At 41.0% G+C, this 72,089-nt stretch overlaps 4 protein-coding genes across 5 annotated transcripts; 2 read left to right on the top strand and 2 right to left on the bottom strand.

Moving 5' to 3' along the window:
• Positions 1-20,657: 20,657 nt before the first annotated feature.
• On the bottom strand, positions 20,658-31,444 carry LOC133906992 (ubiquitin carboxyl-terminal hydrolase 9-like). 2 transcript variants are annotated; one of them, XM_062348963.1, is made up of 13 exons: positions 31,108-31,444; positions 28,889-29,113; positions 28,360-28,504; positions 27,803-27,862; positions 27,599-27,694; positions 26,554-26,949; positions 26,320-26,460; positions 25,372-25,542; positions 23,109-23,366; positions 22,866-23,014; positions 21,978-22,535; positions 21,572-21,848; positions 20,658-21,459 (listed from the first exon to the last, which is right to left on the bottom strand). In XM_062348963.1, exons 1-13 carry the CDS (start codon positions 31,149-31,151, stop codon positions 21,283-21,285), a joined length of 2,697 nt encoding a protein of 898 aa, XP_062204947.1. In that variant the 5' UTR covers positions 31,152-31,444; the 3' UTR covers positions 20,658-21,282. The 2 variants fall into 2 exon arrangements, with proteins under 2 accessions (XP_062204947.1, XP_062204946.1); XM_062348962.1 differs by having other exon boundaries at positions 31,112-31,444.
• Positions 31,445-40,792: 9,348 nt separating this feature from the next.
• On the top strand, positions 40,793-43,165 carry LOC133907531 (glucan endo-1,3-beta-glucosidase 11-like). Its single transcript, XM_062349585.1, has 2 exons — positions 40,793-42,145; positions 42,830-43,165. Exons 1-2 carry the CDS (start codon positions 40,949-40,951, stop codon positions 42,896-42,898), a joined length of 1,266 nt encoding a protein of 421 aa, XP_062205569.1. The 5' UTR covers positions 40,793-40,948; the 3' UTR covers positions 42,899-43,165.
• Positions 43,166-61,629: 18,464 nt separating this feature from the next.
• LOC133907214 (F-box protein At2g26160-like) lies at positions 61,630-66,029 on the top strand (the record flags this gene model as incomplete). Its single annotated transcript, XM_062349224.1, has 2 exons — positions 61,630-62,832; positions 64,729-66,029. A coding segment is annotated over one exon (1,182 nt), but the record flags the coding sequence as incomplete, so codon positions are not given.
• A 2,471-nt stretch (positions 66,030-68,500) lies between these two features.
• On the bottom strand, positions 68,501-69,388 carry LOC133907321 (uncharacterized). The gene is made up of 2 exons (XM_062349338.1): positions 69,057-69,388; positions 68,501-68,900 (listed from the first exon to the last, which is right to left on the bottom strand). Exons 1-2 carry the CDS (start codon positions 69,219-69,221, stop codon positions 68,787-68,789), a joined length of 279 nt encoding a protein of 92 aa, XP_062205322.1. The 5' UTR covers positions 69,222-69,388; the 3' UTR covers positions 68,501-68,786.
• Between the last annotated feature and the right edge of the window lie 2,701 nt (positions 69,389-72,089).

Here is a 72,089-nt window from a genome sequence, read left to right as displayed (position 1 = left end):
CCGATGTGTGTCCTTATTTATTATAAGATGCAAAACATTGATTTTGCAGCATATCATGGTTGTTCCAGCCATCTCAGGTGTTTAGATACAAAGATGTGGTCGCTGAACAAAAGGGCTACCAAGTACTCGTTCAGCTATGCTTGTTACAACTGGGATGTAGATGGCCTAAGCAAGTTCCAAAGACCAAACAACCAAACAACAAAAAACTAGCTAGGAGAAGGAGTACAGAATTTATGCAATAGAAATAGCCAACACATAAATGTTACTGGTAATGATTTGCTTTGAATTTTTTCTAATTTAAATTGTGCAGGCAATAGAAAGAGTCAGATGTGATTCTAACATTTTTATGCAATTCTTATCTTTCTGTTTGTCATGCACCGAACATATTCTGATTTTATACCCTTCAGAGTGTACGTGGCATATTATAGATCTTCTCTCGATCAAGTAAAAAGAAAATAAAGAATTGCATGCTGAACTCATGTGACCCATTCATAGAGAACATTTGCATCTGAACCATATAAAAGTTTCAAGTATGTTGCTTTGCTGTATAAATTAACAATTCTCAAGAGAGTCAATGATGGGGCAATGCCAAGGATATTATTGTAATAGTGGATATAATCATATACTTTTAATATAACATCAATAACGACCTGATCCAAAATATGTTCTAAATATTGTATCTGCATAAGACTAGCAAAATAACACAATACTATATGGACAGGGAGTGCAGACACGCAGTTTTAGTCAACAGCACGCATGTTGATTTCAATGGGATAACATTCAGTACTTCGCCATAGCTCTAATCAGTCCTTGTAAAAAAAATTTGTGGTTGTCACCCTATTTGAACTTATGAATCACTAAGATGGTACCTTGTTCAGAAGATTTAGAAAATAGTAACCTGTCGGTAATAGAAATACTTTCTGGGGCCTACCACCAAAGCTGATAAGGCAAAGCTGGCAGCACAACATGCGCCGGGGAACGTGACCACATTGTTAATATTTGTAATGGCAATAGGTCCCTGTCGCCAAAACTGAAATGATAACAAGGAAGCAATCACAATTACAAAGAGTACTTTTTTATACAACATGATAGCTCTTGGGAATGACTATAAAAAATAGCCTTGGACTCTATCATTGCTCAGCAATTCGATTGTCACATGACACTGGAAAGCGTCGCAAAGCATGGAAAGATTTCTGGTTACTACTAATAAGATCCTGTTTGTTTTTATTTTAGATTGTCACAATCTGAATTCTATAGAGAAGCTCATTCTTATTAGATTGTAGGTTATAAAATTTTACAGTATAACTTATTTTATACAACTTGTCTTATGCATTGTGAGAATCAGCATTAAGAATGTGATCAATTTTACTTTTAGGGCTAGAATTCATAATTAGAATAAAAAACAAACATAACATAAGTCACGTATGGCAAGACTCCAATACTTCTATTTAGGAACTACACCTAATGTTTTTTTTTTTCTGCAAGAGTTTTTCACGTCAAATTTTGTGTCTCGTTTTCCTCTATTTGTCTGCTATTTTCTAACATGTGAAATCAAATTCTGTAAATCAATTTTGTAATCTTCAAAATACTAGCATATATGTAAGTACCACAAATGATGATATAAAATTGTTGCCAAAAGAACCTTCTAAATTTCATAACTTCAGGCACTAGCAAATACTTACTCCATTACTCCAATCTAAAATATTTGATCTTCGTGGATATATACTGAATCAAGTCCAAGTTAAACTCAACAGTTTTGGAACCGTGACATGTGACCCTTGTGTAAATTATTAATTGAACTCTATATGAAATCCACTTGCTGTAACTCTATATGGAAGTACTTGAGAATTCAAATTAAAGTGCTTGAGAAGACAAATTAAAATGCTTGAATTGTCTGACATGATCATAAGAAAGTTCACACCACTATTTCATATATAAAAAAGTGCATACCAAAATATGAGACAAACCTGGGATGATAAAACTGGAGTGTTCTTAGATGAAACAAAACTTTTAGTATCATCCATGCGTCCTAGCAATGACTCCTGGACAACTAACTGACATGATCTTTTAATCTAAAAAAAGGAGATGAAACAATATGAAAAAAGTAAGAATTTATGACCCCTCTTTTGGCCTATAAAACTTATACATATTAATCTAAAAAGAAAAAAAGAAAAATATTTGAGAAAAAGGTCACACACTCTTAAACTTCCAAAGGACACATTTCTGTTTTTGTAGAGCTTGATAACCTTATTAATGAATGTCCTCTTCCAAGCCCCAATTCTTGGAATGCAATCAAGAATTTCGACTTGGTCAACATCCAAAGAGTCTAGATGCAACAGCGATACATAACACATTTCAAAAAAGTAAAAGGCATAAAAAATTGTAATGAGTCAAAAAAAAATATAAGGGACATGAAAAAATGTTTTGCAGTTTAGCTGCATAACAAAAACAGAAAATCAAAAACACTTGTCAACATAAGAAAAAGGTATCATGGAGATTGAAGAACTACACTATGTTGGAGAACCTAAAAAGAGATAAATTTATAAGGTATCATGGAGCTTGTTTTCTCACCGCATAAAAAGGTTACCCAAATCAATGACTTTAAAACAAAAATAGTTATACATATCCCGCACTGCCGATGATGCTTGCTACGTGATGTAGATGCCGGATCCTTTTTGGTTTTTTGCCTTGCCATTACCTATGAAATTTTACAGAAAAAAAGACACATAGAGATCAGGTGGTGTGTGTGGGAGGCAGGATAAGTTGGCACATAATTTATGTTATTACACATAATAGAATGTTACTTCTTCGTTAACACATGTTTAATTTGCTTGTCACCATCAAAATGTATAGATAAAAACTTATTTTCCTACATAAACAAATTGCTACACAGTGAGAAAAAAAAATACTTATAAGGCAACCATAGAAAAAAATGATAACATAGCATAGGGGAAATGAGATAGCATGGATGATACATGAAAAAAAAAAGAGCAAGAATATGTGTGTGTGCGCGCGCGCACGTGTGTGAGGACAGAAAAATACAAAAAGGCCATGGGAATTTCTAATCAACATGCCCCTAATTACATAATACTATTGTACTCTAGATAGTCTACTATATCCTCCAAGGTATGCCAATTTTCGCAAGAGGATCCACTGACCACTAGCATAATACATATGTTGGAAAGCAACAACTTCAGACATTGGATAAATGTAAATCCACTCATATCAACAGCAACTATGAACAGGTTGTATCCCCATGACATGCCTAGCTACAAAGCAAGCATTGAACAAGCTATTGCGTCCGATATTTGTAGCCATGACACAAACAAGGCATGCTTGTGGGCCGTAATTGACACCCAACTGAAAAGTAAGAATAGATTGTCATGATCACGTATATATGTTTGCAAAAAAACTAAATATAAACCTTATATTCAGAATGAGTATCAGTTTATTAGTATAAAAAAGTGGCCAAGAATGCATCCCATATCTTTAAGTAAAAAGGTAAAAGTTCTGGAAATCAGTATAAACAAATGATTAGACCAGCCTATCACTATGTTATGTTCTACTATGTCAGGGTGTACTAACATAAAACACCACCAAAAAACCATTTTATCACAACAACAAATTGTCGATTGGAAGGGGAAAACAAGCATAGGTGCATCATAAAAAAAGTCCATAAACAAACATAAAAGGGTAACCCTCATTACGTTTCTCAAAAATACATATGTTGCACGGGGAAAAATATGCCACACATAAATCGAATGCTTCATCATCACACACATACAAAGCGTTTTTATCATAAAAAAGGTAACATATCATTGCGCAAATATATAATCTATAGAAACCACATTTACACATGAGAAAAAGCAAAAGATATGTGCTTGACCTAGAGAGATAACTCATGAACTTTAATGCCTTCCCATTTGTCACTACTAGAAATTGAGCGATATGCAAAAATAGGGTATATCTTAGACACACAAAAATATATTATGAACGAAAAATGAAACCCTAATAAAAAGTATCCTACATGCACAAAATGGAACATAATAGCACAAATCATGAACACACAGTGAAATATGAGAAGATAGATAGCATGAACCACATGCGCACAATATAACACATCAGGGGGTCTATGTGTAACTCACCTTCCTGGGCGCCATCTGACCTGTACCTCTCCACACCAAATGCTTATCGGATCGAAACCCAATCCATGTCTAGCACTCAACTAGATTGACAAGCCCCCGCCACCCCCCCATTAGAAAAACAACTGGTTAGAACTGGATTGACAAAACAAAAAAGCATGTAAAAATATTTGACCCATTGCATAAAAAAAAATCAAAAACCAAATCAATTTGGTAAGAGAGGGACAGAATCAAATACAACAGCAGTACGAGGAACTCACCTGTTGCACCCCCTGCCCTGTGCTCCCGATTTCCGCTGCATCAAGTAAAAAATTGGAAATCCCAATCAATTTTGGAGAGGGGAACAAAAACCGAATACAACAGTGGTATGACGAACTCACCCCTTCCTGTGACACCCTACCCCCCACGCTCCCAATTTCCACTGGATCAAGCAACAAATTAAAATCCCAATCAATTTTGGAGAGGGGACACAATATTGAATAAAAACAGCGGTACGACAAACTCACCTTCTTGTGCACTCCCTGCTCCTGATTTACATTGGATCAAGCAACAGATCAAAACCCTAATCAGAACAATTTGGGGAGTAAATCGCCTGTGAGCGAGAGAGTAGAGAGAGAAACCTAGAGAGAGAGAGAGATGAGGGTGACAAAATGAACATGCACTACTCCCAAGATTCGAAAAGACTGTCCCAAAAACCATTGCCTCGCCGCCTCGTCGGTTCGTCCAAAAAAAATTTGATGATGCACGGCCCGGTTTGCCGGGAGGAGGCAGGCAAGGCCATACATAGGAGTGAAATGTTTGTCTCCCGCCGTCATGTGGGCCCAGACACGGAGAGGGGTTCCAGTCGCTGCGTGTGGACATGAAAACATATTGAAATTGAACAAATGCCTGAGGACGGCATGATAAGGAGAAAATGGCCGATCCAAGTGTGCATGCCACGCGACAAACACATGCGCACTCAGAATTTAGAATTTACCTAATATCAGAGGTGATTTCAAGGTGGTGCCTACTATTGATGACATGGCACAACGAATGTGTCTATAATATATGGGGACTCTAGTAGGAGCCACAAATTGATAAAACTTCAGAAATAATTGTCCCTATCACTCTGCTGCTCTCTTTCTCCCCTGTTTTCTTACCTCCACCTCAAATGCCTCATTTTTTACCTTAAGACTAGCAGTTAAGCTTGAGGCCCACTTCTTCCTTACCCTTAGACCTAACTCCCACAACCTTAAGATGTCAACACTGCGGATGGATGAGGAAAATCAAACTGTATTTAATAACTTACTTAGTGTTTCTTGGATGGATTAAACAATTTGTCATAAGAGACTGGTAGAACACATAAATAAAATAAATCATTAGAAAACAGAATAACAATTTGGGTGGGAAACCACCAGAGATGGCTTGGTCCTACATATGATCCGAGCATGGGAAAAAATGCTCTGCATCTAAAAAAACAAGTGTTATGATAAATCTCAGTACGACAACCGTTTGAAAATGTTCAAGAGAATTTTGATATTTTTAAAAAAAATCTAATTCAGGTTGATTGTGGAAAAACGAAGAGCAAAAAACATGCCTTCTAATTCATGTTTTATTTTGGATTTGCTGTCATTGAGCTTAGATCGTAAGAATATGACTCAATTTATATCTTCTTTATTTTGGCATCCATCAATCAGATTTTCCTATTAGTTATGTCAACCCTCAAGACTTCTCTCAAGTGAGAAAATAAAATAAATCTCTTGTCAGCTGATATCTATGAAAAGGACCCTCCCAATCTCTTTACAGTACATATGCGTCTGAACCATATAAAAAAAACACAATACTGCTGGTTTGTGGTATGAGTTCGAACTAGGGACTAAAATGGGGATGGGGCTGATTAAGATCTAAACAATTCTATAAAGAGTCAATGGTGCCAAAATGCTAACGTTCTTCTTGTTTTTGTTTTAATTGAGATAACCCAATACACTCAAGACAGTGACATGATCCGAAATAAGTTCTAAAGAAGGATAACATGGCCTTGTAAAAATTCTGGAAAAGGACAGCGTGATTCCATTTGGACAGCGATGCAGTTTCGGTCAACAGCAAGTTGATTTGAAATAGCAGGAATTTAGAGGGATTTCAGTAACTTTGTGCCCCCCCCCCCCTCCCCATAACATTCAGTAGTTGACCTTATCTCTTATTTGTTCTGCAGTTGGAACTGCCCCGGATACCTCAGTCACTCTGCTTGTCACCCTATTTGAATTCATGTGTGTACAAGCTTGATCCTTGAAACAAACAAAAAAAACTGTCTCAAAATTTACCTCTGAACTGAGCATGGAAACCATATTTCACACCTGGATTTTGTCACAATAGTCTCAGCGCTTGATATACAAAGAAAAAGGAGGCATTTCTTCCACGTTCTAACATGTCACAAAATCAGTAACTCAATGTTCACAAGAACAGCGAGAAAGGAAATGAACAATGCTAACAATACTTCCACCATATTTCATACGTTATGACTTGGTGAGCGAGCTTGTTTGGTTAGCAACTGGTCAAGAGCGAGTTAATATAAACGTCAACAGTTCAAGCTCTTCACAAAGGTGACACCATTTGGACAGCCAGTGCACCTTCGGTTAACAGGAAGTTGATTCAAATTCACAGAGAACTCAGTAAGTTGTTAGCTCATGTCCGTTTGTTACCTGTGACTTTGTGCAAAATTCCAAATTTTCTCACTCGATATTTACCCCAAGCATGCCGGTCATATTTTACACATGAACGCAAGCGTGATATACAAGGTTTCTTCCAACATTTAGCAAAATCTCGAAAACTCTGCACGTGTTGTACAGCCCCAAGTTGAGTTATCACACGTATGAGGTTTGCGCACCCTCAAGAGAATGAAGAGCATGGCGAGTTTTCCTGTCGAGTTTGTGGAGGTAACAAACGTACCTTGTCCTCACGGAAAGCACGGCACACCAATGCTGCAGTATTCTCCTTTTATTTGTTTTTTATGCAACCTGGATCCTAATTTGCTGTAATACCTTGGTTTTCAGAATTTACCACTTTTTAAAAAAATTCAAGATTATTGAATAGCTTCACTAGTAGAATAGGTTTAAAACCTATTTTTATAAACAATCAATTAATATAGATCATTATTTCTTGTGCATTGCATGCTGAGTTTTAATATGAACCAAGTAAATGCATTAGAGTTTTTTTTCATTTTATTTAGTATTTTGAGTGAAAAAGTTTTTACAAGGACCTTAATGGTTAGAATTCAAAATCCTTGAATTTATCATATATTCAATTCTTGATCATACATAATCCTTCTCTAGTTCAATTTAAATCTAATTCAAATCCTTGTTAAAAGTCAATCTTTTTTTTCCTCAAATCCTATCTAAATCCAAATTCAAACCATATTCAAATTTCTCCACAAAAGTTTCTATTCTAAAACCCTAGATGTGCCCAAAGTGTTCTTAGGCTCAATCCTATCCAAGCTCAAGCTCTTAGCCAGCACATAAGTTCTTAGAAGCCCTAAAAAACATCTACAAAATCTGTAAATATTCTTGGAGTCCTAAACAACCTCATCTTCTCTTGCAGTTTCACAGTTTGACACGACCTCAAATACAAATTTTGACAACACCAAAATTGTAGATCTCTCAAGAGCTTCCGTTTGAACCTATAGAAGTTCCCTTTTGGATAATGAAGCTAGGAGTTATAAACCCCGAAATTAATGATGCGCAGTTGTGTCTGAGTTCAAACAGTTTATCTTGTGACGTATTTTTGGAAATTAAGATAGCATTTTCAGAAGTTACAATCAATACCAAAGTTGTAGATCTTTTGAGCACTACAAGGTAGAGTCCAGAAACATCCAATTTGGAGTCTGGACAGTGAATATATTGTCATCGGAATAGAGGGTTGCGAAAAAGGAAACCGTAACCGACTCGAACTCGAACCCGAGTCGTGTCCGGCTTGGACTCCACCTCGGCCAGCCACCCCCAGCCCTATAAATAGGAATTGCACGCCCTCCTCTACCCCTATTCCACACTCCTACGCCCTAGCTGCCCATGATGCGCTACGTTATCGTCGTCTCCGCGAATCCTCCTTCCTCGACCGTTAAAGCAAGGTGAGGACCCTTATTTATCCTCTCTTATCCTATTTTACCATCATACTAAGTCCTTAGCCAAGCTCTAACCTCGGCCAAAGCCCGATCTACGCTGTCACAGTCGTCACCGTTGCGGACAACAGCGCCATCGCCGATTGGCATCAACGTTTCCGACCAACGAGAGGTTGAATCACCACACTCTTCTTCCAGAGCATGCCCCAGGATGTTTTCCACGCCCTCACCAACCAGATTGGCTATTAGAGCACTGACGCACCAGGGAACATGATCACTGTGCCCTCTGCCCCAGTCTGGATGCTTTCTACATGCGCACCGGATTTGCATTCGTGTTCCCCATCAATCCAGAAGTCGTATGGATGTGACATCTGCATCATGGCGTGTCTCATGGAGTCTTATACGTGACACTAGGACTCCTTCACTGTTTGTGTAGCGACACAACCGAAATGTATATACCAATCACAGCATGTCATAGCCATCACCTATCTCATCTCCACTGATCGTTCCTCCTCTCACAAGATGATATGCACAAATCCATGCCTTAGAATTGTGTTCTCAGGAATAATTAATGTTTCTGTTCAGACGGTTTCTCAAATTTCATAGCTCATCTCCAAGAACACGTGCATCTTCTTTGCTGCGTCTGCTCGCAGTCACCACCAACCTAGTAGGAGTCCTTGCTGTTTTGCTGCTATCTCGGATGATCCTTTCCAAAACCAACCATACATTGGTGGGGTTTGATTCCCCCATACATTGAATCTCAATGACGAAAAGGTCTCATCTTGCCTATTTTCTAGCTTGGGCACTGCTTCATGCCCAAAAAGGAGGCAGCTATGTCTTAGCTAAACTTGGATATGGAAGTCTTCTTAGGGGCCCTTCTAATCATTAGATTTTGAAAGAATTTTGATTTCTTTTCTAATTCTAAAAAGAAAAAAATGTTTTACTTAAAACATTTTTCTTTAGTGAGATTGAATATTTCTATGAAAAAGAAGTGCTTTAAAAAACACCTCTTTTCCTGCATTTCCAAATTATTACAAATATCAATTAACTCTTTCCATGTTCTACACCATGCTTCCCTCGTTTCGCTAAAGTGCCACCGAAGCCCAATGTTGATGTCAATGGCCACGTGCCCGATCGCTGTCTTCGGTGAAACCCGAGCCGCCATCGCTATGCAGACTTACCGGTAGTATCCTTAACCTAAAAGTGCAATGCCCAGCCATTTGATCATGGCTGTTGAGACTAGACCTCAATGTACCTCTTCTTTAATCCAAGTTGATGCTTGCCTATCATGCCAAGAGAAGTCAGCACAACATCATCCTCCTTAGCCTAGTCAGTGAAGTCTGGTCTGCCCTACACTTTTTGAACCTTGCACAATGATGTTGTCAAGCCTGACACAATGATTGCGCTATAAAACCTTTTTCCATAGAAAGATAATCCCAGTAAACCAGCATTTCCTTTTTAGCCTAATCCTTCTCATGAAAACCTATTCTTTTTCACCTTAACTCTAATTTAGGCGAATCTTGCATCTAATTTTTTCTAAAATCATAAATTATCCAACCATAGTGTTTTTAAAGTGTTTTGATGATATTTGGTATGTTATTCTTAGTATTTGTTTGTGTTGTTTGTTGGTAATTCCCGTGATTAGTCGATGGCATTCTGGAATCGTTCAAGGAACTTCAAGGCTATGGTTTCGACAACACTGAGTAGCATTGGGTAAAAGGCAAGTGTACTTCTTAATCATATTGCTCCTATGATTTAAACTGTTTTGTTTTATAAAATTACATGCATTGTTAATTTGATAGGTAGTCACCTATGTTAGGGTTTACCTAGATATTCACTTCTCATTCCTTTGAACTCTAAGTGATTTATGGTTAGGTGTCTTTTATGGGTGGAAATGCTTAGCCGTGTTGTCGGAAATATCGGGAAGTGTCATATGCTTGACTAATGAACACATGTAACAATGATGGTTAATATGGTGATAAATTTGATATAGCAACATGGAACTTTAGGCCTTGAGCAAAGGGGTGTTTATGGTTTATCATGGTTATGTTGTTGGTTTAGTATTTGCTCAAGTAACCTAAGTAAGAACCGCTTCGTGGAGCGACAACCCAAAAAATTCCATGCAAACACGAGACCAATATGGGTAGGCTTAGCTGATTAATTAGAGTTTTTCCAGTACTATGTGGACCAGTTGGAGGTGATGTATATTGAAGGCTACGTACATTAGGAACAACAAGGCACAAGAGTGGGCTTTTGTGTTGGAAGGGAATTCCGTAAACCCTAACGGTGAAACCTGGAGTGATGGTGACACATCCTAGGAAAATTCTTTGTAAAAGCTTCATAGTGATCTTCCGGCAACACACCTTAGGCAATGTGTATAGTGCTTGGCTGGTACTGCAACATAGAGACTTTAGTCACCTGCTTGCAGGTGATGAAATCATGATTCGTGGGAAAGTTTTACAACCTCTGCAGGGTGTAAAATCTGATATATCAGCCGTGCTTGCGGTTATAAAAGACTTGGATCCTTACATGATTAGTTGGTTGTGGTTATAGTTATGGTATTGTAGTACTAGTGGTACTAGATGGCTATGGTTTGTAAGGTGGTTAGCCTTGGATGTTAGTTGTTAGATCATTTGGGTTACATTCACTTAACAACTACTTAATGCTTTTCAAATACATTATTGTTTTCATTACTCACATTTATGTAAATATACCATGTGTTAGCTTGTCTTTGATATAAGCATACATATCATCATTGTGAGAAACCGTTCAAACAGTATTCTAATTAATCACTAAGTCGATCACTAACACGATCATGACTTTAGCGATTAAACATAATACCGCTCCGGTAGTCCCAGCACATATTTTGTGCCCAAAGATCAGAACACATGCCTTCCAACATGTACGTCACAACATAGCTTAATAAAGAGCGAGTAATAAATATTTATATTACAAGTATTAAGCATGCAACTGATTTTAACAATTTACAACAAAAGCGAGCTAGGAGGAGACAAAACCTCTCAACTCCTAACCACAAAAGAACTACGCAGCGGAAAGTTAAACTTATAAATAATAAAAGATAACGGTGCCGCATGCCCTTAGGCACCGTCTCAAAAACACCACTTTCAGAGTAGAATGCACTACTCTTACCCGCCACCAAGATTGGTAGGCACGAAGTAGCCAAAAACAGCCTCTTCCTCAGCAGTAGGAGTACTTGAAAGCGTAGGCATGAATACGAAGGTACTCACAAGACTTAAACCATATAGAGCACATATACATAGCTCAACTCCAAGGATTATGCATTGATCATTAGCAAGAATGAGCCACGGGTTAGGTAAAACATATGCACTAAGCATCCTAGATATATGTGTGAGCGACTGAAATTTAATCAAAACATATGAAAACTACCCTGCAACTAACAACTGAACAAGTGTAACTGTAACCAACATGTGTATCAATAAGTAACAAGAACCAACATCACCATCTCCCACATACCGAACCAAAATCATACTCGAAACTCTACGACCGATGCAGATAGACAGAAGCATGCACATGACCAAGAGCACGGCAGTTCGAACTGTTTATACACCTTGCAGGGGGATACTCCTGGACCCACACGACACGAGGACCATTCGGCTTGTGCCACCGGCCAAAGTGCACAGAAGGGGTACTCGTGACAACCTCTACAAGCCCACCCGCTCACACCGTCGATGTCCATGCCTAAAAAGCCACAGTTGCGAAGGTATTCGGCTCACTTACCATTAGATCAGCATGTGGTGAGTAAGGTAAGTGCTAAAGCTAACAATACCAACGATCGGTGCTTAACCGGTGCAAAGCGGTCTACGGTGTCCGGTTTCCTCTACCGACCTACCCAGGAAAACTCCACATCCGGGCAGGACAAAACACCTCCTAGCACCGCCCACACCTCGTCTCATACTCTCCACTCATACAACCATCTCAACCTCAACAAGTGTATGTAATCATAAGAAGGTCCTATGCTCGCAAACAACGGGATGCGCCGTCGTTCGACTTCTACCGAATGACCTAAGCATGGTTAAGCATATAAGTCGAACTCATACCTAGAAATTGACAACATCTCAAGGCTACAAGGACTATAAATACACAAGTATTCAAAGTAGAATAATGCAATCGGCATAGGTTCTACCCATTGGTACCCGACACTGACTCACTAAACATGCATACATACATAAGCATATTTCATCAATTTTAGACTTATCCAATTACACAAGATGGATTAAATTACTTAGTTGCTTGCCTTGATGCACTGGCTCAAATAGGTGGGGCACATCGGGATCGCCCTCAGCCTTCGGGATCGACGGATCGGCGTTCTCTGAAAAGGATCAATGCATGCAATGCAATGAGTATGAATGAAGTACAAATATATGACACAATATGCATATAATGACTGAAAATATTTTTCCTAGATAGAATAAGTCATAAGGAAACTAGCAAAATTGGATTCATTCATTTTGGACTCGCAAAGAACCAACGGTGAATTAATGAAGCCTTAACCTAATTAATTTATCTCAGAAAGTTAATTATATATTTCATAGCTGGGGATATTTTTAATATGTATATTAGGTTATTATTCAACCAACAAAATTGGTTTCATAATTTTTGGAGCTACAGATAATTTATTATGAATTTTACAACTTTCAGACCGTCTGATGAATAGTAACTGCAGAAGTTCCGCAGATTTCTGCCGAAGTTCCAGACTTTTGCGGAAGATCCGTGAATTTCTGCGGAAGTTTCGGACTACGAAACCTCTGAAAAATTGTCCGGAACTTCCGGACTGTCCAGAAAAGCTCTATTTTGGGGGAAAATTTTGCCAAATCAATTTGCAATGCTCTCCAATCCAAAAGGGAACATGTTTGAGATGGTTTATAGAGTCTAGAATTCACTCATCAACCTAGCAACTCGATTCCTAACTCAAATCTCACCTAAATCCTCATTTTGGTCCAAAACTTCAAAACTCATGAACTTTGCTCCAATTCATAATCGATCACCCAAATCACGAATTCATGCCATGGGAAGCCTAAGGGGCTTACCCAAGATGCTTGTGGAGTTGGGTGACCGCCGGGGAATGGATGAAACGCTTGGAAGACGAAGAATTCCAGTGTTCGTCACGTTTCAACCCTAATCACCAAAAATCATCAAAATCGGCTCGAAAAAAAAAATGAATTGGATAGATGAGAAGCTCACGAGCTAGAGAATGCAATGGTACCATATGCATACCTTGGTCTTGCTCCTAGAGAGAGAAATCCAAGGGAGAGTGAGAGAGCTAGAGAGCGGAGTGAGAGGGAGGGGGTGAGCTGCAGCTGCAGCTGCAAGGTGGAGGCGTGGGGAGTGAGGGAGGAGAGAGAGAGAGAGAGAGCAGGTGGGGTGCCCACTTAAGTGGTTGGGTGGTTGGCTCACATGTGGGGCCTATGTTTTAGAGAAAATGGTCAATTTTGACCGCGAATTTCATTCTTTTTCCTCCCGGATTTCTTTTCTCTCATCCAATTGACTTTTAACGTAGTGCATTAGTATTCCCAATTACAATTACGCAAAATTAAGTATAATACTTAAAAAGCATAATTATGCTTAATTGCGTGATTAAGTATTTGGGACGTGACAATCATTCTCCTGTACACTTGTTGAGCGCATCATGTGCTCGCACTTACTATTTTCCCTATGTCATACGACATGTGTGGTGCTGCTTAATGAATGAAGATGTTGAAGATGATAATGACGAGGTTGTGATGTTCTAGGTGCGTGTCTCCCGATCGATTGCCTGCGGTGTTGTTGGGCACCAGTGCTTCTATTCCACAGCAAGTCTCTTCTTAGAAGATAATATATGTCAATTGCTGTAAGAGTTAACATTTATTCTATAAAAACAACAAAATTGGTTTCATAATTTTTGGAGCTACGGAAAATTTATTATGAATTTTACAACTTTCGAACCGCCTGATGAATAGTAACTGCAAAAGTTCCGCAGATTTCTGCGGAAGTTCCAGACTTTTGCGAAAGATCCGCGAATTTCTGTGGAAGTTTTGGACTGCAAAACCTCCGAAAAATTGTCCGGAACTTCCAAACTGTCCAGAAAACCTCCATTTTGGGGAAAAACTTTGCTAAATCGATTTGCAATCCTCTCCAATCCAAAGGGGAACATGTTTGAGATGTTTTATGGAGTCTAGAATTCACTCATCAACCTAGCAACTCGATTCCTAACTCAAATCTCACATAAATCCTCATTTTGGTCCAAAACTTCAAAACTCATGAACTTTGCTCCAATTCAAAATCGACCACCCAAATCACGAATTCATGCCATGGGAAGCCTAAGGGACTTACCCAAGATGCTTGTAGAGTTGGGTAACCACCGGGGAATGGATGAAATGCTCAGGAGATGAAGAATTCCAGTGTTCTTCACGTTTCAACCCTAATCACCAAAAATCATCAAAATCGGCTCAAAAACGAAAATGAATTGGATAGATGAGAAGCTCACTAGCTAGAGAATGCAATGGTACCACATCCATACCTTGGTCTTGCTCCTAGAGAGAGAAATCCAAGGGAGAGTGAGAGAGCTAGAGAGCGGAGTGAGAGGGAGGGGGTGAGCTGCAGCTGCAAGGTGGAGATGTGGGGAGTGAGGGAGGAGAGAGAGAGAGCAGGTGGGGGTGCCCACTTGAGTGGTTGGGTGGTTGGCTCACATGTGGGGCCTATGTTTTAGAGAAAAGGGTCCGTTTTGACTACAAATTTTATTCTTTTTCCTCCCGGATTTCTTTTCTCTCATCCAATTGAATTTTAACGTAGTGCATTAGTATTCCCAATTACAATTACGCAAAATTATATATAATACTTAAAAAGCATAATTATGCTTAATTGCGTGATTAAGGATTTAGGACGTGACAATCATTCTCCTATACACTTGTTGAGCGCATCATGTGCCCGCACTTACTATTTTCCCTATGTCCATGTGTGGTGTTGCTTAATGAATGAAGATGTTGAAGATGATTAAGACGAGGTTGTGATGTTCTAGGTGCGTGTCTCCCGGTCGATTGCCTACGGTGTTGTTGGGCACCAGTGCTTCTATTCCATAGCAAATCTCTTCTTAGAAGATAATATATGTAAATTGTTGTAAGAGTTAACGTTTATTCTATAAAAGTATTGCTTTTGTTACTTCACATGTGACGTTCTTATGTGTGTTGAACATCCTGGGCATACATAAGTTGTATCTAGTTTTATCCATTAAAACCGGGTGCAACAGAGGTGGTATCAGAGTCATACTGACCGTAGGACGCAAGCTTAGATAGAATAGTCAGACCATAAGGTTAAAAGCCTATTTTGAAAAAAAAAATTATCCCTGTGCTTTTCTGACCTCTCAGTTTTCTCTCCACTTAACTACTCCAATCTATTGAGAAAAATGGATTTCCAATACTCCCCTTTCAAAACTTTTAGTTGTTAAACCATCCTGGTTACTTCGATTGGGAAGAATGCACTTGAAAATCTCACTTGACGCTTCTACCTCGTATGAAGATTTCGATGATGAAATTAAAGACCATTCGCTACAAGGAAGAATTATCTACCATAACTCTGAAGACATGAAGATCTACCTCTGCGTTTCTCCCAGTTTTATTTTTTGAATCATAGGAGGTTTTATTCCTTAATCTTCAAAAACATTAGAGCGTTGTTGGTAGTGTGTGTTTGTATTGTGTGCCTTGTGTGATTTGGTTTTTCTGTTTGAGTGTTTATATGCGTTGTAGGATGCTTTAGCATCCGGTAACATCGATATTCCTTATATATCTCTATAGTAATAGTATAGCTGGATTTTCTCCTTCTAGTCTTTTCTCTTCTTGCCTCAACCTTCCTCCTCAATCTCTATCGCATGGTGAACACAAAAAAAGGTCAGCTTGGCAAAGGTGCCAACAACAACCAGCGTATGCCGCTTCAATTCAACAAGGAATAACTTTTAGTAACACAGACTCGGATCCTTCAAGGCATGGCTCAGAATATGAAAAGTCTGGTACAGATCACAAAAGCTCTACGTGCAGAAGACGAGCATAGTCAGTAACGTAGGAACAAGAAGAGGAATAGAGCCCTCCAATACCAATAAGCAAGTAGGAGATCATAGCTATGTTCCCCTCCAGAACAATCATTGCGTCCTATCAACCAGGAAGCCATTCAGATCAAGGGCAACTTTGAAAGTACCTCTACAACAATGGTGTGTTTTCAGTACATAGAAGAAGGTCATTGCGCCATCAAGTGTTCGAAGAGGCCTCTTGTTCCTGATGCTGAGAGAACATGTTTCTACTATGGAGAACTAACATATTTGATCAGCTAATGACTGAAGAAGTACCTCCCTCTAGACAAGTTCAATTTCAACACCCAGATGAAGTGCTTGATGTCAATGATAAAGTTCCTAATAATAGGATCTTCTCTGGAAGAAATGAGAGCAGGCTATGTATGCTCTAGCATAAACCTTTTTAAGGGGGTAGACTTTTCAATTACACTTATGGCTTTGAAAGCTAAGGATGAAGATGCTATCTGTGGGATAGACTGAATGACAAAAGTTCAATGAAATTGTTGAATGAGCCTGAATGATAGTCAAGATTTCCGAGATAGTTAAAACAGTCAATGGAAGCAAAGTGATCCCTATGTACAAAGTGCAATGAAATCAGTATTCAGAAGATGAAGCTACCTGGAAGACAAAGGAAGGAGTTTCCCTCACCTCTTTCCTAGCCTTCCGAATCTCGAAGGCGAGATTCATTTAAGGGGGTAGATTTGTAACACCCTGGTTTTCAAAATTTGCAACTTTTTAAAAAATTTCAAGAATATTGAATAGCTTCACCAGTAGAATACATTTAAAACCTATTTTCATAAATAGTCAATCAATATAGGTTATTATTTCTTATGCATTGCATGCTGAGTTTTGCTAGGAGCTAGGTAAATGTATTAGAGTTCTTTTTATTTCTCTTTGGTGTTATGAATGAAAAAGGTCTTGAAAAGGTTTTTACAAAACTTAATAGTGAATAAGTTAAGGACCTTAATGGATGGAATTCAAAATCCTTAAATTTATCATCTATTCAGTTCTTGATCATACCTGGTCCTTCTCTAGTTCAATTTAAATCTTATCCAAATCCTTGTGGAAAGTCAATCTTTTCTTTCCTTAAATCCTATCCAAATTCAAACCATGCTCAAATTTCTCTACAAAAGTTTCTATTCTAAAACCCTAGATATGCCTAAAGTTCCTTAGGCCCAATACTGCCCAAGCCCAAGCTCTTAGCCAGCACACAAGTCCTCTAGAAGCCCTAAAAAAAGATCCACAAAATCTGTAAATACTCACAGAGTTCTAGACGGACTCATTTTCTCATGTAGTTTCGGAGTTCGAGATGGCCTCAAATGCAAATCTTGACAAAGCCAAAGTTGTAGGTCTTGTCGAAAGCTTCGATTTGAACCTATGGAAGTCCCTTTTTGGATAATAGAACTAGGAGTTATGGCCCCCGAAATCAATGATGCACAGATATGTCTAAGTTCAAATAGTTTATCTTGTGACATATTTATTGGAAATCAAGATGGTATTTTTAGAAGTTACAATTAATACCAAAGTTGTAAATCTTTTCAAGTACTCTAATTTGAAGTTCAAACAGTGCAGATATCATCATTGGAATAGAGGGCTGCAAAAAAGTAAACCATAGCCGACTCAAACTCGAACCTGAGTCATGTCTGGCTTAGACTCCATCTCGGCCAGCCGTTCCTAGCCATATAAATAGGAGTTGCATGCCCTCTCATACCACTATTCCACTGCCCCAAGCCCTAGCCGCCACTTCTGCCATGCCCATACGTCGCCGTTCGCCGGTGCCACCGCCGCCGTTGACCATGATGCGCTATATCATCGACCACACGAATCCTCCTTCCTCGACCGTCGAAGCAAGGTGGGGACACCTCCTTCTCTCGTACTACTATTTTAACATCATACCAAGTCCCTAGCCAAGCCCTAGCCCCAGCCAAAGCCCGATCTACGCCGTCACGATCATCGCCGTCGTGGGCAGCCATGCCATTGCAGATTGGCATCGAGGTTCTAGCTAAGCAGAGGTCGAATCACCATACCTTTTTCCAGAGCGTGCCCCAAGATATTTCCCATGCCCTCACCAAACATATCAGCTGTTAGAGCACCGACGCCCCCAGGAACGCGATCACCGTACCCGCTGCCCCAGTCTGGACGCATTCTGCATGCGCACTGGATTTGCATTCATGTTCCCTGTCAATCAGAAGTTGTATGGATGTGCCATCTACGTCACATGCCATCTTCGACGAAACTTGAGCCGCCGCCGCTATGCAGACTTACCAATAGTATCTTTAACCTATAAGCATAACCCTTGACTATTTGATCATGAGTGGTCGAGACTAGACCTCAGCGTATCACTTTTTTAATCCAAGTCGATGCTTGCGTGGCATGCCAAACCAAGTCAGCACCATATCATCCTCTTTAGCCTACTCGGCGAAGTCTGATCTGTCCTACACTTATTGAACCTTACGAAATGATGTTGTCAAGCTTGACACAGTGATTGTGCAATTAAGCCTTTTCCCATAGGAAGATAATCCTGATAAACTAGCCTTTCTGTTTTAGCCTAATTTGTCTCCCGAAAGCTCATTCTTTTGCACCTTAACTCCGATTTAGGAAACTCTTGGTCTAATTTTTCTCTAAAATCATAAATTATGTAACTATAGTGTTTTTAAAGTATTTTGATGATGTTTGGTATGTTGTTCTTAGTGTTTCTTTGTGTTATTTGTCGATAGTTCCCGTGATTAGTCGATAGCATTTTAGAATCATTTAAGGGACTTCAAGGTCAAGGTTTCAACAGCACTGAGCAGTATTAGATAAAAAGCTAGTGTACTTCTTGATCATATTGCTCCTATAATTTAAAATATTTTGTTTTATAAAATTACATGCATTATCAATTTGATGGGTAGTCACATATATCAGGGTTTACCTAGATATTCCCTTATCATTCCTTGAAGCCTGGTTTATGATTAGGTGTCTTTTATAGGTAGAAATGCTTAGCTATGCTATCAGAAATATCCGAAAGTGTCATATACATGACTAATGAACACATGTAATAACGATGGTTAATATGGTGATGAATTTAATATAGCAACATGGAATCTTAAGCCTTGAGCAAATGAGTGTTTATAGTTTGTTATAGTTATATTGTTGGTTTAGTGTTTGCTTAAGTAACCTAAGTAAGGACCAGTTCGTGGAGCGACAACTCAAAAAAATTTGTACAAACATGAGACCGATATGGGTAGGCTTAGTTGAATAATTAGAGTTTTTCTAGTATTGTGTGGGCCAATTGGAGGCATTGTATACTGAAGGTTGTGTACCATATGAACAACAAGGCACAAGAAGGGGCTTCTGGGTTGCAAGGTAATTTTGTAAACCCTGGCAGTAAAATCTAGAGTGATGGTGACACATACTGGAAAGATTCTTTGTAAAAGTTTCATAGTGATCTCCTGGCAATACACCTTAGGCAATGTGTATAGTATTTGGCCGGCACTGCAATATGGAGATTTTAGTTACCTGCTTGCAGGTGACTAAACCATGACTCGTGAGAAAGTTGTACAACATCTGCAGAGTGTAAAATCTAATATATTAGTCGTGCTCACAGTCATGAAAGACTTGCATCCTCACATGATTAGTTTGTTGTGGTTATGGTTATGGTATTATAGTACTAGTGTTACTAGATAATTATGGTTTGCAATGTGATGAGCCTCGGATGTCAGTTGTTGGGTTGTTTGGGTTACATTCATTTAACAACTGCTTAATATTTTTTTAATTACGTTACTATTTTTTTACTCATATTTACGTAAATATATCATAGGTTAGCTTGCCCTCGGTATAAGCCTATATATCATCATTCTCATATACACTTGTTGACTACATCATGTGCTCACACTTATAATTTTCTCTATAACATACAACATGTGTTATACTACTCATAGAGTGGAGATGTTGAAGATGAAAGACGAGATTTTAAAGTTCTAAATACGTGTCTCCCGATCGATTGTTTACGATGTTACTGAGCATCAATACTTTTGTTCCGCTGCATATCTCTTCTTAAAAGATAATATATATCAATTGCTGTCAGATTTAACATTTATTATATGTATTAAATTCCTAAGCACACATAAGCCACATCTGATTTATCCGTTAAAACCAGGTATAACATTTGCACTGATAATCAAGTCACGAACATCCCAGAAACATCTTGATAATCAAGTGTTTCCTTAGGGCCGGTTGCTATCATCGCCTTTCAGAACCGGCCCCGGACATCTACAGAAAAAACAAGAATATACCACCCAATGCAGATGTGTCGTGCCATCTCAAATTAAAACGGGCCACGCGAGCCCGATTGCACTATTTAATCAGCTTGCCTCCTCAACATTATCTTTTGTTCACTGATTGATTGAACAGGTCATCATAAAAGCTAAGTATGCATTACTCCTAATTGATTCCGCACAAAACAATTAATACATCCGGCAGTACCGCTGGTGAGGATGGGGCGATCTGTTGCAGAACGAATGGAACCAAAACTGGCCTGCAGCACAGGAAGGCCACAAAAAGTAGAGCATTGTCAAAAAAAAAAAAAAATCAATTGCAGTCTCGTAGGTTACAAACTACATCCCCATCCACACCAATTAATAGATAGCCCAAGAACAGCCACATCTGCATATCAGCGCAGAAAATGAATTTGGCAATCTGTTGCCGCTTCCTCAATTTACCTGTCCTTATCAACTCTCCTCAAAAGGGGGAATATAGAAGATTCTGGAAACCCTGATCAGTTATAGGAGGGTTGTGACATGTATTTGAGATCCATGTAGTCACGCTAACTAGATGTTGCTTCTGTGCTGCGCCTTCAAAACATATATAGCTCGATGGACCTACATAAAGCAGTACTGAGGGCCCTAGAGCCAGCATATGCAAAGTTTAGCAATCTTCTGAGCACCATATGTTGGCCACAAAATCGTACCCACGTTGGTCCATGATTTGAGAATCTACGTCTCTAGCGAATCAACCATATCAACGTCAATTGCCCCGTCTTTTGCCACTGTACTAGAATCACCAACACGTCGATAGAAAAGAACATAAGCTGCAGATGTTCTGATCTCATCCTCATTAACGGATGAAACATGACTATCATCAAAATGATACCAATTCTCCTCTTCTACCAACTGCAAGTGAGAAAAACAGCGGATTTCAGGAAGCAAACAAGTGCATGTCTAAGAACTTGAACAAACGCAAAATTGAAATGCAGAATATATAGCAAAAAGTAAGTGCAAGTACCTTCGCATACGCAGAGTAGTGGCCACCACCAAGACCACCATAATGATTGATCACTGCATAGAGTTCATACATGGGGCACTGATCACCTCTTGATGTCTGCTTCACATACTTACTCATATCCAGATCATGGATTGGAAAATTCACAAAAGCATCAAGCTTGTTCTTCATATACCGGCTGTATGAGAACCTTTTCAAGTGAACTACCAATATCTCAGGCAACCTCCACAAGTCCAGTTTCTTGCTGGCTTGCCTGTGTTCCTTGCAGCCAGGACAGTACCTGTTTAGATTGGCAGGACAGCAGTATTTCAATTAATACTATCAGATAGATATTAAAGAAAAGGTTTGTTTCAACGAGGAAAATATGCAAAGCTATTTCAATTAATAAAGAACATGGAATAATACTAACCACATATCATCAGGGCCCAGAGGTTCCTCTTTCAGAAAAGCATCTAAACATGAAAATAAGTTGACTGCTTCTTGTCGTGTTTTCTTTGACAGAAAACCAGGCTTGAAGACATCAGGAAGTTCATCCATGTAATCAATGTTGTATATTTCATGCTCTTTATCAGACCAGTCCATTGATAACCTTGTAACTATTCCCAAAACACGATTAGAATCTGTGTTTATAGCATTTCTCGTAATACCTTTTTCATCAGTCAAGGAAAGTTGAAATGGCAGATGTTCATCATCAGCTGCTTTTTCATCCGCATCTGATGTGGAGGGACCCTCCTCACAGGAGTTCCCATTATCTATCAATACCATACCATCCAGGCTTGGACCAAAGCCATTCAACTTGACTACAGACTCATCAGAACCGTTTACTTTTGCTCGTACAAAAGGAGCCAGAACAGCAGAAGCAGCCGCATAAATATCAGATTTTCTTGTGGAGTCATTAGGAATACAAGTCACAAGAGGGCTCCCAATGAGCTTCCGGCTAATGTTAAAATGGGACTCCATACCAAATCTGGGGAATCAACACACATAGCCTCACATAAGCATAAACTAGTAAAGTAATTCCACAAGAAAGAACACTGCCAAAATAAAAGAGCAAAAACAAACATTAAAGAACATGGGGACATCAAATTGAGGCCTGTAACTAAATAATAAAAGAACCTAAAATCCACAACTCTGGTGCTGAAACACAGTATAATAACTACCACCCATAGTAATGACCAATTACAGATTGTAAACCATGGTGAAAACTAGTCACTGAGATGAACAGGTAAAAGAACTGACTGTTCCTAACTGACATCATAATTAATGCTCTATATATGCAGGTGAATTATGACCTCACCTGTCTGCCTTACGATGCAGGATCTCTAGCCTCAAAAGTTTTTCATGACCAACAGGGAGCTTATATGCAACAAGTAGATCTTCATCTTTTATATTATAAAGTGGATCCAATGGATTTGTTAGGTAGCGATAAATCCGGTGCTCGTATACCTGAAGAATATGAATATTATTTGTTTAGTTTTCTTTCTGCAAAAGGTAAGCTTTTAGGATTGACTGCACAAGAAAGGCAGATATTGATTCTCACCTCTGCAAGTAAGAGTGTCTCAGAACTCTTTAAGCAACATACATCAGTCAGGGCTTTAGCAAGGTCTCTGCAAGTTCCCTTTTTTTGTACCGTCACAGTGTAAGGCATGGGAAGAGCATCCCCAGTACCACTAAATACAGTTACTGTCATCATTCGAGTAACTGTTGAAGGCAGTGGTAGTGACAAATACATGAATGGGTCAAAGGTAACAGATATTTTGTTACAGACCGGACACACCAATGTGGACTTGTATTGTCCCTGCAGCATCAACCAAAGAACTGACAGTTACAGCAGAGAACATAAATAACTAAATTATCACAGGTTAACAAACAATCACTGTATACAAAAGAAAATAATAAGACAGTAATTTGTAATAATCGAGGTCAAGCAAAGTACAAGATAACTTAATTTATGTGGTTCACTCTTAACATATCTTTGGCCCTCCAGGAACACCATTTATTGTTTATACAGAGATTTCTATGTTAACACAATCTATTAAGTACATAATCAATCTCCGTATCTTAGACGAATTGAGTTCAGCCAAGCTGCATAGCAGCACAAACAATCACATCAAGAACTAATGGAACGTCAAGCTCAAGAAGCGAAGCCTTAGCTTCCATCTCCGAGACACCTATCAGCCCTCAAAGCCAACAAAATCAATGCAGACAGCAATGCGTCTGCCTTCTTATCTGTGAACAACTGACCAACCACACATGCATACACTACGACTCACCAACAAACAATCTGCAAAACAAGATCTGCAATCATCACAGTGGACAGCAATGGCTTCACGCTGCCAAGCAAGATGTAGGAGGCCAAGCAAGCGGTGGTGGTGGACATGAAAGGAGAGGCAAATTGGGGCGGGGTTGGGTCAGGGTAGGAGGAAGGAGAAGGATCATGTTGGTGTTTTCATATTACTAAAATGGGAAACGGATATTAGACCATCTCCAACCATATTCCCTTCATTTCGTTCCCTTCCCAATTCTCTTCCCCGTTCCCATTCCCTTTATTTTCTCTCATCTCCAACAACTTCCCTTCGAGGAGAATCGCAAAGGGAAAGGAGAAAGAATCCCGTCCTGAAAGAAATGACATTGAGAATCCCTTCGTGACGGGAACCGTGGAAAACCGTTGGAGTGCTGAAGGGAAAAAAATCCCTTCACGACGAGATTTTCGTCCCCGAAGGGAAACGGTTGGGCGTGATCTTATTAATGGTGTTTCCTGATAATTTTCACCTTTAAAGTGCCACTTCATGGATGCTAATCTTGCGGCGTTCCAGGAAATTTCAGTCTTTGAAATGGCATTTTTGTGAATTTTCCATAGAACCTTAATATGATTTCTTGATAAAGGCAAAACATAAATGTCCTGTAAGTAGAAACTTAAATCACTCGAACTGCAATAGCATTGACCAACTAGATCAAGGAAGATTATGTTTTTGAGGTCAAATTTGGATAAATAACAGCCTTTTGTGTTACTTTCCGATAAAAACAACTTTATAGTGTCACACTTGCAGATATTTCCAGAGTTGTTTCCTACCAATATGCAAGGAATGGTATCATTTTAAAAGAAACACTTTTCTTGCCAGTTGTCAATCATTGCAATAATATCCTCTCTAATAATATCAAGTAATTGTGCCTCTCGCTTTTATTACTCTACTGTTAGGAACTTCTCCATTTTTTCCCTCAATCACCAAACCGACACCTTTTGACCATCAACAAAATTTGAAGTACCAGAAAATCATAGATCATTTAGAAAAATGGGCAAATGTCATTAGAACTTCTGAAAAAAATCAAGAAAAATACAACCAAGCTCATGGATCAAGTTTGCGCAGAAGATTTAAAATTATCATAAAAACGTTGTGTAAAGTAAACATTTCTATCTTAAACTTTATGTAGCCACTCAGAATTTTCCTAGCGTATACCGAAATTTAAAAAAATTTGTTCAAAGGTAGCTTATGTTTTTTTTTCCTTGATGTTCTGGTACTTTTCTCAATTTTTCTCAATTTTTCTGTATTTTTTCTTGATGGTTAAATGGCCTAAGCATGGCAAAGAGAAATGTGCATTGACGGAAGAGAGGCAAAAGAGTGAAGGACTCTTGGCTGGAAGAAGAGAGATTAGGGTTGCAACGAGTAGCAAAACCGAAATTTTTTTCTCTGACAAAAATACGAAAGTAGCACAAAGATTGTTTCAGTTTGTATTAGAACAATACCCAAAAAGTCTAAATATGAAAATGAATTATCCAGCGCCATGTTGGGAAATTTAATTACCTGGAACTTATCTACAATTATTGAGTCATTTCGAGCTTTGTGGTAATTCCAGCATTCTTCAGCAAATTCTTCATCTGGACGGCCATCGGCATCCTTTGCTTCAATATATGGTTTCTTTTTCACACGGTTGAGATCTTCATGCAGACCATCCAACAGAAAAGCAAGTAGCTCCTGTAGGAAAGGGAGGGTATTATCGAAATAAGAGCAGAAGAATATCAAATGAAATAACACAGTGTTAGTGCAAACAAAAACTTTAAAATCCACATAAAAATAAAAATAAAACTTGTGCAAATGCTTTCAGGTACAATAACAGCTAAATGAGACAGGTTACTAACATGCTGGAAAGAATGATATATGATGCCTAACACGCAATGCGAAGATGCAAAGGATAGCTCCAGAAATGAACATGTTATCACACTATCAACAGAATTATACAGAGTGAAGTATTATAATCTGAAATACAATGAAATGGGGAAGATGATAGAACAGGCACAGAGTTGAAAAGGTAAAGAGAGGACAACCCTGGTAAAGAAGGGATACCTAAGTGATAAAGACTATGTATAATAAAGGAAGTCCTGAGAGAAGAATATACAAAAGGCAAGGAGATAGAAAGAAAACAGGCAGTATAGGAGGAAGAGTTAAAGAGAGTTAGAGAGGATTGAAACTTTCCCCTTTTTGAGAATTTAAACTTACTGGTCAATTTTTCAGAAAGAGATAATATCAAGTGATGAGAAGTATTCAGAAAAGCAGTCTGGTATTTATGGCCAAAAGGACATATATCCCTAATAAGTTAATAAGCATATGGACAACATTGAAAGGGGGTGAACTTTGTTCAAAAGTGACCATCATGCATCAGCATTTAAGATCTGTGTACAATATAGTGGCAACGATATCCGATATCTATGACATAGTGCAGTATGCCAGCTAGGAAGAAATAAACACACCAACCTGAGAATCATGCTGATTGTATCCACTAAACTGTGGAGCAAAACGAGAAAGCTTTGATTTAAATGCACGCGGAGCAACAGAAGTTCGACCAGCCGACCAAAGTTTTCTCAATAGCTCTCCAAATGCAACTGCAAGTTCACCCTGCATAAAATAGGAAGTCCTAAAATATCAGCAACGACTTCATCACATATGTTAGATCTCTTTAGTAACTTAAGGATACGAACGAACTCATACCTGCAGCCCAAGTGGATTTTCCGTGTTTATTTCCCGAGAGTAGTCCGCCAGAAAGTACTCCACCAATGGAGGTGTATGAACCAAGGATTGTACAGCACTATTCATGAAGCATGTATTGCCCAAGTTATGTAACCCACTCAATCCGTGCATGTCCTCTTTCGTACCATTGCTGAAACTATTATAACCATCTTCTGTGTCTCTTAGTAACGGATTAAAGCTATTGTCATGCAAAAAGCTGGAACCAATTCCAGATGAATAACCATTTGAATAGGTGGGCCCTCCAGCAATTGAAAATGATGATGTTGAGGGTCCTAATGGAATTAATGCTAGTTCATTGTTTGTCGATCTCGTACTAAAGTCTGAACAGCTGTCATCTGCCTTCACCTCCATGAGGATCTGCAACCACATTGAGGAAGAACATTTAGATAATCCACAACCAGAAAATAGCTACGCCATAGCATGTTTGCCACCACAAAGGTCAAGTACACAAATTCAGAAAGCCACAATCATTGGATTGTGAGTATCCAGCCCAGAACACAAGCTCATTCATGTCAAGCGCACACACACACACACACCAAAAAAAAAAAAACAAGATGGATATCATATCACAAGTTCACAGAAATACAACAAAGCCGTCAAAAGCAGATTTATGTAACAAAAACAAGAGTCAACCTCATTCACTCAAAAACTAACCATAAGATGGTTTGGGAAGCAAATATAAAGGTGACATGTCAAAAGAAGAAATATTCAAGTGTTTAAACTACGAACCCTATGATCATATAAAGTGATGAAAAGCAAAATATACCGTGGAAGAGAAAGATGCGAGGCAAAACTGCAAAAGACAGCAACCATCTCACTGATGATTTTAAAGGGAGCTGAAAGGTTTCAACCCAAAGAAAAAGGTAAAGGAACATAGCATAATACCGTACAAGAGAAAGATGCGAGGCAACAGTAACAGCTAAAGACAGCAACCATCTCGCTGATGATTTGAAAGGGAACTCAAAGGTTTCAGGCCAAAAACAAGAAAAGAAACATGGCATAATACCTCTGAGTCCATACAAAGTTCAGCTTGTTCCAGTGTCTCGTCGAGATTAGTCAACTTTTTGCTCTTCTCCTTTCTGAAATAATCCCATATGTCGATCTGAACCATGAAAGCAGAATGAGGCAAAGTCAGGAAAGTATAAACATGGGCCACACTATGGATAGAAGGCATCAATATATCATATATAATAGATGATAATGCTTATACCTTAGACCGTTCCATTGACATCCGTGAGCTAACCATCCTGTAGAGTTCATGAACTTTGGCCTGAAAAAAATAAAAACAGATGTCAACAAAATGAATCAATTGCAGAAATAGATTATTAAGCATGGTCGTCGCTGGAAGCATGAATTTCTCTAACATAAGTAGAAATTTACATGAGCTACTTACTCCAGACAGTTAAAAATTTGGGCCTTTCGAAGGTGATCATTAAACTAACAGCTGAGCCACCATCCACATTAGTCTGGTGCAATTTCATATCCTATTTGAGACATTTTTTTCTTTCACACGCAGCCGACCAAAAAGTATCGACATCCCAAAATAGTGCCCGAGCAGACAAAATCAGATGATACCAAAATACAACAAATAACCAATTTGGTACAAAAAATGTGACTATCCAGCTGTGATTCACTTTAACCTTAGTTCACTTTTAACTGGCTTTGTATCCTACATTGGAAATATATCAGAGAAGCTTCATTTGCGTTGTGCATGGCCAGCCACACAAAGAGCAGTGTATCAAAGACAAGAAAGTAGTGGCAGTTCACCTTTCTACTTATTCTGATAATCTTTTCAGAACTGTCTCTTTCATCAATCAGTTTCAGAGAGAGGGGATAGACATCCACTAGGTAAGACTTGGAAGCTGGATTATCAAGAATAACTTTTCTCGGGAGTGCTGGTCCACCTTTATACCTGCAAGAATTCAAAATGAAGGCACCATAAGAAAGAGAGTTGCATGCCTCATAGCATGATTTTTTTTAGGGGCGTCTGGGAGTGTTTATAGGGAACTATATTAATGATTAGCCAATGCAATTGAAGAAAATATACTGGACATTAAGGCTCACTGCATGTTACTCCAGCAAAATTATAAATCATAATGTGACATAAACAAAAGGAACTCTGATATAATCAAACAAAACAGCATCTTAGCTTTCAATTCATGGCATAGCACAGCTAGAACTGGGCAAATAGGATGGTGAGGTGGTATTATTGGTGTACCAATTTTCTGCTGCTATGTGCAGTTAATGGAACAAAAAATAAGCATAAAGTGTAAAATACATATAAGATATAACATACCATTCATGTAGCCTCCGCCAAACTTCATGGGGCACCAAAGTGTAGTCCTGCCCCTCTTTCAAGGTTCTTTGAAGCTCTGGCTCTTCATTACTACTGACTGTTTCCTCCTTAACAAGCTTCGAGTTATCAATCTCTCCAGGTCTATTTGTAACTTCAAGAAGCATCTCAGAGCCATTCTCCACATCACTGATCAACCCCACATAATGTTGCCAATTCATCCACCAGCTGCCACATTTACACACAATGTAATTTAATAACCACAATCTATGTGTAACAAAAGAAAAGTGATGGTTTAAATATTTTAACTTTAAAAGGAAATGCCAACACCTTGATTTACAAAAGGTATGGCATTTACAGGCACCCTATCATGTAGGACATGCATATTGGATTGTTTTGGACAATGCAGCTATATAAATCATGATAAGCAGACAACTGCAAGATTTTTAACGGGAGTAATGAATTCTTCACAGTTCAATGTAAGCATCTATTAAATTCACAAGACCTCATCATACTTCATTTAATTAGTGTATGTTAATCAGTGGATCAATCACCTACGCAATTGTACAATACCCAACAAGGACCTAAGCGTGTATTATGTGATCAGAGAAGTATCTAGGTCAGCAGCTAACAAATTCAAATGTGATTCAAGGAATCCATTATATTCGATATCCCAAATAGCAGTAAGCGCTTGAAATGTGGGTATTGCTATTGCAGAATGTGGCCTTGAAAGCAATCTAATAAGCAGCTAAACAAATGAAAAGTACAATAGATACGAATTTACATCTGCAATATAAATGATAAAGAGCAGCAGACAAGTACAGAATTAAGTTCCAAATGTAAGAAGATAATGCTAGTGGTTCGATCATTGCAAGTTTAAACTTTCAAAGGTTGGGAGGATGACGCATAAAAGAATACAGGATTTTCCGGCCACAATAAAGGTTGGTTGTGCATTTAAATGCCCACTTAACCACAAAATACTGCCACTACACGCATATCTTTGCGTAGACCTATCCCTACCTACCGCCCTAATCAACCCATTAGGGGCAGGCTGTGGATCCAAAAGGAGGGACGAGACCACGCTCCTAAGTCCTAACTCACAAAATAAGTAAAATAATGACAAAAGTACTGGTACCGTTTCGCTTGCGCCCAAGGGACCCCACTTATCTTACATCTGTAGAGTCATTTTGCTACTGCAGAGGTCGTGCCAGAACTACTTAGAACAGTGAATGTATTCACAGCCTACATTCCTCCTTAAAGGGGTGTTACATTGCTGTGAATCAACTTCAAATTGGCATAGAGTGGAAATAAATAAATCATTCCGCATTCATTTGACGAGAATCAAACATTGGGAAGCAAACATAAAAAAAAAAGTTGAGGATGAAATTACTAGACAAGTTAAATCCACCCGCAAACAAAAATGGCAGGGTCGGACATAGCGCCAACTAAATCAGTGGGTGAGTGGTTCATTTATGTTTTGCACAACCATAACTATAATCTTTCCACCTATTAGGGCTATTACAGTTGATCACAACAACACTATGAGGTTCGAAAGGAGGAAATATCCAAATAATAAGCTCTCCCCTCTATCATGAATTCATGATCACAAGCCATCGTTGACCACTAATCCAACCAATCTGTTGAATCAGCTCACGCAAAAACGAGCCTAGGTCCCCCACCTAAATCTTCTATTTCCAATACCAAATGAATTGTGCCCTAAATCACCGCCTACCATCGCACAACCCCCCCCCCCCCTCATGATCACAAACCATCGTTGAGCACTAATCCAACCAATTTGTTGAATCAGCTCACGCAAAAACGAGCCTAGGTCCCCCACCTAAATCTTCTATTTTCAATACCAAATGAACTGTGCCCTAAATCACCGCCTACCATCGCACAACCCCCCCCCCCCCCAAGATATTCAAAACGCTACAAAATAAATCTAATAGTACATCAGGGTTCGATCATTGCTGCACTGCCCCTAACAGCACAAATACTCCTAGATTTAACGACAAGACCGCGTCAAGCACCACATGCTGCGCCTCGGATCCCCGCGGCTCCAATCCAAATACTATTTCGCCTCCGCTTTGTAAGATCCATACGCGCACCGCGCCAATTCCCGGAACCACGAACCAATGCCACGCGCAAGAGCGCACGACAATTTGCAGGACGAGACTAAAGGGGGAAAACGGAGGGTGGGGGAACCAGGAGGCGGCGCGCACCGACCTCTGGTCGACGAGGTATCGGAGGTCGCCGTTCTTGACATTCTCCTCGGCCTCCCGCATGAGCGCCGCGACGACCTCCCGCTCCTCCTCCGCCGTGCTCGGCAGGCAGCTCGCCGCGGGGAGGAACCCCTCAGCGCTCGGGATCGTCATCCCGCTCCCCGACCGCGCCGCCGCCGATCCGACACCGGGCCCGATCGAATCCACGCGCCGAGTCGATCGATTCGGATCGGATCGAGACCTAGGGTTTGGTTCGGGTTGGGTTGGGTTGGCAGCTGGTGCGGAGGGAAGAGGCGAGGGCGAGGCGGAGGAAGGAGGAAAAGAAACCAAGAAAGGCAATGGAAAAGGTAATTTATTTGGAACTGTCAAATTACTTACGCGTTGTAATAATTGGCGAGGCGGCGAGCTGAAACCTGGAAACCCCCGTCCACTGACTAGTGGGGACGGTTACGGAGGGCCTACCTGTCGGTGTTAGAATGGGAGGTCGCGTGACGGGTGCGTGTTTGCGTTTCGGGTTGCCCGCACGACTGTTCTGGACTGGACACCGCACCGCGGAGGCGTGCGAATCGGCGGATTCAGGGTTGCTCCCTCTGATGTGGGGCCCACATGTCAGGTGTGTCCCTGGCGTTTGTTGGAGGCCAAGAATACCGTGCGTACACCACCGTACTCTAGTTTGCTACTGGTCAACGGCCCGCCCGATCAGCCGACATGTGGGGACGGCGAAGTAAACTAGGCTGAGTGGGACCAGCTTGTCAGTTTCATCTATGTTAAGAAACTAATCGGCTTTTAACTGATCACATTCACATGTACATAATGGTTCAAGCACAAATGGATACGAGAGGTGTGCAGAGAGAAAATTAGCCTTCCGCCCGTTTGGATCCCATCATTTGGGCTGAATTGGAATTTTATTTCTAACTGACTTTTTTGGGTGCATCATATAGCATTAAAATGTGACAGCCTGCATCAGATTTCTCGGAGTAAAAAATGGAAACAGTGATTCCCCCTGCTCCCGATCAATTTGTCTCGTCCATGGCTCTACTCCATCGCTGCCACTGCCCGTCACCACGGATCGTTCCCTACTGCTATTGACTGCTCCTCACTGGTGCTGAGCGTTCTCACGTCACCATAGGTACCTCCTCCAGATCTACCATATCGGCAGCCAGGGCTGGCTCTACAGTTTTGAGGTCCGAACTCGGTATTATAAGCTTTTTAAAACTAAATATTCTTTTCACTTGTATAATTTATAAATTATTCATCCTATAGGTGACACAAAATGAATATTACTAATAAGATAAACTAATTAGTAACTAGTTAGAGTTAACTTTCAATATGTTCTTAATTCTCGATAAATAATATCGATACTATAATAAAAAAAACTAAAAGAACAGTAAAATAAAACTAGTATGATTACTCGAATAAAAACCAAACTCCAACGACTCCATTGACAATGCTTCACAAATGAGAATAAATTGTTGTCTGTTGTTGTGTGTGTCTATATATATATATATATATATATATGCGCGCGTACGCGCCATTTCAGCTCATCTAGTCGCGACTTTCATGAAAATAAATGAGAATTTCTTTTATTTTGGTACAAAACCATGATTTTGTGTTGGTGAGGCCTAAGAAGTCATTGAACAGGCTTGGCACGTTTTTCAGTTTTTGGAGAGCACTCAAACATTTCCCTCTGCAGTCCTTTTCTGTTGGATGCTAGAGAAAGGATGCTGACAAACCCGGAAAGTGCACTCAAGCTTAATGAGAAGCCAAGAAGGCACAGCTTAAGCATGCAACATGGCAGACAGCGGATTCTTCAGTAATTATAAGATTAGCATGGGAGGTTATGACTTATGAGAACAGTGTAACAAGCTGAATTTCCCATCGATATTTAGTATTTGTTGACCTTTCTCAACACAGGTGAGAACTGAGGACAGCAGAAACAGAAACAAGTGCTTAACTGCAAAGCATTACCATGATGGGAACCTGGACATGTGTGTCCTCACGGCTTGGGAGGGCAGAACTCCCATTTGGCTTTGAGCTCCGCCTTAGGCCTCTGCGGCACGTTCTTGGGGTTCGTGAACCAGGTGGTGTACAGGAACTGCTTGTGTGGCATGTCGTGGTCGCATATGAGCCTGAGCTTCTGCCGCTCCCTCATCCACAACCCAATGTCCTAAAGACGAAAGCCAAGATTAATCTCGCTCGTTAGAGGAACACAATTAAGTATGCACCATTGGAACCTGACCCAAGATAGCATTTTTGGCGCGAATTTAGTTTTTGTAGGAAAGAGAGAAACGAAGAGGCCTCCGAAGGACTATTCCGTCGAACAGGTTGTGTGCGTGACGTGTGATCGCACTGGGACGGGTAGGAGATGTGGGAGGCACGTGTGCTTGCCGGTGAGGGGGCGTATGTAGTACCTTGACGTGGTCCCAAACGTCGAAGATGGTGAGCGGGTCGTGCTCCCTAAAGACGTCGAAGATGGTGTGGGTGATGGACTACGCCTGCCCCAACGGCGCCGCTAGCTCCGTAGAGCAGAGCGCAGCAGGCCGCGTATCACGTACGTGGACGTATGGTGACCTACTGCATAGCATATTTGGGCTAGGCCCCTCCTTGGCTTGGGCCCTAGGCGGCTGCACCTCCCGCCCCTGGTCCAGAGCTGGGCCTGTCGATAGCAGTCCTAAATCGTCGTTGCAGGCATTATTGACATTGGCGGCTTTATTTGGACTCTCTGATCTCTCCTCCACCCTTTAGCATTGTCTCTTCTCCTTCTGATCTCCGTGTTCCCCATTTGCCTAAACCCTAGGTCTCCAAGTCCAAAAAGAGACAGGGATCCCCAATGACCATCTAGCACGTATTTCTTGACTGCAATAGACAGGTGATGAAACGGAACCAGTGTTATCCGAACGGACACGAACTTTGGCTCTAATTTGATACGATCTATTCGACAAAACAATTTGAATGTGAATGTCCAGTAACATTTAATAATGAAACTAGATGCACCTTGCCTCGTGTTAAAATTAAAAATACAGCCAGTTGCAAGATACTGTAATACATGTCCTGTCACAGTTCACTAGTCATAACTTCACGTCCACGCTACGTACCTGAACCTGACTTTGCGGGGCCATGAACGTGTGCCGACGCAATCCAATACAGAAGCAAATGACCAAGAAACTTCACCCTGCCTCCATATCTGCAATGGTAAACTTCCAGTCCAGTGCAACTTCAAAGTTCAAAGTGAGAATGGTTGCCATCGTGACGTGAGTGCATGATAAAATTATGCTGTAGCTAGTTTACGGTCGGAATGATGTTATTTTATGTCCTCAAAATTAGTTGTCAGGGACGATTGCATCCAGCAATGAGATCATCCACCAGTGTTAGAGGTGGCAACAGCGGGAGGAAGACAAGAAAGTTGATGCGCTCAGTTTGTCTCATAGAAACTACTCTATGGTTTCGGTATCTCGAAGGAGATTTCTCTTCCCTGTAGGGTCTTTCCCATTGTGCAAGCCCAGTAGAAACAGAAATCAGACAACTAGGAGAACTTATACTCATACGGCTTGCCTGGTTAAGGCAAGTGTCCATCTTGTCCAATTAGTCCAACTTGATTGTAATATTTCTCCTACTTAATCAACTACCTTTTTTGGATAAAATATCCTTGGTTCCAGTAAGTGATTGTGCTTCACGATGGCTTTTTTCTTATGAATTTTGTACATCTCACAATGTTTCTAGTTTCAACACGTTCATCTAAGGCTGTGTTAGGTATTTTGGTATAATATGGTATTGCATCTTTGGTTAATATGGTATTTTATTTAAAAAATATGGTCCGGGATCGGTAAATACTATTTCATTTCAGTTCAGGATCAGTAAATACCATTTATACCAAATTTAACACGAATTGAGAATGAGAAGACATAACGCGGCAATGTCACACATCATCAGATGTCATGATTCACATATGTTATGTACTTCTGCCCAAGTTTTTTCAAGTGTTCAAGGCTTCAGTCAGCGGCAGCAGCAGCACTACAGTAGTAGACTAGTAGTACAGTCGTGCAGGTGCAATGCAACACAGCATTCACTGCAAGTCTTAATTCTGCAAGTGCTATAAAAAACTTCATTCTGCAAGTGCTTTACAAAGATTCAGTGATTCACAGATCAATTTTTCAGAGCTATACCGCATAGCACATACCAACAACATGCACATCTGATAAAATTTAGCACAGCTACACTGTAGGTCAGCACTCAGGCACTCACTTAGCAGCACAGGACACAACAGTACAACATATTTAAGATTTAACAAATAATCCATATTGGCTTGCTTCAAATGCTTCAGCTTGATCACGTCCAATAGTTTCATCATTCAATGATCCCGTACGAGCACTAGGATGAACAGTAACTATATCTTCGGACTTGGGCATATGAAATGCACACAAAAAACACAAGCATGAGCAATTGGTAAGTAGCAATTGGTATTCAGTATTTGACAGAAAAATATCGAGAAATAAATTACATTGAACGATCCTATTGACTCTGTTGTAAAATCACCTTCTAATTGGGATTTCAATTTGACAATTTCCCAGCAGACAGCAGCCCAGCTTCAATATCCAATAGATCTATCAAACACAACAAAAGCAAATACATCGGTTAATCATTTGCCTTTGCACCAGCAACATAGCAACAGGCAACAACAATACTCACTCTCTGTAAAAAAAAAGGCACTCATACAGATGCCCCCAGTGCTACCACTGTAAGTATTGTTCGTAGCAGCATCTGTATGCACTCGTGTATAAGCTTTTTAATTGCCAGCAACACACTCTCTCTCTCTCATTCTCAAACAATCAGACTGTAGGAGCAAGATCAACACTCACCTGTCACCTTGTTGCAACTTGCAAGTTCGAATCGAGCGTCTGTCATCTAGGAACTGCCAAACTAGGAATTGGAAAGTGGTTTGGCAGCGGCGCAATCTGCGCTCGGTGGGCTTGCGGTGGTGACGACGCACATCATCTGCTTGTGGCAGCGGTGCACTGCACAGAGCACCTAGCCGCCATCACAGAGCAAACTAGGGTTGATGTGTGGTTGCGTGTGGTCTATGGTCTACGGTTAGCCGGTCAATCCAATCGACATTCATATCTACACACTTCATGTCTACCTATAGCCGGTCAATCCAACAATTGTGTTACAACCCAACAATGTACGCACAACCCACAACCCACAGCGGACAACCTCTGCCTCATAGGTCACAACCTAGACAAATCGATATCTTCGGTTTGTGAGGAATGGTGACGTATTAAGAGGGGGTAAATTATGACACTTAAAAACTAATGGTTTTAAAAACTTCACAAGATAAACCTATATCAATTTATATCTAAATATGCTCCATGTTTATCTAGTGTGTCTACTCTACCGCTCAAGAGAATTGCAACCTACTATAGCAAGATAAATTGCAAGAATGTAATGCGAAAACGTAAATAAAATAGAGAAATAAACTCGGCACAAGGAATTTTTATCCTGTGGTATCAGTGGCACATAAGTCACCCTTAGTCCATGTTGGAGCTCTACAAAGGATACGCTCCCGGTCGTCAAATCTCTTTCGATCACGACTCTTGAGATACAAAGTCACCAAGACAAGGCCTCATGCACGATGAGCCACCAAGCCACCAAGGCGAGGTCTCACCACTAACCTCTCTTTCAGTCACTTGTACGTCATCTTCACTTTGGAGCTTTAGTCATAACGATAAGAGCCTCCGTGTCCCCATACAATTTTCTTGCAGTTGCTCTACACCAAGTCGGAGGATCAACAAGTTACCAACGAGTCACCAAGACTCCAAGGCATCAACGTACCTCTCGGTACATGATTTGATCACTCCTTGATCCACTCTCTAGATTGCAGCACCTAGTAACTCTTCTCTCTAGGCCTATAAGCACTAATCACTCTTTAATCTTGTGTTTAATCGCATTGGATGAACGCTTTAAGCACTTTGATAGCGTAGATATCTTCTCAAGTGTGTATGAGGTTATTTGAACTCCAGAACCTTCAAATGACCTAGTGGATGAGTATTTATAGCCTCAAACCCATCAACTAGTTGTTGCTTCAATAGCTCACAAAAAGTGTGAACACCGGATGATCCGACGTTAACAGAAGTACTAACACCGGATCATTCAGTGAGTACAGCAGACGAAACTAGCCGTTGGAACCCCACTCAAACATATTCCAAACAATAGATGTTCCGGTGTAACCTTCACTTCTATCATCGGACTATCCGGTGAGTTGACTTGAGCCTAACTGCACCACTTCTTCTCTGTGCAAAGAGCTCTGGCGTTCACAATCTCCATCGCCGGGCCTTCTGGTGTGTATAAAACTATCTTTTTAGAATTTTTCACACATTCTGTTAAATGCTCTGATGTAAGCCTCTAGTGCACACAACATTGATACTGGACCATCCGATGCCTTGATCTTCACTCTTCAACTCTCGAAACGCTTCTACAAGAAATAGTCTGGCGCATATTATCTGGTGTGTTCGACTCAAACGCTAGACCTTCCGGTGTGTTACTCTTCTTCTATCTGAAACCAAAACACTCCACTGCTTATCAGTGCCTAGCATCGGACCATCCGATGAGGTCGTTCTCCTCTGCTGAAAATACTTCGATGAGTATAGCCTTCAGTACACCGGACAATCCGATGAGAACAAATCTCCTGAGACTTCTCCAATTCATCTAAATTTTATCTCGGTTGCGGTGGCTTCTTCATATATTGCATTTATGAGACCTACTAAAGTATATACTTGACAAATATATTAGTCTCATTGACTATGTTATCATTAATCATCAAAATCATAATAATAACCTAATAGGGTCATTTTTGCTACAATCTCCCTATTTTTGGTGATTAATGACAATACAAACAAAGCAAGTGGTAAATAGTAAATGATACCAATTGTAAAAAGCACAAAGGCTTACCATATTTCTTGGATGCATATTCTTATCATTTAGTCCCCTTTTTGTTATAGCTCTCCATTTCTCCATTGCCACTATCTCTCTTCATCGACCCATGTAAGAGCTTCTCCATTGCATGTTTTTGATACCAAATGTAGATAAGTCCCCCTTTGTTAATCTTGGAATCTTGCTTGTCCTCCATTAGGCATGCTTATTGCTTTGATCGTCAAACTTCTCCCTCTTTGTCAACAACCTCAAAAAGAGCTAAAAACATATATTGAACTCGAGGAAGAGCGTTAGAGCATATGGGAGAAAGCTTTATAAATCATGATCCAATGAAATGATATCAATTGAAGGGATATCACTTGTAGGGATAATATTTCAAGAATATGGTACCAATTAAAATGAAAGTATTTGGATCACAATTCATGAAACTCACATAATATGATTTAAACTCCCTCTATATGTGTGCATATATATGATAAGAAAGAGACATATGCAAAACTAAACGATATGTCAAGATGAAAGTTTAAGCCATATCATGTATGAAGGTAGTTTAAATGAACAAATGAATTGACAATAATATCAATTGAAGTCTTTAAGCATTGCATACCTCCGGGGACTTGATGATCACTTCATGAGACTATAAAAGATATTACTTGAAATATATGTTAGTCTCAAAATCACAACCCATGGGATATACTCCCTCTAATATGTGTATACAAGTGTTGAATACTTGTGAGAGATATGCACTAGTTATTGATAACAATGACGAGGACAACCTATAGATTAGTTTATAGCATATAAAGAATATCAATTGTAAAACTAGTGCCATGTAAACAACTTATAACTAATAAACCATGTAGGTTGCTTATAAGAAAAAAAGAAACACAAGCAACCTACCATATGAAAAGAACCTACACTAAGTAATACAATAAATTTAATTGAGAGTATATAATCCTAGACAATGCAAGTGAATTCATCACTTTAGAGGATTTAACATCTTGTACCTTTGCCTTTGGATACCTTTGGATGGGAACTTGGGTATATAATGATCATGATCTTCATCAATATACCTAATCTTGTATACTTGGTTTCTTTGCTTGAATCTTCACTTTATCTTATAAGCCAAGTCTTCAAATTCCTATAGCAGCATCGGGCTTCAAGTATTCTTTGGAACTCAAATTGATTAGAGCCCTTTATGTTAGTGATGACTTCCTTAAGCACCAAAATAGGTTGGTTTCTCTCTCGATTCTTTCTCCCAACCATGCGTGTAACCACTTTGCTATTGTTCTTATTTTTGAGCTTGTAGTGGTTACTTTTGGTCTTGATCTTGTAGTTGAGTTTGGTGTATATGTTAGAGGTCTTGTTGGAGAGGTGTATGATCTTTTTCTTCTCTTTGGTCTCTTTTTTAACTTGTTTGCATTGGAATGACTTGTAGGTTTCTTGATGGCACTTGAAGCATGTCACAGTAGACCCTTGCGCAAGCTTGTTCACCATAGTATTACGATTATCTTGAGGAGGTAGGACATATCCTTTGCCCTTTAATCTTTTCAAGTCTTCTTTAAGCCATTTCACTTATTATCTAAGCTCATTATTATCTTATGCAATGAGATTTTTAGGTGGTTCTACAATAACATTCTCAATACAAGTCTCATTACAAAGGGGTGAGCTAAAAAAAATCAATCAAATGATCATAAGAAGTAGAAGCATCTACCTTAAGATTAAAATTAAATAAAGATGTAGATTGCTTCAAAGGAACCTTAGTTTGAAATTCAATGCACTCAAATTTAGCCTTAAACTCTTCATACTTCTTATTTAGCAAATTAAATTTGCTCAATAATTATTTATAATTAAAAACAAAGGTACTATAAATGTCATTAAGGACATTAAATTTTTTAAGTTCTTTAGCTTGTTTCTTTAATGCTCTCTGTTGCTTATTGATCAAATCAAGTTTTTCTTGAGAGTGTGAATCCTTATTGAATTTATCATTACTTATATTGTTTTTCATACTTTTTACTATAAGGCACTTATGAGATAGCTTGCATGACGACTTATGTGATGATGACCTTGAGAAATAGCTTCTTTTGGAGGAGTGGATGGTGAGACTATCATCACTTGAGCTTGACTCTTCATCTTCATTCACTCATCTTCATATAATTACGAATGCTTTAGCTCTTCCTCTTATCTCTCTTGTTCTTGGTCTTCTTTTTTTTTTCTTCATATGATTACGAATGCTTTAGCTCTTCCTCTTGTCTCTCTCTTGTTCTCCGGTGTGTTCGACTCAAGCGCCAGACTTTCTGGTGTATTGCTCTTCTTCTGTTCAAAAGCAAAATACTCCGATGCTACTCAGCGCCTAGCACCGGACCATCCAATGAGTACTTTCTCCTCTACTGAAAATACTCTGGTGAGTATAGTCTTCAGTATACCGGACTATCCGATGAGAATAAATCTCCTGAGACTTTTCTAATTCAACCAAATTTTATCTCGGCTACGGTGACTTTTTTATGTATTATATTTATAAGATATATTAAAACATATACTTGACAAATATGTTAATTTTATTAACTATATTATCATTAATTATCAAAATCACGATACAACTTAATAAAATCATTTTTGCTATATGATTTTCAGCTGAATTTTTTTTTTAAAAGAACACTAGAAAGCCATACTTGATGCCTACCGATCGGTTTTTTCGGTTCGGTCGTACCAAAGGTAAGTACCGTTGCAATGGAAACGGCAGTAGACCGATCGGCTACAACCCCCCGACGGCGAAACCCCCAGCTCTCCAGCCGCTCCAAGCCAAAACCGTCCAGCTCACTCGCACACTCTCGCTCCCAATCTCCCACTCACTCCAAGGTAAGCTCACGCCTCTCTCTCTCACTGTCTCTCCACGCGCACATTGCCATCACGCGAAATGGCGGTGCTTCTCCATCTCCTGCTGGCCCTGCTCCTCCTCCTCCTTCTCCCGTCCACACCCGAGGCGACGTCGTCCGCGCTGCTTGGCATCAGCTACGGCCGCGTGGGCAACAACCTCCCGCCGGCCACCTCTGTGCCACAGATCCTCGCCTCCCTCGGCGTCGGCCGCGCCCGCCTCTACGACGCCGACCCCGCCACCCTCCGCGCCTTCGCCAACACGGGGGTCGAGCTCGTCGTCGGTGTCCCTGATGAGTGCCTCGCCACCGTTTCCACCCCTGCCGGCGCCGCCGCTTGGGTCCGCTCCTCCATCCAGCCCGCGCTCCCGGCCACCAAGATCGCCTTCCTCACTGTCGGGAACGAGGTGCTCACCGGTGCCAATAGCTCCTCCCTCTCGCGGTACCTGCTCCCGGCGATGCAGTGCCTCCACGACGCGCTCGCGCAGGCCGGGCTCGGGAAGCAGGTCTCCGTCACCACCGCGCACAACCTAGGCGTGCTCGCAACCTCCTACCCGCCGTCATCGGCGTACTTCCGCAAGGACCTGCTCCCGATGCTCTGCCCGATCCTCGATTTCCACGCGCGCGCCGGCTCGCCGTTCCTCGTCAACGCGTACCCCTACTTCGCCTACGCCGAGGAATCTACCGGCGTCGAGCTAGAGTACGCGCTGCTCGAGCCGGGCTACGCCGGCGTCGCCGACCCGGCGTCCGGGCTGCACTACACCAACATGCTCGCCGCGCAGGTGGACGCCGTGTACCACGCCATCGCGGCGGCCAACAGAGCGGCGGCGCGGGCCGTGGAGGTGCGCGTGTCCGAGACCGGGTGGCCGTCGGCGGGCGACGCCAACGAGACCGGCGCCTCGCCGCAGAACGCCGCCAAGTACAACGGCAACGTGATGCGCCTCGTCGCCCAGGGGAAGGGCACGCCGCTGCGGCCTGCGGTGCCGCTGCGCGTGTACATGTTCGCGCTTTTCAACGAGAACATGAAGCCGGGGCCGACATCCGAGCGCAACTACGGGCTCTTCAAGCCTGACGGCACGCCGGCGTACGAGCTCGCCTACAGCCTGCCGCAGGAAAACACCACCTCGTCATCCGGTGGTGGTGCCGGCGACATCTACGGTGGCGGCGGGTACAATGGCCACGGCGACGGGTCGGACGACGGCGGGTACTACAGCATCTCGGTCGCCGGCAAGGCAACAATGGTGAGCTCTGCTCTTTCTGCTCTATTGCTAATTTGTATTGCTGCTTGCTTTGGTATGAATGAATAATTTTTAAAGAAAAAGGTTAATTTTGAATTTGTTAGGAAGGATCTTGCATCGGATGACATTGACTTCTTTAGTAAATCTAGTGCAATGCTGTTATTCAAAAAATGATCGAGTAATTTTGAGAGGATTGCATCATGGCTGATGCTTTAGTTTGCACTAGGGAATGTCGTGGCATAAAGGGTATATTCCACAGGTTAGACCATTGCCGGATCAACAACTCGATGTCACAAATTGCATAATCATGAATTCAAAACAGTAGTCCCAGGTTTTGCATATTCCAAAATGATCAGCAGAGAGCGAATTTGGCCTTAAATAGCTCAGATGCGACGTTTCACATCACTATCAGCATGATCTTCTCTGTTTTGTTCTCTAAGCACAAATCAGATGGCAGTAGGTAGCCACAAACAGTGGCTGAAAGGCGGGACCGAGTCGCTAACCGACCACTCAGCATAACATGTTTCCTCTGTTATCAATCACATAACCTGCAATTATGAAAGGAAAGAACAATTATCCATTAGTCTATCTGTTTGGTGTTCTTCCCATTGGAACCTTTCCCCCTTTTGCTCATCTGCTGAGGTGTTATCCCTTGTCTGTGCTTGTGCTTGCTCTTGCTCTTGCTAGGGTTGGTGGACATGGTGGACACAGGCAGCTGTGGCAGCATGTGTAGCTGTCCCGGTGATAGCATTGTGACTTGAGCAGATCAACTGGTGCTTGGATAGATGGAACCCTCTGGTTTCTAATGGAGTCAGAGGCACATAGGGTGAAGAGCTGCTGTTCAGACAAAGGCATTGATCATGGTGGTGTACCACATTTTTTATTCACTGTCTCTCACTCCCATGTTGTTGTAATTGAGGTGACCTTGTAATTGGTGTGCTAAGCTAACGGGCTGGCCGGTGTCATTAAACTAGTTTTTTTTTTCCCAAGTTAATTATTGGAATCATTATTTTTGGAGATTAATACTAATGGGATGAAGTAGTGCTATAGAGATTGCTTAACAAACTTAATAAGTGGCTCAACAAAATAACACAAATCACGTGGAAAACATGATAGCCTTTTGTTTTGAAAAAAAACTCCATATAAAAAGCTTGAGGGTGCCTGAACTGAAGGAATCGATACTGTGCATTTTGCTTATCAGCTGTCAAAGGATTCCTTTTTTAACCCTCTCAGAAAGAGTGTGTGAAGGCGAATCCATGAATTTCAGGCACCGGGGCCATCAAACAAAACCTTAGCTTTAATCTTGAGGTCATCACCTACTCAATAGCGTTGCTACAAAGGGTTTTGCAAAAAGTCACTGGGGTTGGAGGACCCTGATGAGTACACTATATTCGCTCTGAGTGTGCTTGAAAATAACTTAAAATGCTGAACCAAACAGTGTCCAAAATGTTATGTGGAAACAGGAAAGTGTGACATCCTTTTGTTTGAAACACCTCCGTATGACCATTTGAAGAGCTTTTGAGGTAGGCTGAACTGAACTGGAGGAATATATACTGTGCCTTAGTTATCAAATGAGCCCTTTTTCCGGTATCATAAAGAGTACTTTTTTTTTTGCTGTGAGTTACTCTCAAGATTCAGTTAAATTTTTAAAATTTTGATTGTCGATAGTTTTTAAAATATTTAGTTTAAAAATATAAAAATTATACATATAGATTTATCTTGAAAAATACTTTCAAAATATTTTATTTTTATTAGATATTATAACTATATTTTAATAAAAAATGATGATCAAAGTTGCACATCGAAATCGTAAAAAGTTAAAAACTCTATGTATTTTTAAGGGAGAGAGTACTAATTTCTTAAGGCCTAGGTGCTTGTGTTAATAAAAAAAGTGGTTGTTTAGAGACCTGATCGACAACGGTCACTCCTGCAGGAAAAACAGAAAAGTTTAATCAGGTGTAAACTACCGGCGAAGGAGCGCTTGTTTTGTAAAGGCACGTGGGTGAATCTTTCGGATGAGATGTCCGTTCACGTGTGTTGTCTCTGCCTGCCTTTCTCTCTTTTTATAATCCCAATGGCGCCTGTATTGTGGGGATCGTTGCTTTGTGCTCTGGATTGTTGGTACTGCTGTGGATCTCTGCGGTGCAGGCATTGCAAGTGCGTCATTGCGCGCCATGGCCCTCTGCAGCTCGGCTAGAAAAAGGCGTAATGGCCGCCAAATTTCTTGACTATTTTTTCACACTTGCTAGCTCTATGAAAATTAACCAAACTTACAGTCAATGGCAATCCGCCGCCGGTGGTGGTGGATGTAGGGTGGGGACACCGGCGGCCATACGAGGCGGAGGAGCACAGACTGTAGGCTGCTAGTGTGGATTCAGCGGGGGATGGTGCTGGAGACTAGAGAAGAAGGATAGGACGGAGAAGGGCGGGGAAGCAACAACAAGGTGGTTTAGAAGAGATAGTGTTGTTGTTGAAGGAGGAAAAAAAGGTAATGTTTAGAGGAAAAAAAATCAACCAAGATTATGAGGTAGAGATAGAATGTTCACATCTCTTGACCGTAAATTTTTCTATCTTCTGTCACTTGTAATATAGATCCTCTCATATTTTTTTCATGGATTTTGCACTTAAATTAGACTTTTAAAGGACAATGTGAACTCAGAGCTTTCGAAAATAGTGCCAGAGGAGACATGATACAAACAAACACATCTAGAGGTAGATTGACCAAAGAGACCAGCCAGATCCTTAAATATAACCATTACCACATAACAGATTATCAATGTCGATTCAAAATTATCATCAATGGCGATTCTTGAACCGGCACTGATAGTCACCGACTATCAGTGTCAGTTCTAGAACCAACACTGAAAGTGCTATCAGTGCCGGTTCCAAAAATTAATGTTTTGAAAAAAAAAATTTCAACCAACCAGTGACCGGAACAATTTTTTTCAACCAACCAGTGACCGAGGTCCCAGCTACCCCACACGCACACGTCATCATCGCGTTTTTTCGAGCATGTGCGTTCTGTTGGATTCGAAGCCACAACCTCCTTCCTCGCGCGTATATTTCTTACCATCTCACCTATCTCTCATTGCTGATAGCACTACGAGATATTTTCCTTTTGACCTCTCTTGCTGAGAGTTTGTTATGATTATTTTGGCATCTAAACTACTTCAAATAAAAAAGTTGTCAACTACAAAGTTATATATCTTATCGAAAGCTATAATTTTCATATTATTTTCATCCGACACCGTATAAAAAAGTTATGAATTTCGAAAAATTGGTTGTCATCAACTATCAGACACGAACCGCACCGATAGTACCTTCATTATTAGTGCCGATTGTGGTATCAATTTGCTATGCTCGCCTGAGGCGTCGCCAACCCTCCACCGCTGGAACAAAGCCCCATTAACACAGTAGCTCCTGCCATCTCGTTTTTTTAACCTTTTTAATCTAATATTTTATCATTAACCTTTGCCAGACTCATTTATCATCTTATAACCCCTTTGGTTACGCCGACGGTGCTAACATGACACAAAACTATTGTCATGCCAAATGCATTGACGTGACAAAGCCTGCCACATTGACACTGGAGCCAGGTCACAGTGACGTTGTTGAGGCCTTGTTGCACCAGTGCACGTGGCGTGACAACTTTGTCACGTCAAGCGAGATAGTTCGACAAAGCCGAATACACAGGTCACGCTCGGCTTCTCCTTCCTCTCCTTTCTTCCTCACTTGAGCCTGACTGTAACCGCTCCTTAGTCGCCTCTGGCCACCCTTCCCACCCCAAATCAATGGTTTTGAGCTCGGATTTCTAGTGCATTTTGTGGAGTGGGTCTAGGAATGTATATTCTGTGTCATCTTCTCTTTTTGTTGCTCAATTTTGTAGATCTAAAATTATTTAGGTGACTTAGGGTTTATGAAGAAATTCAAGATTTGTAAAATCTATTAGGATTTGACTTGATCAGAGGTTACATTGCATCACAATTAGTTGTATGTCGACCTTTTTGATGTGTGGAATTAGTTACATGTGGCATTTGTGGTGTATGTCATGGAGTACCTAGTGTATACATATATGCATGGTGTATATGTTGCTATAAATTGTTGAAATGGCTAATGTATACTAAATAGCGTTGTATAGGAATGATTTGATATTTAATGAAATATTTGCGGATACGAATGACACCATATGAACCTTATGCATAGTTGCAATAGAGACATAAAATTGTTGGTTGTCTTTTGCATCTGGATCATTTAGTCCGTATATTTTCCGGTGGCACAATTGATGAAATGGCGAGTTTGAAAAAATGAAACATGATGTTGAATTATTTATGAATCCCCCATCTTATAATAACCTAGTTTCACATATTCAGTTGAAATTCATTTTAGTAGAGGATGGTGAAGTAGTAATGCATGGCCAATTTGATGATGGCAAAGCAAGGGTGTACTATGTGTTTATGAAGTTAGCATCAGAGATAGATAGGAAGATATATAAGGAGATTATTCAAGGTTCACAAGTGAGTTGCTGAGAGGTGGTGGTCAAAGTTTCTCATAGGCCGTCGACAAATTTGAATGAAGAAGATGAGACTGTTGAGCATTTGATTTAAGAAGGATTGTCCTCACAACCATTGGCAGCCAATGTACATTTGCTTGGTTGTTCTTTGCTAGTTGACCCAGAAATTGCACCAGAGGTATATCGTCTGTCCGTTCATGAAGAGGTTGCAGGTGGTTCAAATTTTGATATGGCATAGAATGACTTCGATGATGTCATATTCGAGAATGAGGAGGCTAATCAAGATGTTGATCAAGTATCTATGGCTTCCTCGGATGTTGATAATAGAGAAGAGGAGGTGCAAGAAGGCACGGATGGTCCTCAAGTACATGTTGGAGGGGATGGTCCTGAAGTAGAAGATGTACCCGATGAAGGCCCGGATGCCCCTGAAGTAGAGGTAGTATCTCATGATATCTTGGTAGGAGATGGAGGAAGGAAATCATTTTACAATGAGAACAAATTGAAGGCAGTACATGTGATCGTTCCTGAAGTCCCCTCACTGAAGGACAAAAGGCGGTACATGTGGCCTCTCAAAAGTATCATAACAAAATAACAAAAAGATTGCATTATTACACCATGGTGTAATTCTAGTAAAAGATATTTATGATTTATATATAAACTTGCAAATACACGAATATGCTATCTTCAGCTCATATATTCATTAGCTCCATTCTTGTACTATGATAAATATCCTAAATCAATCTGATGCAAGCATGTAACTTGATTGAGTGTTTAACATGTTAATTTGAGGACTGGTAGGGGCACATCGTGAATCTATAAGCTCAAAGAACTGAGAAGGTACTAAAAATAATTTAAATTTTGTGGTACTTACATTAGTTAGATCACATAAATCAATGCTCACCACAGGACTGTAGGCATCAAAGCATACCCTGGAAATAAGTATAACAATTTAGAAGGGGAACTTGAACAATAAAATAGTAATGCAGGTACCAATGTTAACAATACTAACAAAAATTATAACTCAAAATGCAAGTGAAGGTGATGACATCAATACGCGATTAACCAATTTCAATGCAGTAATATGTTATGTGTATTTGAAAGTTGAAACACCAATGGAAGTAGCAGTATACAATATTTTGAGGTAAGAAATAATTATGTCTACTTAAACAAAAATTACACCATTCTTGGCGAATAATGTATAATTATATAAATATGGATACTACCAGAAATATAATATAAATCCAAACATGATACGTAAACTTGACACGTGTCATATGTAACTTCGGTGTGTTAACCAAACCGCATGAACTAGGACACCTTTTAGAAATAATCTTATCATATAAGGAAGATATCCTCGATTAAAGAAGGATTACCTTTGAAATACCGGAAAGAGTAAAGCTAAATCGGTCATACTCATTACTCTGAGTAGGACACAATCTATCCGCACCCGACTATATAAACGAGGGTGGGGAGTATGACCAAGATAGATCCAGACTGGTAAGCTTTCAAGCCCAGGAGAAGAACTCGACAAGCTCGATAAACTCGCTAATAGCTTAGGGTTTAGATCTAGATACCTTACTTTGTAATCTAGTTTCTTGAGTTAATACAAGGCTCAAAGCATCACACATGATGTAGGTTTATTATCATCCGGGAGACCTAAACCAATCTACATCGCATCTCCTCTATTCCGATATACAATTGATAGTTGCCGGTCAGGTGATCCCTACCCTATACAAATATTGCATTGTCATTTTACTAATCATCAACAAATCTTGTTCCAAAATTACACAACTGTTAATATAGTAATAGTTGTCTATGAGTGTAACTAAGCTTGTAACTTGTGACATATATTTTGCATGCTCCAATGGAATCAATAACAAAGAATATTTACAAGGCTCTAAAGAACCTCTCTGTGTGAGTATTGAGTAAAAACAACAACAACAACAATAACAAAGTCTTTTAGTCCGAAGCAAATTGGGATAGGCTAGACATGAAAATCACAAGATCCAATATAAAAGATGATGAGAAAAAATAATAATAAATGTACTAGTAATAGTAAATATATTAATAGTAATGACAGTAAAAGGAAATCAATAGTATAAGTCATGGTTATGGCAAATGGATTGCTAACTTCCATGAGCTTTTATCCATAGATAGTTTTTTTTTGGGATATTCCATTCCTTCAAATCTGTATTTACAAATTCATCCCATGTTAGGTTTGGCCACTACTACAGAAAGTGCTTTCACTACTGGTTCTAAAACCTCCTTCATTGCCGATTTTGGAACCGGCAGTGGGCAAGTGGCAATGATAGTGCTCAAGCTATTATTGTCGGGTCCTCAACAGGCAGTGAAGCCTCTTCCAACAAATACAAAAACAAATCATGGGCCAACTCGAATTGAGCAGGAGCCACCCCTGCCACCATCCCAATCCGTTGTCGACCATCGTCATCCCAATCCACCACCGGCTATCGTCATCCCAATCAGCCATGCACACACATCCAGATGCGGCGACACGAAGGCTGCCACCACAAAATAGCCGATGAGGCCACCCTCGCTGATCTCCTTGTTGCACCACCAACCCCATCATGCGCGCGCTCTCCGTCTCCTCCCTCTTTGCCACGTGCGCCCGCTTGGAGGCCGCCGCCACTAGATCTCTATCGTTGCCACACGAGCCTGCTATAAGTTGCTATCGCTCGACGTAGCTTGAGGAAGCACTGGTGTGGAGGTTGACCGGATTGCTGTGGATCTCCGCTGTCGTCGCTAGCCGTGGATCTCTACCCCTAGCGAGATCCATGGCCGGATCCCCGCCGGATCTCATCGTGGATTTTGTGAGGGGCGAAGGGTTGTGGGGAGGAGGCCAGTGGTGGGGAGGGCAAGGGTAGGAGGCTGCTGGTGGGGGAGGGGCGAGGCGAGGAGGCCGGAGGGGAAGGAGCATTGGGAGGAGGCCAGTGGGAGAGGGGCATGGGAAGGTGGACGGCGGTGGGGAGGAGGTAGGGGAGGAGAGGCCAGTGGTGGGGAGGAGGCTAGTGGGGGAAGAATTGAAGAGTTATTGTTGGACACGTACTTGGACTCGAGCTGGACGTGAGATAAGATAGAGAGAGCCAACTAGATGTGAGGTTGCGAGCCAAAATTAGATTGAATAAAATAATTAGGTCCCACCAGAGCTTCATTACCGGGTTAGTATCACTACCGGTTTATGGCTAGAACTGGTAGTTATATCTGACTATCACTCTCGGTTCTTTTTGAATGAACTTTTAGTGCTGGTTCTTAATATAGTAGTGGGCAGACTCCCACCTCTCTTCACATTATCGGAGTGCCTTAGTATCCCGCTATGAGTACTTAGTAACAACACTTAATAAAACCAAGTGTTTGAGATCCCATTCAAAATATATGTCTAAGTATTTGTACGACATAACAAGTGCATGAAGAGTGCAACTTTTTGTTGGACACTTGGCTAAGAAAGTAGAGATGCTAACTGCAGTAGTTTTCTTGTGCTAAAACTTAGCCCCTAAAGTGAGAAATGTACAACTAATTGTATTCCAACTTCACCATACTTTGTCAAATAGCAGCCAAGTAATTTGTTCTGTTCAGTGCTCCACAAATGTTGAGACATGCTGAACTGAACTGACCCGAAAGCTAGCAGGAGAACTACCATAATCATGTTAATAAGAGGGAGAGGCCTGCCATGCCAAAAACAAGAGTTTCGAGCTGATGCAAATAGAAATGGGGGGAAGAGAAAAACACAAACCCCTCGAGGGGGGGGGGGGGCTGTGACACCCCCAAAACCCTAACCTGGTTATAAAGCACGCATATGCGTCATAGCATCAAGTTTCATGCTTTTGGCTTTTGTTTTAAGTGCTCAAAACTAATTGAAAATGGTGCGTTGTTAAGCAACTCGAGTTTCCACCATATACTTATGAGTGGGAATTACTTTTGGAATAGTTTAAATAGCCTGAAACCATTTGGGAATGAAGGTGAAAAGAAATGGTAGAAAAAGAGAAAGGAGGGAGAACTCATTGCATGTGGACCCAGCCCATGGTTTGATCGGGACTACCCACAGTTTGACTGTCAGAGCTCAAAATGCCCACATAAAGCCCCATCGACCACCTCTCACTCATTTCCACCTTGACCCAAAACCGAGAGAGAGAGACAAGGGAGCACTCACCTCGACCACCACAACAGCTGGAGATCGACAGAGAAGAGCTCCCCCAAGCTTCCCCAAGCATTCCCGCCATCATCCTTGCAGTAGAAACTTCCCCATGTTCTCTTCTACCTCAAGACCGAGCATCACCCCGGAACTCGATCTCCAAATCGAGACCTCCCTTGAGTCGGCCAACCCTTTAAGAAGCTTCCCCACACTAAAGTGAGACTTCCTTGACTATTTTCCCACCATCCCTGAGCTCCAACCAACCTCCATTTGCTTAGACCCAAGCTCAACCCCTATACATGGACGCTATCCATGGGACGCTAGAGTTTTGGCCTTGTGCATGTTGTCCAAATCACCGAAAATAAACTTCCCTAGTCTTGTAGAGTGTTTTGGCACCACTCTTGGCCGAAAGTGTCGCCAGCAACCTCGTCGAGGTGCTGCTAGCCAGGCCAGCAGTTTGACCATCACTTGGGCTGGTCTGACTACCTGGTTGGGACTTGGCTGGTTAGAGTTAGTTTCAGACTCCATAGTCAGGAGTCATACTACCATTGTGGCTGTTTTGACCACCAGACCCTATGATCTGATTGCCATCGGTTTGATCTGACTGCCATAGCTACCCAGTACCATTTCTTCTCTGTTCGACCCATGCGGTTTGACCACCACCCCACTCGGTCTGATCTCCAGTCACTCAAAAACCCAGTCAGCTTAGGTTTGTCCAATGCAATATTTAAATCTGTTCTAGCCCAATTAAATCAAGTGTTCTTTTGTAAATGTTTTCATGACATTAATATTGCTGCTGCGGTCCTCTAAATAATCATTTTGGGGCACAATAATAGAAGATGTCAGATGTGAACAAAAATAAACCCAATGCACCATATACTCTAATTTTTTATTGTATTTGCCAATAACATAAAAAGTACTTTGTGACAAGCATAGAAAGTTAGAATTATGTTTAAATTTCTTCTCTAAACTATTTAGATCACAAAGAACATCAAATTCAATATAACCTAAAGTATTTAGAGAAGATAGCAATTTCAGCTCTTCCTGCTCACTAACAATGCATTGAACATGTTTAATTTCAGAACAATTATTCATTTGTAAAACAGAATTAACACGTTCATTCACACGTTGTGGTTACAATATAAATGAAGCATTATCACACAACTCTTCTTTATCACAAGGAACAACAAACAAATCATCATGTAACAAAGGTATATCAGTTATAGGGTCCATTAATTGTTGCTCTACAATAGCATGGGTAGTGGACAATTTTAGCACATCAAAGTAATCCTCATCTTGTATGAGTGTAGCAACTTTTTATTACCTTTGTTCTATTCCTCAGGTGATATAGGTACTTTAGCATTTGTACCTTTTTGTAACATGCATGGTGCAGCAGAAGTCTCCTCATTCTCCTTGTTTTTCTTCTCATTTTCCTTTTCTTGTTTGTTCGCATTTTCCTGCAAAATGTTAGGCACATGTAGAGGTGCAGCAAAGGTTGTTCCTTCGAAAGATGCACTCCTTTACAAATAGATGTATGAGATTAAGGAATAAATCTTACTCTTATAAGAATTTTCATTTCTTTCCAAGTTTGATGAACCTCATTAGATGCACACAAATTCTTTCATCAAATTTATACATAATTAGTTAAAACACTAGTGACATTTCTAATCTTCTTGCTTTCACAAATTTGACATTGTGTAAAATTTTTATCTATTGTTGTTTCCCAATCAATGTATTCATCGGCATCAAATCCATCATAGGAAGGAAGGGATGAGAGGGTATTACGACCTATGGGAGGAGATGTAGCAGTGGTGGTGTGGCTCTCAAGCAACTTCTTCTTCTCTTCGTCTATTGTTTGGTTGATTTTCTTATCCTGTAAAAGGTTAGCAACTGCAGGAGGCAAAAATCTAGATAAACTCTCAGTTGAAACTAAGGTATTTTTGCATTTCAGAGCATATCATGACAGCTCATTATCATAAATTTCAGTAAGATCAGATTTAGTAGCAAGCATAACACAACCATACTGATTTTCAGATCGGCAAACAGAATTAAATGATGACTTGATGGTCATATCATTCTCTCCCCCTTGAAGCAAAGCAATCCTCGGCTTTGAACAAATATCAAGCATTTCTTTCCTCCTGTTCACAATAGTGGTTTTGCTATCCTTGTTCTCCTAGCAATATTCTACTACAGATCTATTGCCTTAGTGTAAGTGATGTAATATCTTATGCAAGTTATGTTTAAAAGAGGATGTTTTAGATGATTGAAACTACTAGTGGTCGAACCAGAGTAGATGGTCGACTCGGATAGTGGTAGATCTCGAGTAAATGGTTGAAGCGACTAGTGGTCAAACCCGAGTAGATGGTCGACTCAACTAGAGACACGATCTCGGCTATAGCAAACAAGGGCAAGCTGAGATACTCGATGACTAAAATAGCAAAGACTCAACGCTAGAAACTAGAAGACGATGACTCAACCAATAATAAAGACACCGATGATGGACTTAAACTCAGCAACGTGAAAATTGAAAACAAAATTGCGACAGGCACAAAGTGGCTTAGATAGCAGAAAAACTAAGATCTAAATCTTTTTGTGGAGCAATTTTCTGGACTCTAGGTAATGGAACACATAAAACAAAAGGGGATAATTGAAATTACCTAACGGGCAACCGAAGCTCTGATCATAATTGATGTGGGTTTGCCCGATCTTTCAAAAGGTAATATGATAAGTCGATTTGGTGGAGTTTTGACGTTAATGATCTAAAGGCTCTGACCAAAACAGATTAAGAACCCTCATAACAACTACACCACTATTTTGGTTATCAATCGTGCCAAGACGTGGTTGACCTCACCATGAAGGCTTTTCCTACAAGCGAATCAAGAATAGAAGAAAAAAATAGGTAGATGCAATCTGAATGTTGCTGATTACCAATGAAGTGCTCGAGTTTGGGGTTCTACAAACTGATAATGGTGAAATTGTCTAAATTAGAATAATCTAAGCAAAATCTGACCCTAAACTATGATGGATACTATGTATATATAGGCGGACGTGAAGAGGTTGCCCTAGGGTTATGTGGACCTAAGAAGAAGCATACACAACCTAAACTACGACCACGACACGATTACATGACCCTACAAGGTTCAAAACAGTGACACCGCACCTTATTTCTTTGACTATGACTAAATATAAGGAATATTTGGTCAAACCTAGATCTTGGTAATGGCTAGTCATAAGCTTTCCAGCAAGTCTAAGATTGCCTCAATTGGACTTCGTATGCGCGAGTTATGTCCGTTTTACTGATGTGCTATCCTGGGACTCTGAGTAGACTTCGCAGTTCGACTAGGACTCGACTTTGACTCTGAGTAGACTTAGCCTTCGAATGATGACGTCTATGTGAGGTTGTGGTATTTCTCTCAGGTTCCTAAGCAACAAAACAACATAAAAACTTAGTAGTATTCTATTCTTTACGAAAAAAAATATGAACAACGAGGAACGAATTCATATTGTATGTATCCCAGGGAGTCATGCCCTTATCAAACTCACTCTCATGCACAAAGCATGTAGGTTTATCCTTAAAACTTTATTGACAACTTTATACGTTAAGCCACTTAATCTCCATAAGTGACTTAGCCTTCACGCTTATTTTCACTCTTCTTGATCTTCTTCTTCTTCTCATGAGCATCACCTAGAGCTCATTTATCTTGATGCATATCTTTGATCTTCATGGCATTCCTCAACGACTCTATGTCTTATCACTTATGCATCTCTTATGGAATAACCTACTAACAATTCTCAATAATATTATTAGTCCATAGGTATTGTTATTCACTAACCCGAGCATCACCTAGAGCTCATTCATCTTGATACATATCTCTTATCCATGCATCACCTATGGAACAACCTACTAACAATTTACAACAATATTGTTAGTTCATAACTTAGGGGCTATATGTACTTTCAGAAACTCTCACTCACTCTTACCATACATTTGGCCTTCACTACCTTCTCTGTCATCCCCGAATGTGATGTACTCATGTTGCTTTGTCGGGGTGAAGCTGGAGTACTATGATGCATCTCCAGTCATGTGATGACAACAACCAAAATCGATGAGCCACTTGTTCTCCAGGCCTCCACCTGCCACCTACATATGAGAAGAATAATAGGTGGATGACTCAGTACTGGGGTTAGACAAAAACCTCTTGGAAATCCAGTACGAGGTCATCCGCCCTAAAGCAATAGAAGCAGATGCATGCAAATCAACACTAGTGCGTTGAGGGCGAGTGCCACGATAAGGAAAATATGGTCCGCAATAGCATTGCAACTGAAAGCCTCTTACACGTGAACCAAAACCATATGAATCATGAAAAGATCCACACCATACACCACCTCTAGGAGGAAACTGAGAAGCACCAAAACCTCGTGAGTAAGAGCGAGAAAAAAGCTCATATACACTAAAAGAACAAGTTTTGAAAACATCAAACATCACAAAGATATTTGAGGTTACCAAAACAAGCTTTACTAGCATCAAAAACCACTAAGGTTTTGATTTTAGTATAACTAAATATATGTATATAGTAAACTCCCTCACAAATTATGCATGTATGAAAGGATCTTCAATATTATTGCATATATTGTCTATATCAAATTTTTTATACATATGAAGCAATCATGGCAAAGTATCTATTCAATTGAATATGCTAATGTAATGCAAAACCATGCAACTTATGCATGCAAAAACCTCTATCTCATATCTCAAAGGCATAGCATTCAAATTCTCCCCCAATTTAAGGAAATTCTCCCACAATTACAAATATAACATCTAGATACAAATTCTCCCCCAATTGACATCAATGCCAAAATAGAATTATCGAAATAAATTCTCCCCCTATTGACGTCAATTTGGTAAAATTTTGGAGAACTTGCTAAATGGATAAGAATTCTCCCCCAAAAATATTTTGATTTATTAAAATAAAATTCTCTCCGAAGAACATTAGCCATATCCCACAAAAGGTATCATCGAAAGATAGTGCATGACCATATATAGTATGAGCTCCCAATGATATATGCATTTCTCATAATTAAGTGAACTCAAGTGCATTTATCTAATTATGAACTATGTGAGGAGATCACGCTATATAATGAAACAAAAGGGGTTTAAAGATATGCCAAATGAGATTTCAAAAGGATACCTATTAAAATTTCAAAAGATATCAGTTGGATACCTACAAGAGATACCAATTGAAAATCTAAAGCATACCAATTGAAAAAGATGTCAATTGAAATAGATGTCAATTGAAACAAATTCAGTTTGAAGGCAAATTAAGTATGAGTCTGAAATCAATATCGAAAACACAAGTGCTATTATTAGCCTCAAAGTTGAACATAGAAAAATTATTGATATTATAATGAATTTTTTCGTTTATCACAAAGAGTCAACATCTCATAAGCTTACATGTTCAATAAGACCATTCAAAACGGACTAAAAAGTTAAAGAAAAAGATAGATTTTGCAATTTTCATCAATATTGCATATAAGAGCAACTCAAGAATTTAATATGAATTCTTTTGCATATTTGGGATTGGATGAATCATAAACATGATTATAGAGTTTCCAAAAAAATATGCTAATTTATGTTGCTCATATTTGCAATAAAGGGGTTTTTAGGCACTTGCAAGAAAAATAAATTTTACAAGCTGCATGAATTTAGAATAAGTTACTGAGATAGCATTGGATTGATGTAATAGGTTCATCCTTACTTGGCTTTACTTTGATATAATCCTTCTTATGATTCCAATTAAATTTGAAGGAGAGGATCTTCTTCAACTTACCAATTGAAAGATAAAGACCTTCATGAATTCAATTGAAATGATCTTCATTTTGGGGTGACCTTCATAATGATTAACCCAAGCATTCAATGCATCTTCAATATACCTAAAACTCATTTAAGTAAAATTTGGTCCTCAAACTCATTGGATCCTAAGAGGTTAGCAAAAACCAACCACATAGAGTAAACTCTCCAATAAATGATGCATATTGATATGGAATTGATAACAGTTAAAGTTCATACCAATAGATAGATACCAGTTGAAAATATATACCAATTGAAGATCAAAGGAAACTCTATGCACCTTATAGCCATTGCAAGTTCTTGAGAGATACTTACTCTATATGTTGGATTAAAGGAAACAAACATGCTAGATATTAGCATTTAAATCAAACAAACATATTCATCATATTCAAGATCCAATAAAGATATAATTTGGACAAAAAAGCATGTAAGACATCAAGATACTAATGAAAGGCAAAGTATCAAAGAGTTATCCAAATTACATCTAAGACAAAAAGATCAATAATTGATCACTCGCAAAGTTCAATAAGTGAACTAGGCATTGATTTGAGCATATAAAGAAATGAATCGCTTTCATGCTAAAAAACTTATCTCAAGTAAGAATATAGATAAAGATATACATATTGAGATAGCAAGCTTCCAAGAACTTCGTAAAGGCAAAATTTCTAACATAGGAGTTAAAAGAAATCTTTCACAAAGAAAGAAATCACATTGAAGCAAAGATTGAAATGCAGTTGATCAACAAATATTACCACTTGTATCACTACTAATTGTAAGAAAACAATAGTATATGAAAATATCACACAATGATAATTACAATAAAGCATAGACCAACTATCTTTCAAAGAAGCATGTCTTTCATGGGTGTAAATGAGCACTAGATTCTATTTGCACATATCCCACAAGTCATTGCCATAGAAAGATAGCAACATGAAAAAAGAAACCTTTGCACTAAACAAAAGATCACCGCAAGAAGAAGTTCTCTGAGTTTATGATCTAGAGGTAAGGGAATTTAAAACCCACGTGTATATGTTTGGATGTGAATTTTATGCCTCTAGCAACAAAAAGAACAACTTCCTAAGGTGGGAGAATCTCAGCTCATCAACCAAAACGAAAATCACAATAAAAAAAGAAGCTCGCAATAAAACAAAGGAGCCAATAGAAAAAAAAACCTAGAAGGAGATGAACACATCAGAGGAAATATGCACTTCATTTCTTATGAAGGTCAGCCCTCTTTTCGACAGATTACAAGGTATTTTTCTCACAAAAACTCTCACATATTACAAAGGCTAATCTCTCCTCTCTCCATTCCTCTAAAACCCTAATATACAAACTCAAGTGGTTTGCTTAATCCTTCCACACAGTCCTACTCCTCTATTTATTTACCTAGGGAGGTTGCTTAGCTCTTAAGCTTCATTATTACCAAAATACCCCTCCATTTCAATGGCCTCCTATCTATCACTAGGATATTTTGGTTCATTTTTGCTCCATCTATCGAACAGTTGTGGCGCCTTCATGACTTAGCTTCACCTCAACACAAGCTTCGCAATGATACAATGTGCACTTCATCCTTCCATGGTTTTGAGGCCAAACCGCGAGACCGCCTCGCACGCTTCTCAATACGTGACTTACTGTCACTTGCTTTCTCCTCAAGCAATCATCCTGATGTCAACATGTGTACTCTATCTTGCTATCTTGGCCGCTAGCAAGTCTCTCCCGCTTCTGATCTTTTAGGCCGCCTTATCACTTGCACCGGCATCTCTTTCACTTGACTTTGTCAAGACGTCGTCTTCATCCACCTTCTCAAATGTTTTGCTTGATTTCCATATGAACAGCTGGGACCACCCTTGACTTCGGCCGGCATCCTCAATCGTCTGGCACCAAGCACCCCTCTTGGCCCCAATCATCCCGCTGACGACCGTCAAGTTGCATCCATCACCTGAACAACATAAGACAAGCACACGCATATCTCCAAATCCATTATAGATTAGTCCATAATCAAAATCCTCAATCAATGCACATCTCAGAAAAATCGTGAACATTGGATAATCTGATGTTCATAGCTTCTGAGCGTCGGACCATCCAATGTGTAGTTCTTCTCCAAACCAACCATCTTGCAACCTCTCTACAATAAATTCTCCGGCGAAGCATCCGGTGTTCTTCCCTTTGAACGTCGGACCATCCAGTGAGTACAAGTTCACCTAAGCCAGTTTGCAACCTCTCTACAAGAAAAGCTCCAGCGTTCACTTCACTCGATCGCTGGACCATCTAGTGTACACTTCAATCTTTTTCCTCTGGGATGAAATACTCCGACGTGTACATTCTTACCGGAACTCATTTTGCAATCTCTATGCAAAAAATGCAAAAAATAGTCCGACGTTCGCTTCACATCATCGCCAGATCATCCGACGTATACTTCAACTTTTTGCTTCTGAGCTAAAATACTCCGGCGTGAAGTCTTCCTAAGCGTCGGATCATCCGACATGTACAAATTGCCTAGCATCAGACCATCCGACGTATGCAATTTTTCTGAACTCAAAGACAAAAATGTTAACTCTATTTTCTCTGCAATTTTTAATTAGTCATGATCATAATTACAATACATAAGCATACCCATATAATCTCAAGCATCATCAAACCAACTCAAAAACCTTATCTATCACTCATATACATAAACTAATACATATTTTAACTTGGTTTTCCAAGTTTATATAGAGAGAGAGAATTCAGAGATCTACAAAAATTACAAACTGAACACGTTAAGCCATTGTAGGAACCCAAAAGGTGCATATCGACAACACACAGTGACACACATACGATTTATTTAGATGTAACAGACAAATAGCTACAAATCTTAGGTAATTGCTACAAGTCACAGCACACACAAAATTGGAGGATAAGGAAGGGGGTAATCCATGATTGCATAGTTTGGAAACAGGGCAATATTAATATTTTTTCTAGAAAAAGGAGGGGCTATGTCCCCTGTTGGCCATAGAGAAGTTCCATCCCTAAAGAACCTAAACTCCTCAAATCCTATTAGCTCAAACCCTAGAGCAAACAAAGGGCTAGTTAAACACAATTCGAATCAAACAATATTAGTGATCAAAATAGTGCAAAAATCAAACAAAAACAGCTGATATCACACCTAATTATCTGCACACAATTAATTACATTCTAATCTCAATTCAATTCGTACCAAATTCCCGTAATCCACAGAGAACACGAACCAAACAAAATCACTGGGAGAACAGAGAGCGGGAGCGGCACAAGAGCACAACGGCCACGCTCTGATCCTCTCCTAGTGTACCCGGTGATCCTGTTGTCGCTGCTCTCAACTTTTCCCACCTTTCTCTGATTCCTCTCCCACTTAGCGTGTGTTCTCTCTATGTATATGGTGTAAACGGATTAGATAATGTCTTCTTCATATTCTAATCTATTTTTTTCGGATTTAGGGTTGAGCGGATAATACACGGACGTAGATACCAATACCGATATTTTCAATGTCAGAAATGGTACTGATTGGATCGAAATGGGACTTAAACAGTCGGATAATACGTGCTTAAATGTCCGAAATGCTGATCATTCACGGCTGTACAACCACCATACACTGTACATAAATTTCCCATGTTCATGGCAACAACTAACAAGCAGCAGTGTCACAGGGCAGCCGATCAGCACTACAGCCTACCAGAAGCGCCTACCGCACAGCACAAGGCAAGCAGCGGGACAACGGCAGCTTTAGCAGCAGTATTGCCAGCCAGCTGAGGCTACCACAGCACAGTTCGTAGCTCAATAGTTTAAAGAGTAGAGAGCGCACAGTTCACAGACGCTGCTAACACACACAGGCACACACCACATTTCAGTATTTCAGAGCCGAGCCAACCGCAATCACACACCACAGTGGATAGCCAACCAAAAACAAATTCCCAATTCAAAGTTTAGAGTAAAGAAAAGGTACTGTAGCAGCACACAACACAAACGTGCATGGGCTGGCCTCTGGGCTGTGTTTGTGGTGGGTTGGGCTGAGAAAAATTGCCAGATAATCCAATTTTAAATTTCGGATAATCCACTGAAATTATCGGATAGTCCTTGTCCGTCGGACTTTGCCTATCCTTGATATCTAAAAGTTCTCCCCCATATCCTTAAAAATAAGATTCAGATTGGATTTGGGAATTATCCGTACCGCTTTTAGCCCTGTGAGAGTATCAATTTCAAGGGCTAGTGAAGAATGACGGAAAATGGTTCAGAATCCCGAAAGCACAAAAAGCTAGGCAGGCCCAAAAACAAACAGCCATCACAAAAATAAGCCCACGCGGACCCGAGGCTGCTGGATTGAAATCGTACGGCTACAAAATTTGACTGAGTGATCAACACAGTCGCTTCAGAACGAGCAAAACTGTAAATCTAATGGTATAATTTCCTATAGCAAATCTATATAATTTTCTATAATTGATCATTTTAACGGCACGGATTCTAAAGCTGTAAGTTAATGAGCGAATGTACCAGAGTCCTTCATCACCATGTCAATATGCCATTTCTCACTTTTCATCCTTTCTCTCCGCTATTACCATCATTTTCTTCTCTTTCTCCAATTCAGCCATGGTCCGGATTTTCCAATTTTATCTTGCCACTCCTTTGCTCTTGCTTTGGGAAATTGCCAAAATACCAATAGTGAGTTGCAAAATACCATTGGGCTATGCCAATGAAAGGCGGCTACATTCCACATGTAATTGACATGTTTAATATACAGTTTTGCCAATCGTATGATTGGATGGATATAAAGATCGATTCATTCGAAGAGGCCTTTTAAGGTAGAATTACGATACACTTGCTAATAGAAGCTATAATACATCGAGTTCAATGTCAAAATTACAATATCGAATTTCCAAAATGAAAATTCAGTTAAAGCCTATTTATAAAGCACAATTCCTTTTATGAAAATTCAATTGTTTCATGATAGAAAGCACTACGAATGATTATTGATTGCTAATTCGGAGTGGAAAAAAAATCGACATAGCATTTCCCTCTCGCTAGTGGGGCTACACTCCGAAGTCCAAACAGGCCCCAAGCCACGAAAGCTGCCACCTCCGCCTCGCGTGGACTGGTCAACTCTCCCCGGCGACCTCGTCCGCCTCGTCTCCGGCCGCCTCCACGACCCGCTCGACTTCCTCCGCCTCCGCGCCGTCTGCCGCTCCTGGCGCTCCGTTGCCGCCTCCCCTCCCCCTTTCCTCCCCTGGCTCCTCGCCCGCCCCGCCTACCCCACCACCGCCGCCCTCTCCTTCTTCTCCCTCGCCTCCGGCGCCGCCCGCTCCGTCGTCGCCCCCTCATCCTCCCACCGCCTCCTCGACCCCACCCGCTCCCACCTCCTCCTCTCTGACAACCCCCACCTCCTCCTCGTCAATCCCCTCACCGGCGCTCAACTCCCCCTCCCCTCCTCCCCCTTCCCTGCCTCCAGCCCCGTGATCCAGGGCTACCTCGTCCCCGGCGCCGACGAGTCCCCCGCGCCCGTGGTTCTCTACAGCGCCGAGAAGCTCTTCTTCCACTTCCGCCACCCCAACCCGGCCGGGGGTGAACCAACAGACTCTGTGGATGGGTGGACGGAGGTGCCGGTGGCGGGCCTCGTCGCCGAGAATATGTACCACGACGGGAAGCTGTTCGTATGCGACGACCACGGACACGTCACGGCCTTCGACGCCGCCACGCTCGCCGTGGTTGGGGCCATGCCGCCGCTGCCACCAGCATCGCATCCGCGCAGGGATGCATTCAAGTGCATTGCCTTCGTGCCGTCAGGGGATGAGCTGCTTTGCGTGATCCGGTACTTCAGGAGGGATGGTCGTGGGGACTTGTTGGAGGATTGCGGCGGGTTGGAGGTGTACCGTCTGGAGATGGAAATTGGGAGGGAGAGGGTGGATCAACCACTGTCACCACAGTGGGTTCGGATGAGGACCATTGGTAACAGGATGCTCTTTGTTGGGCTCTACCAGGGATTCTCATTCCACGCTGCAGATTTTGCGGGGTTTAAGGGGGATTGCATCTATTGCTTCAAGTTGGAGAGGGCCAAGAGGTCTAGCATCTACAGGTTTAGCATGGAGGATGGTCGCACCGAAGAGTTGCCCGGGCCATGGATGCATGCTTGCACTTGGTTCATGCCGAGCTTGTCTTAGCACTTGTCGTGGATTAACGAGGTGAGCTTTTGTCGCTTTTACATTTACACTTGCAGTCTGATTATTGTTGAATGCATTTTGTGGGATCATTGCTCTCATGGATGCTGTTGCGGTGTTGCCAGTCGTCACACATACGATAGTTTAATGAAAAACACAGCTTTTTTGGAAATAGATGTGTGGACTGATAATCTGTGAATTTGAACCAAAGGTTGAATAGCTTGTTGATTGGTTGTGTACATTTCAAATAAGATTAGGGCAATTACTCATTTACTCTTTGGATTTACTTCCTCAGTACCATAACAAAATGAAATCTACTAGAGCACAATCTGGCCTGGCAGCACGATCTGGCCCACTGGGAGCTCGACGACATGGTGGTGGCCCGGGTGGCGCGCGTGTGGAGGGGGTGGCTGCTTTTGTTGATCTGCCGCGGGGATCTGCCTGCGGCTTGTCGGTTGGGCCACAGGGGCCACGAGCGAAAGCCCTGTTCGGCTTCTTGCCGATGTCGATAACGGTGACGTCTAAGGCGCCACTCCTCTTCTTGAAGGTGTTGTCGTGTTGCCCCTCACCTCTAGGTTGAGGACTCTCCGGGTGAAAGCTGAGCTCCGGGACGTTATTTCCTCCTTGAGGTGTTGCAATGGAGGTCCCTGTGGTTGTATGCTTGGGCGCAGGTGTGGATCTTTTGGCGGCGGCTTCGACCACTCCAAACCTTCTGTTTATTGGACATTCTCTTTCGTTGGGTTGTTTGCCTCATTGGTGGATTGAGGCAGTAGTTGCGGATCGTCGTAGGAAGTCGGAGCTACAGTTGTGCTTGGCAACAATAACCTACGGCGGACTCCATCAGTTGTAGTGTCCATGTGGTCGTTGGTGCGCCTTGTGCGATTGTATAGTTTTCGGGTCCGATTTCCCTCATAAACTAGATCAACTCTCTTCTTCTAATTTAAAATCGGCAGTGCTCAGGCCATCATTTTGAAAAGAAAAAAAAAATCTACTAGAGCACAAGAAACTATGCCACCTTCCAGTTGCGTGTAAAACTAACAGTAATTGCTACAATTGACACTTTCATATTCCTCTAGTCTTTCATATTCCTCTAGTTTATTCACTAACATGCTAAACTCTTTATTTTCTAAAAACAAGGTATACCTTTTTTAGCGTGGAAAAACAACAAAGAACTATGCCTATGCTCTTTAGACAGTACTAATTCAGTTCTAAGTAGACATGTATACTCTGAATATCTTCTGTATAAAGCTATGGTAGATATATCCCTATACTGTGCTAATTGTCTACATTCTCTTTGCTGTTATATAGAATAGAACTATGGAGGTCCAAGATAACTACAATTCTCTCTGAACAGTAAAGAACTCTGAACAGTAATTTTTCTTTTTTCTCCAACCTTGTTACATTGAAGTAACATTACCAAGTTCACTTTCCTAGAATCCAACACGACGCAAATCCTATTAATCAGAGAAAGAATGGAACAGATTAATCCTAAGTTGTTTCAGACTTATGGGTGTTACTTCTAAAGATAAAAATACAGTTACGGATAACATATCTGCAATTACCTTGTTCTTGCTTAATTTTGCTGCTGTACTATCAAACTGTGGTAATATTACAAGTCCTTGAATTTTCTTTACTGAGTGTATCATTCTGCTTGAAGGAAGGGTTTATCATGGTATAGTATGCGACTAAACAATAATTAGTGATTGTTTAGGTTGTATCTCATTTCTATAGGTCTTAACAGGATAATAAGCCCTTAAAAGGCTGATAGAATTTATGCATCCTAAAACACAAATATCCCTTTTTATAAGCTTCTGTTGATATGTAACTTCCACTGTCTAATCATGCTTGTTCATATTATTATTTTTTTCTGAAAATGGTTTATAACTTATTCCGACATGTAATCGTTTTTCGCTACTGCAGTTGCACATCGAAGGAGTTTGGATCTCATGAAAACTGCATTCAATCAGACCTCGGTGCAAGGAACTCCCTTGAATGCCTCTCAGAAGGAAGCATTTCCCGGTTCACCTTCCTTGAGGTTTAACAAAAGATGAATCTTGTACGACGTATTGGTGATGGTACCTCAGTTGATATTTGGAGTGATCAATGGATTACTACTGGCTGCAAACAATTGTGCCTCCCTGATGATGTTACTGTGAAGAGAGTTAACGAGCTTGTGATCCCAGGAAGTAATTCATGGAATGAAAAGCCAAGCCAGCTTATTTGAAGCCGATGCAGCTTCTGTGTTGCAAGTACCGACTGGGAGAGGCTTAGAAGATTTATTTAGCTTGGCCATATGAGAAACATGGGAATTAGTCGTCTTGGCAGCTTACAATATGTTGGCTAATGGTAGGAAAGAGGACCAGCACGCATTGGCTTCTAAGGGACTATCATTGGAACGGACACTTGCAGCAAAGCCTATGATCTATCTCTGTCCCTTTTTTTTTTTTGCAAATGGTCTATCTCTGTCCTGCTCCTGCCCAAAGTGTAGTTGGTTTGGTTGCTGTGAAGAATTGCAGTGCAGTTACTCCCTTGTGCTGTATGTGGGCTTTATGGATGGTGCACAATGACAGATGCCATGGAAAGCAAGAAAGGCATCGCCATCACTTCTACAATGCATCAAACTGGGTACAAGATACAGTTGCTCAATTACTTGACAGTTGTGCAAGTAATTCTGTGGGACATCAAGTAGCATAGTGCCAGGAGATTGAAAACTAACAGAGATATGATCCATGAAAGTGAAATGCTGATGGTGCGCTTAACAACATCAGGGTTGCCGTGGGTGTGATCATGAGTGATGAAGAGGGTTCTTTGCAAATTGCTGGATCCTGGAGCAAGATTACTTCGTCATGTTTCTAGTACCCTGGAGACGGAGGCTGACTTGACTCAGCAAACAGGTGACAAGTACAGCGAACTATTGTCGAATCTGATATGCAGTTGGGGGTGAAGTTGTGGAAGTCCAGAAGAAGGCACCGAGCAGAAATCCTTCCAACTTGGGGGCAGACATAGCTCTGGCCCAGAGAGACTCGGGTGAAAATAGAAGTACTTAGCACGAGTACTCAGCTTCCCCACCTTTGTGCGGAAGAGACCAATCATTCTGTTAGTCTGTGATCAGGGTTGGTTTTTACTGTGCTTGAATGCCGATTGCAGTACTGTTAATCATCAACGAAGTATAAGGTTACCAAAGATCCAAAAAAAGAAGAGAAGATGATCCGTTTCTCATTGATTTGGGTAGTGTTTGGTTGCTCGAATTAAAGTTGAACATGTATGGGAGGGATGGTTTAGCTGGATGTGTTGATCCTGGATGGGTTGATACAAGTAGACTGTTTGGTTGGCTATACCGGATGATGTCTTTTTCTGTTTGGTTGGTAATCGCTTCCTCGGTAGAGGTAACGTTACCACTACCTTCAATGCATAAAGTAGCTTCACGTCTTGAAATATTCAGTGACATCAACAGATACTGAACCAAAAGAACTAAGAAGTCAATTGAACCAAAAGAACTATGAACTAAACTGAACCAATAAAGGTATTAGTTTTGATAAAAAAAAAAGGTGTGCAATAGTTAAAATACAGAAGATATCTCCAAGGTTGAACTGAAGTGCATAGAGCAGCTTTAGAATCAAAGATGTAACTCATCTCAACATCTAATCATTCTAAACTGTCATCAGCCAACAGACACCAGCCAAAAGAGACTCTAATAATGACCTTGACTATGCATTGGAAGATCATCATTATTGATCACAAACTAGCACCAGCCAACAGATATATGAGTTTTGTATGAAATAAACAATGCATGAATGCTCAGATGCTAATAGAAATGTAAATTGAAACAATATTATCAGGAAGCCCAAATAGCACTGGCGGATATTTCCTCTCATTCTTAGGCTCACAGATTGCATCACTGCCATATATAAAGATGTTAGGACCTTTCAAGCACTCACTAGAGTAGTTAAAATATAGAGAGAAAATCTAGGTTCAACTGAAGTGAATCTACCAATATGTGAACACATACACGGTTGGGGGGCGAGGGGACGAAGATACCTCACCTCGCGCTGGGTCTCTTGGGGTGGCAGCTGATTCCTTCAATAGGCGGTGTCTCCCATGGCTCCGGCGGTCGGGTTCGGTGATGGCCTAGCGGTGCCTTCCTTTAGCAGGCGGCAGCAGCGATGGATTATGAGGGGGGAGGTGGTGGACTGTGGCGGGGCGGGGGGTGAAGGAGCAAAGCGATAAGGAGAGCAGGGTGACGGGAACGGCTCAGCTGGGAGGATTGATCCTATACCATGCACAAGTTGACGGATTTTGTCACACCTCTTCGTACAACATATGTTGGGTATATTATAAGAATTTGAACGCCCGATGAGCTGTACAATACGAGGAACCAAACAGGAGGACATCCTCTGATCCGGGATGAAACTCATACAAGGAACCAAACATTGCCTTGGTGATTGAGTCATCGTATCAACTGAAGCAACGCCTGAGCCATACATGCACTCTGCTTCTGGTTTCAGGTATTCATGAGCACTCTCCCAGTCTCCCTGATCTATAGGAGGAAAGACAGCTTCTCCATCGCAAAAAAGGAGAGCACGTAAGACTCTTCAGAATCTGGAGTTGGAGTGGTGAGCTCAAGTGGTTGATAGATGCTTGAATACATCCTCCATTCCTCCTGCTGCGTTCCCAAATTAGAGTGATTTTCAGTACCCCCTCCTTTTACTTCTTATTTGTCTTTTTACTGTAGCAAATTTAACCACATGTTTTTTTTAAAAAGATTTATATATATTTAAAAAATTTCTATTATTAGATTTATCATGGAACAAACTTTGCTAGTATTATATATTTTCAAGTATCCATAATTTTTTAGAAAAAAAACGCAGTCACATTTACTACAGTAAAAAAGAGTGACATCTCCAGGCAGGACCTTCTTTATTGCCGAATTCATGGTGTGTTTTACTGCTTGTACTAGTTGCCATTGGCAGGAAAACACAGCCTTTTCTTTCCCGTTGCAAGCACAGATTTGCAGGAAAACTTCTGATCAGTGTTCCATCTCGTCTGTTAAAATCTTAATTAGATGGATCTGAGCGCGCCCTGTGATAGTACCAATTGGGGAAAAAATCAACTAAAATGACGTGGCACACAGAAATCGACCAAAAATGGGAGGGCAACACCAAGACTGTGTGCTGCCACATCACAGGTGTTTTCCACCTCTGCTTTTGCTATCATCATCATCCAGATCACACTCCACAGGTAGTCAGGTACCATCACAAATCTTTATCTCTATCAGGACAACACACACCTATTCATTACTTACTCGCCACACCCTGGAAGGTGGGGATTAAGCAAGACGCACCCAAAAGAATGTGCAAGACGCACCCAATGCTAGGTACTTAAGAAAAAAAAGGTGTTAAGTATCTGAATAAAAATTATATTTTTTTAATGCAAACAAAGATTATATATGCTCAAACAAAGATGAAGTTACAGGATTCGAATCCCTGTGCCAGTGCAGCAGTTGAAATCCATAAGCCCCTCCTCTAATCACTTACTTGTACACGAGTAATTCTAACCCAAAAAAAAATGGGTGTTCCTCATTGTGCTAGCCAAGAATAGGGGAAAAGAGGCAGTTGGGCAAGAGGGCCGGGAATGCTCCAAGATGCTATGCCATCAGTCATGCTTGTGAGCTTGTGCAAACAAACAAATCAGCTGATCAAGATTTCTGCATCATAAGATCAAGAGTAATTGCTCAAATTTACATAACGCTTACAGTCTTAATTCTCTCTCTCTCACCAACATAATCATCGTCATCATCAACAGTAACCAGGAGAAGAACAGAACACCGACAGAAAAGGGAAGGGAAACGAAAGCCTGAATTGTTTTCCTAACAAAACTCAGTGGCCTACGCGCCACCACCAACAAATCGCCGCCGAATCATGGCGGGAATCACCACCCGAAGATAGCCAGCCTGCCAGCCCGCCTCGCGGTTTGCTATTTCAGCGGTGCGCCGTGACGAGCGTCTCAATGAAGCGCAGCCCGTCGAACCGCGGCGCGAACCTGTCGCCGCCGCCGCGGCGAGGCTTGTCCCTCGACGCCGACGAGGTCGACCCCTGAGGATAAGAGCCAAGAATCGCAACAATCAACCGACCGCCCGCACGGTTTCTCGAGAACAAGATCGATCGAAACGCGCAAAGAGGAAGAGGTTCTCGGAGGGAGGAAGAGGAGAAGGGAGACACGAATCTTTGATCCGTGGGAGACGAACGCACCTCGTGGACCTCGTTGTCGTGGCGGTGCCGGGAGAGGGACAGCCCGTCGCACCGCCCGACGGCCGGCGGCGCGGGGGCGTTGCAGTCGCAGGCGAGGAGCTCGGCGCCCGACGCCGCGGCAACGGCGGCGGCGGACACGACGGCGGCTGCCAGCCCCCACATCATCTCTCCTCCTCTCCCCCTTCCGCTGCTGCTGCTACGCCGGCGGGCGACCGCGTCACTCTAGCCGGCTGGCTGACAAGGCGGGCCCACGGCTCGAGCACAGGGGTCAGGTGTGAACGCGGGATGGCTGGCTGGCTGGCTACACACGGGAGGGAAGAGGTGGGCCGTTGAGGGCTCGGGTATATAGGGGAGGCGGTGTGGGTGGGCCCGGATTTGGCGCGCGGGATTTAACCGGATTGGAATTTCGCGTTCGTTTGAGTGGCGGCGACCCGCCGACGGGTGCGCGAGTGACGGTTCGCGTGCTGTTCTATTGGTCGGACGGCATGGATAGTGCCGTGCGTGCTGGGCTTGGATTGGACGGCACGGATCGTCCCCGATGACGAAGCTCTGAAAAGAAAGGGGAACCGACGCCACGGCGCGCTCTCTCCCCACATACCCATGCTGCTGTGTTTTACGACGATAGCACGTGCTATTACCCAACAACAACGATAAGTTTATTTACGGTAACGACGGCCGCCATTTATGTGGAAAATCAGGCTGCGTTGGGTTGAACGGTAAAGTTGGATGGTTACGACCATCTATATTCAAATCGTATATTTGGTCAGTGGATACCATGCATCGGTTTCCTGTTTAGTTACAGGATAAAAATGAATAGGATAAGAATAATTAATTAAATTGTGTCTCTTAATTTTAAATATAATAGTTATGGCATGTTTGAAAGGACTTCAGCTCTAAACTTCACTGTAGATTTGGGTAAAGCTCTCTTAAATACTCTAGCTCTACTCATTTGTGGATCAGCTAACTCTATAAAGTGACTTCTCTCGTAGTTTATTTTGATGGAGTAGATAAAGTGATACTCCACGGACCCTATTTTCATATATGTACTTGTGAAGTTAGTGGTATTTACACTACATGAAAGACAGACAAAAAATATATGAAATGAGTGACGGGTCATAACATAACCTGTGTCACTGATGATAAAAATGATGGATCATAGCTGTGGACCGTTGCTTATACTTATCATAAGTAACGGATCATCCTAAATCAGTCATAGGTAATAGATCATAATTGTGACCTGTCACCTATTACGACTCATAAATGATCGGTCATCCTAGCCCCACCCTGTCACTTTGCTTTGATCGCCTTCACCTCGCCTCCTCCGCCACTCACCCCACTTGATCCGACCTCTTGCCACGCCGCCCCTCAGCCACCGCTCCACTTCCAGATCCAGCTCCCCACGGCTCAATCCAGCTCCCCTCCTTTCGTCTCATCCCTCTCCCTCTTCAGATTGCTCATATTTAACAGCAACACTACGTCCATCGGCTAGTTCGTTCGGCGAAACAGCTCGGGTTTTATGGATCAAGCTCGTGGTAGTGGATCTAGTGGCCCAATGCGAGGTGAGCCATAGGGTCAGGGGTTACGAGGCAGGTCGGGGAGCGAGGCTGGGAGCTTGGCGGCCCTTGCGTTGTCTGCATCATTCAACAGAGTGTGGCAACGGTGACTCCTCTAGCGGCAGCTGTGACTCCTCCTGCTCTGAGCACCTCAGCGAGTGTGGCAGCAACGACATCTCCTTTCTATGGCAAAACACCTTTCTGTGGCGGTCGTCTTCTCCTTCCCCTTTATGATAAGAATGTTGCAGCCCTTCGATTTAATTTGTTGCTGCAATTCATTTTGTACATTATGTTGCAGTCCTTAGTTTAGAATGTTGTATCGGTTCATTTTTGATGTTGCAGTGAATACTTTTCGATGTTGCACCTGTCTTTTTTAATGTTGCATGATGTTGCAATCCTTTGTTTAGAATATTGCATCATTTAGAATGTTATATCGATTCCTTTTAGGTTGCACTAATTATTATTTAATGTTGCACTGTTTCTTTTTTTATGTTGTATTAATTAACTTTCGATGTTGCATTGCCTAGCTCAGATTCGACTAATAAGAGTGGCTTCTGACTCTAGGTTTTCTTCTGCGTGTACATAGCCAAGTCTATGAGGTGGACGATAACGTGGTGTTGCATGGAGATCTAGTGGCGATGTCTTTAGAAGAAGCGCCAGCTCCTGGCCGATGAAGAGGACGACGACAGATGGCAGCATCAAGCTGGTTCGGTGCGACGGTGCCCTCCACAACTGTGTAGTTCGAGAGGAGCACCAGCATCGCCGGATCTGGAGGCTACGTGGCTTAGGACCGCTGGATCCGGAGGCAACGCGACTTAGAACCGCTGGATTCGGCAGTGACGAGCGGCGGGGAACACGAGAGAGGAGGGAGGGCACATGAATAAATGGAGATGGGGAGGCATAGATCGGAAGCGTATCCCACTAATTAGTCTTGCGGACGTCTAGGGGAATAATTTTGATCGGTTTGATCGGAGGGCAGCTGGCTACCTTACTCCCTTGATCTAACGGTTAGGAACCTTCCGATACTGTGAGATCGGATGTCCGGGCACTAGTAGTATCCTTCTTTGTTTCAGATCATATTACTTTTGCATTTTTACCAAGCATTGTTATTTCCCATTAACCTATTGTTTCCTTATCAGGAACAAAAAAAATATTCTTTGGGTTTTTATGTAGTAGCTGCTGGTAATTCCGAAGATCAGTCCCATGGATCTGCATGCTGAAATATGCAATCTAGATTGTCTTCTGTATGGAAATATTAGCGCAATGAATGCATCGTTATTTTTTAGAATTTGAAGCAAAGCTGTGAAACGGAAATGTGACAGAAGGTGCACCTGACTTTAGTTCGAAGTTCATAGTTTCTGATCATTCCAATGATGCAAGCTTTATGTTTAAAAAAGAATATTCTTAGTTGTTTTTTGTCTGTTCTTCATTCTCTAAGGAGCACTATGAAATCTAAAGTCTCCAGGATGATTATTGAGTT

Source organism: Phragmites australis, chromosome 24, assembly GCF_958298935.1.
Source record: "Phragmites australis chromosome 24, lpPhrAust1.1, whole genome shotgun sequence".
NCBI classification, from domain to species: domain Eukaryota; kingdom Viridiplantae; phylum Streptophyta; class Magnoliopsida; order Poales; family Poaceae; genus Phragmites; species Phragmites australis.
Note: the sequence above shows the minus strand (reverse complement) of the source record. Positions and strands in the feature narration are given on the sequence as shown.

Coding starts and splice junctions, on each gene's coding strand:
- LOC133906992 (XM_062348962.1), bottom strand. CDS start 31,260: ATGACGATCCCGAGCGCTGAGGGGTTCCTCCCCGCGGCGAGCTGCCTG. Junction 29,114..31,111: donor CGATACCTCGTCGACCAGAG/GTCGGTGCGCGC, acceptor TAAATGTGGCAG/CTGGTGGATGAATTGGCAAC. Junction 25,543..26,319: donor ACAATCAGCATGATTCTCAG/GTTGGTGTGTTT, acceptor CCTTTCCTACAG/GAGCTACTTGCTTTTCTGTT.
- LOC133907531 (XM_062349585.1), top strand. CDS start 40,949: ATGGCGGTGCTTCTCCATCTCCTGCTGGCCCTGCTCCTCCTCCTCCTT. Junction 42,146..42,829: donor TCGCCGGCAAGGCAACAATG/GTGAGCTCTGCT, acceptor TGCTCTTGCTAG/GGTTGGTGGACATGGTGGAC.
- LOC133907321 (XM_062349338.1), bottom strand. CDS start 69,221: ATGATGTGGGGGCTGGCAGCCGCCGTCGTGTCCGCCGCCGCCGTTGCC. Junction 68,901..69,056: donor ACGACAACGAGGTCCACGAG/GTGCGTTCGTCT, acceptor TCTTATCCTCAG/GGGTCGACCTCGTCGGCGTC.